This window comes from Watersipora subatra, chromosome 1 (assembly GCF_963576615.1).
Source record: "Watersipora subatra chromosome 1, tzWatSuba1.1, whole genome shotgun sequence".
Lineage (NCBI taxonomy): Eukaryota > Metazoa > Bryozoa > Gymnolaemata > Cheilostomatida > Watersiporidae > Watersipora > Watersipora subatra.
The window spans coordinates 47,263,826-47,323,213 of record NC_088708.1 but is presented as its reverse complement, the minus strand read 5'-3'; the positions used below and the strand labels follow the sequence as shown (position 1 = coordinate 47,323,213).

The 59,388-nt window shown below is 35.8% G+C and overlaps 4 protein-coding genes across 6 annotated transcripts; 1 reads left to right on the top strand and 3 right to left on the bottom strand.

Moving 5' to 3' along the window:
• Positions 1–2,128: 2,128 nt before the first annotated feature.
• Positions 2,129–27,317, bottom strand: LOC137397644 (solute carrier family 12 member 8-like). Its single transcript, XM_068083947.1, has 15 exons — positions 27,201–27,317; positions 24,312–24,512; positions 22,635–22,781; positions 22,173–22,364; positions 19,496–19,616; positions 19,235–19,348; positions 15,427–15,628; positions 13,042–13,129; positions 12,177–12,326; positions 10,978–11,240; positions 8,461–8,594; positions 6,257–6,351; positions 4,035–4,152; positions 3,136–3,184; positions 2,129–3,044 (listed from the first exon to the last, which is right to left on the bottom strand). Exons 2-15 carry the CDS (start codon positions 24,483–24,485, stop codon positions 2,861–2,863), a joined length of 2,031 nt encoding a protein of 676 aa, XP_067940048.1. The 5' UTR covers positions 24,486–24,512; positions 27,201–27,317; the 3' UTR covers positions 2,129–2,860.
• A 1,568-nt stretch (positions 27,318–28,885) lies between these two features.
• On the bottom strand, positions 28,886–29,860 carry LOC137403765 (iron-sulfur cluster transfer protein NUBPL-like). Its single transcript, XM_068089800.1, has one exon. It carries the CDS (start codon positions 29,857–29,859, stop codon positions 28,957–28,959), a length of 903 nt encoding a protein of 300 aa, XP_067945901.1. The 5' UTR covers position 29,860; the 3' UTR covers positions 28,886–28,956.
• A 6,167-nt stretch (positions 29,861–36,027) lies between these two features.
• On the top strand, positions 36,028–40,610 carry LOC137385619 (translocon-associated protein subunit beta-like). Of its 3 annotated transcripts, none has more exons than XM_068072118.1 (5): positions 36,028–36,097; positions 36,341–36,513; positions 36,641–36,851; positions 39,382–39,459; positions 40,359–40,610. In XM_068072118.1, the coding sequence occupies exons 2-5, from the start codon at positions 36,341–36,343 to the stop codon at positions 40,464–40,466; spliced, it is 570 nt and encodes a 189-aa protein (XP_067928219.1). In that variant the 5' UTR covers positions 36,028–36,097; the 3' UTR covers positions 40,467–40,610. The 3 variants fall into 3 exon arrangements, with proteins under 3 accessions (XP_067928219.1, XP_067928217.1, XP_067928218.1); XM_068072116.1 differs by having other exon boundaries at positions 36,042–36,194; XM_068072117.1 differs by having other exon boundaries at positions 36,048–36,200.
• An 86-nt stretch (positions 40,611–40,696) lies between these two features.
• Positions 40,697–57,475, bottom strand: LOC137385618 (DNA/RNA-binding protein KIN17-like). Its single transcript, XM_068072115.1, has 12 exons — positions 57,450–57,475; positions 54,162–54,302; positions 53,659–53,753; positions 52,130–52,296; positions 49,557–49,702; positions 47,751–47,838; positions 47,164–47,212; positions 46,159–46,258; positions 44,816–44,882; positions 42,910–43,077; positions 41,944–42,044; positions 40,697–41,419 (listed from the first exon to the last, which is right to left on the bottom strand). Exons 2-12 carry the CDS (start codon positions 54,285–54,287, stop codon positions 41,351–41,353), a joined length of 1,176 nt encoding a protein of 391 aa, XP_067928216.1. The 5' UTR covers positions 54,288–54,302; positions 57,450–57,475; the 3' UTR covers positions 40,697–41,350.
• Between the last annotated feature and the right edge of the window lie 1,913 nt (positions 57,476–59,388).

Below are 59,388 nucleotides of genomic sequence, written 5' to 3'. Positions count from 1 at the left end.
CGGCTAAGTACCAATATCAATAACTAAGAAGGGGTGGCGAGCTCCTGCTTATCAACTACCAACAGCTTTTTCTATAAAATAAAGGCTATCAAATGTAATTCTCTACTAGAGTAGGTATACAAAGTATAAGCAGGCAACAGTAGAAGAAGGGAAAACGTCTAGTAAAGTCTATGCTCTTGGAAATTTCCTCTGTTAAAGATCTTTTTAAGCTACGTGAGAGGTAGCATGCATACCAATGCAAAGAGCAAGGTTACCAACATGGTGTGACTTTAAAATTGACTCTTCAAAGGCCAAGGCTAATATGCTCTGAACATTGAGAGTTTTTCCAAAATGTAATACCTCAGAAAGGACTGGGGCTGCTTTAATCTTGCTCGGGTAGCATGTCATTCTAAGTACAATAATTATTGTTAATGATGAATAGACAAAAAGGATACACTCATTTGGAAAGAATAATATAAAATGCATCCACCTGTTTACTAGTAAATTAGTAGGAAGACATAAGAGTATAAGTTTGATGCTAATATGCAAACTTTAAATGAAATTTTAGATACAACTTGGACCAATTTGTGATAAAAAAAATTAGGGGTCATTCAAACCCATTTTGCTAACCTTTACAAAAAGCAATAGTCACTATAGAGATTAAAAAACACCCAGATCTAATTATACGAGCAGTGTTGGCCATGGTAAGATTTGAAAAAGATAACTATTTGTGAAATCATAGCCTAGGAGTTCTAGTCGGTTTCAAAAATGTGTAGCTGTGTTGGCGATTATATGTAATCAGTAGCACCATGGAGATAAGAATATAGTTCTGTATAACTTTTATAACATTTGTATAACATTCCGCAACCGAGATAGGAACTGCGGGCTAAAAACTCACAAATAGCTATCTTCTTTAAATCTTACCGTTGGCCATATGCCTTAGCATGTGATCCCTGTTTTAGTGATAACAAACTTACTCCTTTGTGACAGGCCTGAGACTATGACAATCCTTATAGCATAATTATTCTTGCGCCTAATTTTAAATAAATTTTTTTGCTTACAAATCAACTTCATAACTAATGAAATTTGGAGTTAGTTGGCAAGGGTTTTCAGCGGGATAGCATATTGAGCAAAGGGGGATTGCTCTCTAGGTTGGTTGGTTAAGACCAGACCTATGTTTTGACATTGGGTATAACATGGAAGGATGTGGTACACCGCTGCTCACTAATAGCATGTCTGTCGGTTTTAGATTTTATAATCAATTGAAAATAATAGTTCATTCATTTGGCAGTCAAATAGGCTGTATAGGTGGCTTTTTGACCTCAAAATCAGTAAAAGTAATAGGGGTTATTTTCTCTCAAAACAATAATGAACGCTGGGAAGGTAGCTCCCACTAAATAATCAGGCGTTTTCAATTTCGGTCTCACTCATAGCAGTTTTGAGAAGCAGACAGACAACCTTAGAAATGTAGACAATTTTCTTGATAAGCTAAAATAGTGGTTGATCCTGAATACAGTATTATTTCAACTTTGTTTTATGAGTGCTAATTAATTAATTTTGGTGAAATTTTAGTACTTTTCAGAGTTAGAAATACTTATCTCGTGTTTCGATTAGTCTAATACAAAAATAGGTAGCACTAGATGCTTCTCAATATATTACCTAATTCCTAGACTTTTAAATGTTTCAAACATTTTCGGCAGCCTTTTCATCTATTTTGAGGCAGTGCTAGTAAAATAAGCAGAAACTCTAATAAGTCTGTGGAGGTTACAGCATAACTAGCTAGTAATCACTTCAAACCAGAACAGAAGTAGAACCTGCAAGTATTATACGTATAAGGCAGTGACAACGAGCAAGCCTACGGGCCCGCTACAGAAGCTTCAACGAAATCAGCTCTTCCGCAATTAATCCAAACACAGTGTGCATCTTGTTCTAGCAGTGCATCAGCTCGGCATAATCACAGCCATGAACTAAGCTTAAACTTGATAACATTCACTGGTAGAGCAACTTTGGATAAGACCAAAATTTTGATAAACAAAATCATTCTCTCAATTCCTTTTGACAAGTGGTAATTTTGCATAACAAGCGCCTACCCTAGATAAACTGGAATGCAATGTTGTTACACAGAGCATTACAAATTAATTGACAACACTGATATATTTCATTTAAATTAATATTTTTATAAGCAATACTTAAAATGGTTATAGAAACAGTTAACATTCGCTACAATTGCTACAATGGAGAACATAGAGATTTGGTTGCCATCAATAGTGACAAAACTTTGACTAGATGACCAGAATATCCTTAGAGAATTAGTTTATGGAATGGTCAAAACACAAATAAAAGTTTCAGATTGCTTTTACAGATTATCCATAGATTAAAACGCCACCTTAAGCCTCACCAAACAAGGCTGAGTATTTTACTAAACTGTAGAGGACTGTGAGTGTGGCTATAAAATATTAACACAAAAGACAAAAAGGGAGTAATAATCTACTAAAAAACTATAATCATGGCAGTAATAAAATATATCACAAATGACTAGTTACAAAATGTAACAAAACAGACGATACGTTACAATTATTATGCTCGATCAACTTATGTTCAATAATCAATATTATGGAAGTGAAATTTATAGTGTAGGTCAATATTTTAGAGATTTGTGTCGTATTTTTTGATGATGCGTAATGTACCATATGTCTATAAATTCTTTCAATTTCAGGATTTCTGCCCAAACAAACCTCAGTGTCAAGTAACAAGAAAAATAAATCATGAGCAGGAGGTGTGCTCCTATTTGCAGGCTAGTTTTCATCCCATCACCACAATAGTGTAGCTATATAGGTCATACGATCAAATGACCTAAGAGGGTAGCTAGCCAAGACCATCGTCAATCTGATTGTTCCTCGCAGCACAGAGGAAGTTCTTCACCACGTCTTTTTTGTGACTGGTGGTAAGGTTTCCTTTCGGGGAAATCCAAATTCCTATCATTAAGTTGAGCGGGAGTTGTGCTCACCGGAGGGCTATGCTGGTTGCACAATACCACCTCATTTGCAAGTGCATTCTTCTTTTTCCTATCAAAATACGTGTATAAACCACTTTTATTAGAAACAACTGCTTGTAACTCAAATAAAAAGAAAACATAAAATTGATGATGTTACATACCTTTGACTGAAGCTTAACATCCAATGGCAGAGGCTAAACTTGGCAATGCCTAAAACAGAGGCTACAAATTCTAGAGAGTGCGCAAATGTTGATGATGATAGCAGAATGAGATAAGATAGTACTTCACTAGTTTTACTGAAGAAGCAAGTCTAGTAGCTTACTTACAGAGTTGACATGTATCAGTTAAATGTATGATATATACCATCAGGGTGTAAAGTGCCCGACTATATATCTACTAATTTATGCAACAATTGGAAAGATAGACACTTTTCCAGCGCAATGTTTAAAAAAATTTTGCCGACGCTCTATCAACCGCTGACGAATCTATGAAAGATATATGGAAGTCAGATTGAATGTTTAAATATCTGGTAATATTGACGGCGTTTGTGTATCTAAATCATGTGAAATGTACATAAAATATACTTATTAAATATTTATTCACGAAAACTAACACAATTACTTAGCTCTAAACTATAAAAACTAGCAATGTATTAAATTCAATTAAGTCTCAAATCCAAATTTCGAAGATTTTAAAACACTAGAAATGCGCTACTCACTAAAAATAAACATAATAAAGCCTTCAACAGCCAATTCTGCAGTGTCTAGTTGTCTGGTTGTTTGCCTCCTCTAAACTAGAGAAGACTGAGTTCCAATAAAATAACAAAAATAACAAATCAACTTGGTTTATAGAACAGGTAAAATAAGATTTCCAATGTAGAACCTTTACCACAACAAAAGTTGTAATGATTGGATGATCTGCAAGGTGTACAAGTAACAAGTAATATTAAATACAGCATCCTTAGATTTCAGCATTTTCAGCATTTCAGATTATCCGATGTGTTCTATTACTCGGCACAAGAAAGTCAGCAAGGACTGACCAGAAAGAAGCAAGTACTCACCAAGAGAGGCACCAGGAATAGCATAGACCAGGTAGAGATAAAGGAGAAGAAGCGCGAAGACTGATATAATGGCATATAGCCATTGCGTGGCAAACATAATACCGATAGTGCCCAACGCCTACAAACAAGTCAAATGCGGTGACACTGCTAGATGAAGAATTACGGCAAGGAGATTCACTCAACTATAACTCTACATAAACTATAAACAACTGTAACTATAACTAACTGTCAACTTATGTTAACATTTCTCCATTTTACCATAAAACACAAAACTAGCTTTTCAATATTCCTCAGCAACCCTAGACTCTACTACTAATACATGCTATGTTATACCTTCGGCTTGTGTAAGTTATGAAACGTTTGATCACATAAACTCATATCCTACAGTATATATTCCCATCAACCGTCCCAATGACTATGTACAGGTATAACGTAATCAGCGAGAGCATGTGCATAGATTCTCCTAAAGAGTCTGTTTATATCAGTAGAAGGACAAACAATTGTAAGTTTATAGAGCCCTGGAATATAGAACTACCCTAGGACACTTTTATTTCGCTAGTATTTAGTTTCGTGAGTAGCACACAGAGTAAAATTTCGCTGCAACTTAATTTCGCGGCTCTGATGAGTGCGAAATTATAGTGATGTGAAAATAAATGCAGTGGAAAAAACAGATTACATTCCTCAGGTCCAGTTCGCTAATAAGAAAAGAAATTCAATTTTGGACTAGTTCGTATTTGTAAACCGCAGGTTGAAATGTGTTGGTGAGATCGATAATTCAATTTGATCACTTGCTGCCATTTGTTTTTTGGACTACCATTGGCGTATAGGTCCTTCCCGCCGTGACTTTCACACTCGAGTCCCAAGAAGAAGAAAATAGATAGGTAACAACCAACTTCACAACCAAAACTGTATAACCCTTTCACTGCCATAAACGCATTTATGCGTTTTCTAGGGGCTACTGCCATTAACGCATTTGGGACTTTCTCAGCCATTGCGTGGTAACCTGATTTTATTATTCGTTGACCACATAACCCACGATCTTTAAGAGTTTTATGAAATTGACAGTGTTGTCCGAAGATTTCTTTATAAAATCAGCCTAAAACTAACGAAGCAATTTTAAACGTTTGTTTGAGAATTTCTAATCTAAAAACGAACATTTTTGTGTGAGTTCATTAACTACCGCGCGCGAGTCATAAAACAGGTAACTAGTTGATGATGACAGTATAGCCAATGAATATTTAGATTTTCGTGATTATACAGTTAATTAAAGTAGCAGCACTGTCTTTAATGTGTCTGTTCACAACCAAAACTGTATAATGTGGTTAGACCTGGTGAGGGATGATATTTTTTTTGGTTGGTAATAAAATTCTTCACTACAATAATTATTCTTTAATTTTATGACTTCATCTACCAGACTTTCGTCCTCATCAGTTTTAAATTCGGTGACTAAACTGATATCATCTTAATTTGCTTTGCCATGCTGCTCAGTCGGTGTATTAGCTATAATGAGTTTACCAGAAATTTCCCATTGAGTCCAACCACAGACGAAAATTACTTGCATTTATAATATGAAGATTTTATTGTGGATATCAATGAACAAAGCTATTTAATTTCGCGTTTTCGCTCGTTCGTTATGATAGTTCAGTTTCGCTCATGAAATTTTCGCGAGAGGAAGACACCGCGAAAATGCGAAAGTTAGATGACGCGAATACATAAGTGTCCTAGGGTATATAAAGTTTGACTACATCTGATCGTTGAGACTATGTAATAGTTTATGTACTATCTTGGAGTCATCTAATTAATGAGCCACATATAAACAGACACTAGCGATGAGTCTGGGTAAGTGATTCACAGTACAGATGCTAAATGAACAACTGCCAGTTTATTTTACAAATGAATGAAAAAGTTTCACATTGACACATGCATATTGTTATGCATACGTTATGCATACATGCATAACGTATTATTATTGCATAACGTTCATATTGACACATGCATATAATTGTTGTGCATAGATTATGCATATATGCTTGAGTTAGCATATTGACATAATTTTACACTTTTGGAGTAACTTTACAGTACATAATACTAAATCTGACTGGCTCACCGTAGAGGTCCTACAATGAGCATATCACAAACATAAAACACTCCATTGTTAAACTTTGGATAGATAGTACTCGTTAAAATTCATGGCTTCCTCTAGACTAACAGAAATATCATACCCCAAGTAATGACAGCCAGCGATTACAGAACCGGGAATACCATGATGCCTTCATCTTGTGTATCTTTCTAGCCTCCAGTGGCTCTTCATCAGTGTCTGTTGTGCAACATAAATAATAACATTTCTTACAGTCCTCAAAATATACCCTAAAACAGGGCATAGCAAGGACTGACAGCAACATCAACGGTCTCCTGTTGCAGTTTGTTTCTGTGTTTCCATAACCAGTTCAATTTTCGTCAATATAAACATGCCGCAGTAGGTACAACACTAACGCTGGCCAATATAAACATGCCACAGTAGGTACAACACTAACACTGGTCAATATAAACATGCCGCAGTAGGTACAACACTAACACTGGCCAATATAAGAATGCCGCAGTAGGTACAACACTTGCACTGGCCAATATAAACATGCCACAGTAGGTACAACACTAACGCTGGCCAATATAAGCATGCCACAGTAGGTACAACACTAACACTGGCCAACATAAACATGCCACAGTAGGTAGAACACTAACACTGGCCAATATAAACAGGCCACAGTAGGTACAACACTAACGCTGGCCAATATAAACATGCCACAGTAGGTACAACACTAACGCTGGCCAATATAAACATGCCACAGTAGGTACAACACTAACGCTGGCCAATATAAACATGCCGCAGTAGGTACAACACTAACGCTGGCCAATATAAACATGCCACAGAAGGTACAACACTAAGGCTGGCCAATATAAACATGCCACAGTAGGTACAACACTAACGCTGGCCAATATAAACATGCCGCAGTAGGTACAACACTAACGCTGGTCAATATAAACATGCCGCAGTAGGTACAACACTAACACTGGCCAATATAAGAATGCCGCAGTAGGTACAACACTTGCACTGGCCAATATAAACATGCCACAGTAGGTACAACACTAACGCTGGCCAATATAAGCATGCCACAGTAGGTACAACACTAACACTGGCCAACATAAACATGCCACAGTAGGTAGAACACTAACACTGGCCAATATAAGAATGCCGCAGTAGGTACAACACTTGCACTGGCCAATATAAACATGCCACAGTAGGTACAACACTAACGCTGGCCAATATAAGCATGCCACAGTAGGTACAACACTAACACTGGCCAACATAAACATGCCACAGTAGGTAGAACACTAACACTGGCCAATATAAACAGGCCACAGTAGGTACAACACTAACGCTGGCCAATATAAACATGCCACAGTAGGTACAACACTAACGCTGGCCAATATAAACATGCCACAGTAGGTACAACACTAACGCTGGCCAATATAAACATGCCGCAGTAGGTACAACACTAACGCTGGCCAATATAAACATGCCACAGAAGGTACAACACTAAGGCTGGCCAATATAAACATGCCACAGTAGGTACAACACTAACGCTGGCCAATATAAACATGCCGCAGTAGGTACAACACTAACGCTGGCCAATATAAACATGCCGCAGTAAGTACAACACTAACACTAGCCATGTACAGAATATAGGAGCAATTATATCAAACTGTCATTAAACCAAAAGGATAAAATTAATAATCTTGGAGTGGCAAACATCTTAAGATACACTTTAGACAGCCACGTATGAACAGCACAGAAAACTGAGCAGAACAGCTGCACATAAGCCTACATCTGTGCACCTCCATCAACCTAATGAACCTTTAAAGCTAAACTAAATGCTGATTGGTCATTAGGGAATTGTTGCTGTAATAGACAACAATCTAGTGCCAACTCTTTGAATTGTGTTGACTCCATCCACTTGCATTGAATCTCTAATAGGAGACTGGGTTAATCCATTTACATTTATTGACACCTTCCATTGTGTATGCCAGCTCCTTCCATTTGCCTTAACTCCTCCCATTTACCTAACTCCTCTCATTGATCTTAGCTCCTCCAACTTATCTTAGCTCTTCCCACTTATCTTAGCTCCTCCCATTGTGTATGCTAGGTCCTCCCATTTACCTTAGCTCCTCCTACTTACCTTAGCTCATCACATTTATTTTAACTTCCTTCATTTATATTAGCTCCTCCCACTTATGTTAGCTACCACCTAACTCCTTTCGACTGTGTTCCCTACTCCCACTCACAGTACCTCTTGTGTATGTATATGACATACATTTGTGTGTATGTATTGACAGGTTTGACCTGTTGAGCAAAGTTCGTCAAACCAACCTGTACTAGAGATCAGCTTTCCATCCATTTCTTGTATAGGTTGCCCCCTTTCTAATGACCTCGACATTGTTCTCTCAGGGAACAGATCATCCAAATCATTGCGATTTTTATTTTCGTCAAGAACCAAGCTTGACCTGCAAATAATTCTGAGAATACAAATTTATCAAGTGATGGACTCCAACTTGCACCACGTGTCACCAATAAGAGAAACTTCATGGACTCAGATGTGCATTTCTGGAAGTAAGTGCAACAGCGAAATTCTCTTTTGTAGCTATACCGTAACTTCACTAGAACATTTTAGGCGTCTCAAACAAATCGATGAACAACCATTTTGCTGTTTCATTAAAAATGTGAGTTCACCTAATTATAACTACCGTAAATGCAGTGCGACAGTACATCCTTATTTCCTCTTTAAACACTACTATTATTAAATATACTATTTTAACAGTCATAAACAAAACTTCAGAAATGAACCGCATTTCTGATAGAATATATATCTGTGTACTTTCAGCTTGTTTTAACATTATCTGTGTATTTATTGGAACCCAACAAATACACAGATAATGAGTTAAAACAAGCTGAAAGTACACAGATATGCAGTCATTTGCAAAAGTTTAAGACCACCCTTGATTTTTCCAAAAAATTAAGATTTTTGGTATTACACCAAATTTTTTCTTTTTTGTTTACGCTATGATACAAGTTAGAGAATACATACACTAGTCTATACTGTGCTTCAGTTAGTCCAAATGCTGCTAATATCAATAATTTGTATGTCGTCCCTCGTTTTCTATTACAGCTTTAAGTCTCCTTGGCGTGCTCTCAATAAGTTTTTTACAATAGTCATCGGTGATCTCAGTTATCAAACTGTCCTAATTGCTTCATATACAGCTTAAGCATTTGGGGCTGCTCTTTTGCTACTTTGTCCTTGACTTTGCATCACAGATTCTCAATTAGGTTGAGATCTGGGCTGTTACCTGGCCAAGCAAGAACTTCGACTTTCATCTTTTTCAGATAATCTATCACCTTGTTCAATCTGTGGCAAGGTGCTCCATCGTGCATAAAGACAATGCATTCATGTACCTCATATATAAAGCTATATTGTGTTCAAAAAGTGTTTTTTCTTTTTCACCATTCATGGTGATGTTTTTATCTAAAAGGTACCAGCCTGCAGTCCTTTTGACGAACATCGTCTTCCATGCCATATGACTCGGTGAATGTTTTATTCTTATGACAGCTTTATCTGTCATCAAAGCAAGTTACTACTGGTCTAAAAACGTGTCTCTTGCGTAATTTAAACTACAACAAATTAGACTTATCTTAGAATAACACGTTTGACCAGTCTTGAATGGTCCAGTGGCTATACCTCTTGGTGACAAATATTTTGGCTCTAGCAGTCGGTGCCAAGGCCTGTTTTAACCCATTTTCATCATGTTGTTTAAACTAATATTTGCCACAAAACTGAGCCAAAAATTAAGTAAAGCTTTAATCTTTATGCTCGACAATAATGAACCGACTTAAGGAGTGACTGATAGGGTTACAAGAACAACTGAGGAGATCAACTGAAGCCAGAAGCTAGTAACATCATTGGATAGAAAAAATTTTCAAATTTACAAAGTGGTCTTAAACTTTTGCAAATGACTGTATATTCTATCTGACCAGAAATACCAAGGCTGTAACAGTGCACATCTTGTTTGTACTGAACGCGAGACAAGCTACACTTATTTTACAGCCAGATATTCTTCCTGTCACCAACTGTAAAAAAAGAGAACACTGTTTTATCCTGGTTGGGAAACTAGACCCTTGAACGTAAGGCCTTGCACAGGAAAGATGATTGTTTCATTTGTAAGAGATAATATCATATCTATGGTCAAGACTGGTTTTAATAATCATGCGCATGTCAAAATAGTCATAAATTGGAAGGCTTTCAAAATTGCTGACTGAATACTCGTACTAAATGTCATATGATAATTTTTTTGCATTTTCAACAAAATTTATGCTGAACACTAAAATATGAATTAATTACAAAACACCGTATATCTTATAAAGCACCATATATCTTATAAAATGCTTGCAGCCTGTCTGATTCCTTTCCTTGGCCAAATCGTTCATTTTTATGAATTTGATCTAAATAAAGGGTGAAATCATGGCTTCCTAGTCGACTTTTTTTAGACTGTCGCATCTAGTAAGGTATATCGTAATCTGTTTTTTAAAATCATAAAGCAACGAACCGCTTTCAACTTGGTCTTACATACAATTGGTTACAGATCATGCATGCTGTAATTTGGATAAGGTGAACCCTATATCAGTGCCTAGCAGAAACTGGCAACTGCTTAAATGGATAGCCAACAAGACAGCAACGAGCAAAAAATCAGCGGCAGCCGGCATCACATCAACAGCAGCATCTATTTACATGGAACTTCCAGCTGCACCGGGGGTACCGCTAGAACCAAGTGGGTCTAGACCGCTAAACTATGATCTCTCCAGATCATGATGTAATCTAAATCATTAGATACGTACTTGCTGGAAGATTTCAAGTCAGCAATGCTGCCGTAGGCGGAAAGAGTAGAATTGGTCACAGATTCAGAACTAGAGTCTGCAGCAGAGTTGAGATCGGCTGACATGGCGAGTATGAAATAGGCATAGTCGACAGCGATGTATGTGATGAGGAAGGGCATGGTGACTATGGGTGCAAGGAAGTTTACATCTCCAACACATATAAAGAGGAGAGAGATGAGAGCCACTAGAGTCAGCGATACCACCGGTACCTTGTTGGCCCCTCGCTGTGATCAAACAGACATCAGTGACAGCAACCGGCAAACTTCAATGTCAAAGGATCAAGGTCAGTCATCTACCTATGATCGCCTAAACATAAATTTTCTCAAACAGAGTGAAAAGTTTTGAGTAAACGTTGGACTCTACACCTGACGTAATCTCTAGAATATGAAAATTCTCAAAACAGCTCCATAAATGAACGGAAAAATATTGGGGAAAATTAAAAGCAAAACATGACAAAATATAAAAATGATAAAAAAATATAAAGGAATTTAGTTGAGACTTCACCAAGTCTAAATTTGAGTACGTTACACTGTGTACCTCTATCATCACCTCTCTTTACAAACCTGAGTATTACTTCTGTTCAGGTCTCTAAAGTCAAGTTACATCAAAATTATTTTTTATCATTTATTATACCTACTTCATTAATTTAGTTTCTTACGTATAATCTAGTCTATAACTTTTATCTTCTCACAGTTTTATGTAATACATTTGTTCTAGTGTGATGTGTAATTATCCACAATATTTATTAGTGAGTTTCATGGTAAATTTTGCATTGCGGAACGAATTAAACGAATTATAGTGTATTTTTAGAGAAAACAAAACAGCTACAATATACGAAACAGATTTTGGAGCAAATTAACTATATGTTTCACTGTATATAAATTTGAGAAAATTAACATTTATGTCTGCAGCTTACTTTTTAGATAATCCACATAGGCAACTCGTGCAATGAATGCGAATTACTGCTGTGTGAGACACCAGTAGATAGCTAATATTAAAGATTCTTCAGTGTACGGTAAGTGTAAGACATAATTGAAAGCAAAACTGAAACTGTTACTAGATTTTCACGCAATGCTTTTTTCAATGGAACCAAAGTACAGATGGAATAACTAGAATTTTCACCGCAGCCACACGCAATGTACAGTAACAGAGCAACTCACCCCAATTCCTAGATAAGAGAAAGGGGGAGGAAAGTTGTTGCCAGTAGCTATAGACTGGAGTATTCGAGGGGCCCCATACAGCCCTCCCATACAAGAAGTTATTGATGACACATAAAGCCCTATAAGCCAGAGGACTCCAAGTGCTGACACCTGTCAACATGTGAATAAAATACTTAACAGATTGAGGCATCCTACAATGTAAATTTATGGTTAGTCATGCACGAATCTGTGGCAGGACATGTATAAGTAAGTCAATGAATAGCCATGCATAAGTCTATGACTAGTTGGGTATAGATCTATGATTAGTCACGTTAAAATCTATTACTAGTTATGTATGAAAGCTTGGAAACTGCGGTTAGAATAGATCAGTTCACTGAAATAATTTTGAACTTTGCTTCATCAGCGGCTGCACACTACACCTAAATATCGATAATGAAATATCAGAACTCATTACCAAGCTTGCGCACATGCTCATCTACCATAATGGATGAAGGTGTTTCCATTTTATCATACGAGTTTATGGTATCTGTTCAAAAATGACAAAGGGCTTTAGCTTCCATTACGATGGAAGCAATTATCCCCTTAGACTCAATTGTTTTTAAACTAAACAGATGTGAGCATTGCTCCCTTCTTTCATTGTTATTCCTGGCACCTCACTCAACTAATATCATGTATTACAAACTAGATATATTAGCTGCAATGCTTCGGATAGACTGGCAAGAGGCAGAAGACGATGATTCTGTTCAAAAGTGATGTTTACAGAAAGCAAGATTGCCCAATAGAGCTGCACTACACAGTCTCTAATACTAATAGCCTCTGTTCCATTGTCCTGCAAAAGACCAATTTTTAGCTAGACGCCACTCACCTTTTCGGCTATCATATAGTCAGATTTGAGAGTCCACCTCTCCGCAATCGAACCCAGGACCAGCACGAACAACACATAGAATGTCCCGCTGCAAGACAATGACACTCTTAATGGACTATCTGCCAGTCTTGGTACACATGCTATACTTTCACTCTGACCATTACAAAAGGCAAACTAAGAACTTGACAACACATATTGCACACATTGAACAAAGAAATGAGATTTGAGCAATGCAAATACAGTAGACACTCCTACAACATATATAATGTTCAGAGAACGTTTACGTATAAGGATTTTATGTTATCTGAACAGTAAAACACATGCGAATTGCCTAAATCGTTCTAAAATTTTCCCAAACTCACCCCTCTGGTCCTTCAAAAAGAAAAACAACTAGACTTGACTTGCTAATTTAATGACTGTACAGTGACTGGTATTATTGCATCAAGAATTTTTTTCTTTTTTCTTATAACTTCCACTCAGTTTAGGGTTCAAGTTACAGTAAGTTTACGATAACTTAAGGGAAGTAAACATCTTCGATGTCAATTAACTTCAATTATTTATTTTTTTCTTGACAGTTTGGTTGATTCTGCAAAGAAAAACAAAATAAAAACATTTTAGATGTCCAAAATAAAGTAAAACAAAAGTATATTTTTACTATACATGTAATAATAGTGATGTCAGTCTGTCAGTTTATCTACCTGTCACCAGGGTTAAAGGTTAAAAGGTTAGGATAAAAGATCGCTTTTGACGAGACTCCAAAACTCGTGATATTCAGGTTGGCAAACCAACACCTGCACCAATCGACCACCTTTAAGAATTTCTGAACAATTGTGCAGCATCTAATTCTCTATGCTTTATCAGCACACTCGACTAACTCTCACGACACATTAGACTACCAGAGTACTAATATATGTAATAGAGATAACCCTATACGTCGTTTCCTCTATCAAGTGCGTTAAAAGAGAAAATAATATTTTTAAGGTCAACTATAAAATTCTCGTTATTCAAATCAAATTTGAGAACTTGCATTGACTTGACACTTTACATCATATGGAACTTCTTCCGTAACACAAAGCAAAATCTTACATAAATTTTGTAACCCTCTGACATGCCCATTTATGTACACTTCGCTGCCCTTTATACGGTAACTAGAGTTTGTCTGCCAGCCAGCATTGTCAATATATATAAATGGCTATTGATATAATGATATATCAATAGCCATCAGAGCACCACTGTAGATCAATCATGGTATCATGGATACTGACACTAAGCTGAGAACTGTTAATCAAATATCTTCTTCAGGTCACCAATTTAGCTCTTTAGAGCCCAATAACAGTATTCAAGTTACATATATATACGTGCTTCAAAACTCAATAATGATGTCATAGTTTAGATGATGGAGATGGTAAACAATGACATCATAACTCGATGTTGAAGGCGCTCACGAATGTCTGTAAACTCTGGTGTAATCGAAATTCAGAGGTCAAATATGGCTTATTCTAAATGCTATGTCTCGGAGACTCAAGGGTTGGCAAAACGACAGCTGAACCGAATCGTTTGAAGTGCGCAGAGCCAGGCTGAAGAAACTTAAATCCGCCAAGCGATAGGCCATAGAGGTCAAGGCCAAACTTGAACACTAACATTGATTTAGCTAGTTTCTTTCATACAGTCAGACAATTTAACTTGTTAGGTTGAATAATCAAATCATAACTGAATCAATTGTTTGTAAACAAATAAACTAAATTTGGTATTTGTTAATGTGTTATTCAATGAAGTAGTAGTTTCAATATTGACTGGTTGAATTAAATTTAGCATAGCTGAAGCCCTTTAATAGCAAGATTTTATATACACATGCGTTATTTTAGCTGCCTCTCCGAAAAAAGAATGCAGATGCAGAGAGTTCATATTTGATGGCCAACAATTACATATGATGGTAAGTCTAAAGCTGCTACAGACGGTCACTAAAAAGCTAGCTGAACAGTCGACACACTTGCACTTTGAAATATGTATTGGTTTTCACAAGCATTGAAATTTCAATTGATTTGCAAGTGCCAAATTAAAATTTTTTTGTAATTTAAAAATTCACATTAATTTTCAATAAACCTTACGGACGTATTGCCACATTATGTACGTAAGTGGCAATACAATACGTATATACCCAGTACGGACGTATTGCCACATTATGTACGTAAGTGGCAATACGTATATACCCAGTACGTATTACCACATTACTTCACTCCTTTTCAATAAACTGAAGGTTTTAATTTGAATTCAATAAACCAAAGGTTTATTGAATTCATATCAGAAAATTGTTCTTTAAACATCTCTTAGCAACAAACGAGGCTGTTGTTAATAACCTCATTTCTTGTGAGGTAATATTCTAACCTGAGAGCTATTGCAGCAATAGTGCCCTGAGCGATTGCCTTACGAGGGCTCTTCAGATCGCCTGACATGTTAATTCCTGATAGCACTCCACACGCAGTTGGAAAGAAGACTCCAAAAACAGTAAAGAAACTTTCTCCATTAGTATAATCAGGAGCTGTATTATTTCTCAATAAGGCAGCAGAGTAACCGATGACTCCTTCAGCTAAAACAGAAACGAGCAGCTCATAACAAATTGCTCGCTGTCAATAGTGCTTATTATAATCAGTCACCTTCATCTAGATATATAAGTTTCAATGTTTGTCTGTCTGTCGCTTGTCTGTCCAGTTAGAGCGATAAAGTTTTAGCAATGAAAAATCACTTTCATACTGGATTTGAACTCCCGACATTCATATCACAAGTCAACCAACAAGTGGGCATAACCACAAGGCTTAGCAGTTCTTATCATTCCCATTGTTTTACCATACACTGTACAGTCATACCATGACATAGGAGTTTAATGCCTTCTGGGACTGAGCTCGTAAGTCAATTTACTCACATCTCAAGGCACTATTTCCTATAGAAAATATCTATGTGTGCATTAATCCGTTAGCATACTATGAAACAAATATATAAGCAGGGTATTACGGTGGACAAACATGTTTTTAAATGTTGCAATTAGGTACGTAAATGCGCTGAAAACTAATAAATACCTATTTAGTTGTTATGATCTGCAATAAAATGTAGCATCAATATGAACGCTACTTCCAGGAGCTTTTACCTTCGAGACAGGTATTGTGGATAACAGCCGTCTGAGAGAGAGATTTGAGAGCAACACGTTCAGTACACTAAACTTTTGTGACCCTACGTATTGGAAACTTTGAGTTTAACTTGAATGAATTAAGCTTACTAAACACACACTTGAAGCTAAGTTTTAATCTTTTACAAAACTTACTTGAATTTTGTCGCATTTAAATAAAAATAAGTTTTTTTGCGTGAAAACCTTTTTATTAACCGTCCATCAAGACTTTGAATACAACAAGATTCTGCTGCAGCAGCAACCCTTTTTATGCACACACTCCTATGTGCGCATTATTTATTTTTCTGTTAATCTATTTGAACTGCACAAAAACACTTTTCTTATGATATAAAATTTAAAAGTTAGAATGGTAAATGTTGTTTATGTTAAACAAAAATAAGTTTTCTGCACAAGACTCTTTTATTACATGGGTAATGCTGGATATTCATCTAGTGATATCGAAAGAGCAATCGTACAGGCTGGAGTTGTGGATATGATGAACATTATTTTTGAATTGAAAATGGGTTCAACTCGCTGAGCGCATTACCTGCACTCATATGTGTATGTTGGGTGTATGATACCAGCTGTCAGAAGTTTAATATCAAATAGACTTTAGAGCTAGTTATTCCTCAATAGAACAACTGACTACCTGAAGCCTGGTTCATCTACATGTGACACAGAGGAAAAAGCAATTTAGTGACATACAAAAGTTCTGCGTCATCGGGGATTATTGTGAATGCTGAGATTGCAATACTGTAGTGGCAGTCAGCCAGGCACCAGGGCCGTGGAGACCGAGTCCCTAGTCACCCCGGTTACCGGGCTGAGCCGCCAAATCACCGAGGAAGGCTCGGCTACCATTAGGAACGTTCAGGCTATCGAGACGCTCGAGAAGACCGTAATAGAAAACCGAATACAAAACAACGAAAAAATGGGCGGAGTCTAAAAAAAAGATATAAAAAGAGCACGGAATGATCGTTAAGGCAGAGTTGCATGCGCGCACTCTCTGCATGTTTACATATGGCTCATTGTCAATCTTACATGTATACTGATGTATATTTATTTATTTAAATATATATATTTCATTGGAGTTTAACACTCGGCGTTCTTGCTTGACTGTCTAGTGAAGAGTGAAGGGGACCGGCAGTTTCCTTTACACTGGTGCAGCAGTGAGATCACAGCTCAACAAGACAGAGTTGACAGGTGAGTCTACGAGATACTGAACTTTCCTATGATTCAAAATACCACACGATTCACATAAAAAGTCCACAAAGCACCACAGGTAGATTTTTCTAACTTTTGTGCGGTGTCTCCTATATCCTCTTTGAACCGACTTAATGAATGGGTAAAATTACACGTGCGCATGACTTACCGACATTTGACAAACGGGTGTTGTCAAATTATATATCTCAATGATGTGTATGATTGATGTAGATGTAGCCTACACTGTCAAATATATGGACTACCTTGATTCACCTTGACCTACCTCATGTTACGACAACCTTAAATTAACTATCCTGACTCATCCGTGATACTATTAGATTACCAACTTTTAAAACGCCTTTGTTCAACTCACTCAATAATTCATGATTTCTGTATTTTCATTTTTTTTCTTTCTTTCGGCATTTAACGAAAACCATAATTTTTTGATGATTACTAACGCCAATAAAAATTTATATGTCGATATAAATCTCAGTGTTTGTGTGTCGACTGTCGACTGTCGACTCGGTCTCTCCAGCTATAACTATTAAAATCTTGGAATGAAAAGCTTGCATCATGCTGGATTTGAACTCACGAAGAAGGCAATGGCCAGTTTCTAAACTTGCGCATCTAACTACAAAGCTACGCAGGAATTACAATTTTATCGCTCTTACCATACACTGTATACCCTTTCCGATTGCACACGCTAAATGACGTACTAATTGATATATTGCGCCTACGGGGTATGATGCCCACTGTTATAAAATATTTTTCGCCCAACTCTATAAAACACGATGCTTTTTCGTCTTAGCCATACTAGAGCGAATTTGTTTTCAGCCATACGATATGAACAAAAGCTTCTCTCGAAATTAAAATTTGGCAATTGTTGTACTGATTACGGCGAAATAACAAAAATGTCGATTCGCTGAAATACCTCCAACAACGCTGGAAATAGATATATAATGCTTGCTATCCCAATTTAGCGTTACCTGTTATGGTAAAAATGGATTCACAAATGGATAAGTGATAAATATTAGTTCAAAGTTTGAAGTTTACTAAAATACATACTAAAACTTCCTTTAGGTATGTGTTTTAGTAAACTAAACTCATTTAAGCGTTCAAGTTACACGTCTGTCTCAAAGGTAAGAACTCTCCACGGTACGTACTGCACGTAGTACATTTTAATGTCACATTTTCTTGCAGATTATAACCACTAGATGCGTTACAATTACTGTAGGTAACTATAGTTACTGAGGTTAACATATTTTTTTGTTACTATTTTTTAATGATGATGATTTTTACTAGGAGGTGATTGCATTAGATAATTACTATGGGTTTCTATACGATATTTTCGCCTTATGATGCCAAAACTAAAATGAACTAAAATCAAAGAATTGTATACTAAACACTTTTTCATTGTAATCATAGCAGAACAGACTATATTTAGCCATTACTTGTTAATGATTTCACATTTACATTTAAACACCTTTACAGTTGTACTTTTCCTCCTAATTTATTTCAACAAGACACTTCTTTCATAATATGAAATTTAAAAGTTACAGTTGTTTAAAACAGTTTAAAAAACCTTCAGTTGTTTTATTTTTTCTTTTAATTCATTTGAATTGCACGAAAAACACTTTTTTATGATATGAAGTTTAAAAGTTGGAATGGTAAATGTTGTATATGTTAAATAAAAATAAACTACCTGTCCAGACTTTTTTATTACTCGGGCAATAACCGGTATTCATCTAGTTCATAAATGAATACATGTAACGCTATAACTTCTCATCACTCTCTATGGCCTGTTACATTGTGTAGAGAATATATACTACTTGCCTGGGTTATACGCCATGAAGGAGCCAACTATGAAGTCAACAGCAGCTACCATTATAGTGAAGAGTAGTATCAACTGCAACCTTATAACCCACTTCACTCCTGCTAGATTTATACCTGTAACACATGACAAAAGACATGCAGGTCACTATGGAGCGATATAACAGTATCCACAGATCTTTTCACTGATATAAAGATAAAAAGGCACCTACATTGAAACTATAACAAATATGAGAATAGACTGAGCTGTAGACTTGTACTCACTAGTAAGTAGAACGAGGGCTGCTATAGCGAACCCCCGCGCCACCCAAGGATTGTCATCTGTGTGTAGAATATCTGAGATAGATTCTCCAAAACCAACAGTGTAGAGAGAACAAGAGACAGCCTACAATAGGGACAATAACACGATCAAATCATATATGAAGATACAGCCAATTTACAGTCCCACCGAAGTGAGGAGTTCTAATCTAGCCATTTTCGTATATAGCTTTGTTCATCTTTTACAGTGTATATGAAATTGGATAAAGAAAAAAACTGAAATTGAGACTCAGATGATTCTCAGATTATTTGTTAACAAGGTAAGACAACTGAGGAAACAGGATAAACAAACTACCAAAGCAGTTAGTTTAAAAACATTGCAAAACAAGTAGGAAACAACCAACTCAGACGTACATAACCTGGGATTAAAATACAATAATACATGTAATATGTTGAGAATTCAGCAAACTCTGTGATTACTCAATTCTATGCATGAACTTTGAGCAAAAATTTAGTATTTGTCATTGCAACTCCTCATTTATTAATGGAGAATGAATTTAGTAATGGCACTGCTCTTCGAATGCTCATTTAAAAAGGTTTTGTAGCAGTTCAGTACATGGACTCAGATATATCACAAAAACTATGAAACACGAAATTAGGAATTGTTTTCTCTTTCATTCAACTGCGAATTTAAAAAAACTCAGATTCATGACCTGGCAGAATAGCATTTTTAATGTTCGCTAAATGTTGACAACAAATACTTGAAACGAATTTAATTGACTCCATATTGGGCTGATAATCCTAAATCTCTGCCAACTGGATCATGTAATCTCACTCTGCTCACATCATGTTATACAACAATAACACTATTTGACTGCCAATAACCTTAAAGGTTGACTTGCAACAAAATTCACATTACAGTTATTTGGTATCAAAAGATTCACCATGTCTTACTATGTTGTGTTGTAAGTGCCAAATATGAGGAAATGTGATTACAAGCTCTTAAAAGCTAAAAAACGAAAAGCTGCCGTAGATTGGAACCTCTTTATTTCGATGACGTAGCCACAAAATTTGGTTATCGTCTTGTCACGTATGTTCTCACGTGCATTGAAAGGCCAATACAAAGCTCAATATAAAACTTATCGTAGTACTAGTTTATGACAAACACTTCGGGCTTTACCGAAGACCCCGTATTGAATATAGATGCTCGCTACTTTACAGTTTGGTTTTGGCCTAGTCTAATCGGCAAGTCGCAATCTGATCATGTGACTCAATACTTCGCAAATAATTTCTGCAGCACTTTTCGATTATCACAAATGACCAACAGGCTTGTCATGATTATCAGACAATGATATGTACTCCTTCAAGCTAAGTCTAAAAAATTAAACGAATTTTTACGGTAAGTTATAAGATATCCTGCTAAAAGTGACAGCATTACGGTGATGATAAAATAGACGCGTAAGAACAATAGACATGGTTTTATTGAATGCGTGAAGTATATTTGTGAAAATATTTTGACGAATAAGGTTGCAAGAAAGTGTAAACAGAAACCATCTCTCACAACTACATCACATTTGAGCCGTTTTGGAAAGGGAATCCAAACTACGGCGGTTTCGTGTGGCTGCGATTTTCTGTTCGTTTTTGAGCTTTTAAGAGCTTGTAATCACCTTTCCACATACTTTGCACCTACAACATAACAGAGTAAGACATGGTGAATCTTTTCATATCAAATAACGTTAATGTGAATTTTGTTGCAAGTCAACCTTTAAGTGACTGAGCTCAGATTAATCCATTTTCTGTAAAACCCCCAAAAGGCCTCTATACAAGTAGTAAACACAAATAGTAAGGGCAATTAGCTAGTACAACAAGTGAGTACTGCTAACAAATAGGAAGCAAAATTAACAAGCGCAACCAGCAACTAGTTGCTACAACTAGCAAGTGCAGCTAACAATTAGCAAATGACAACTAGCAAGCACAACTAAAACCATATAAAATTTTCATGAATTGTTGATCCTCTAACGAAAAACAAACATGTCACTGAGAAGCTGCATGAGAAACTGAGCAACCAGAAGAGACATGTTTAACACAGCTCTGAATGTAATAAAAACTAGTACACAGTCAGTCCTGTGCACCGTGAGAGACCATCATGTGTAATAACTATGTGCATAATTATTCTTTAATTAGGCAAGGTGGTTGAGTGACGCAGTGAGTAGCCTGTCTGCAACATGGAATATCCGAGTTCAATTCTTGCGTGAGACTTTTTTAAAGGTTTTTTAGCGTGACTTCGGACAGACACACACAGCTCATATTATAGTAACATTTGAGAGTGTGAATTAATGGAACAAAGTCTTGTTTAAACTCCAGCCTAGCAGAAGTTCAAGCCTGCTGATGAACAGCTCACTTAAAATCCACTATGGTAGCTGGTGTTTTTACCAAGTCAACAGCATTCAGGGAAAGTTAGCAGTTTGATACAGAATTAGACCGCCCTTCGCTACATTTCATTAAATCATGCAATAAAACTACACTTAAGCAAGAGTAAAATGAGTATGCAGTGATCACACGCACATCCAACAATTACAGAATTTAGCGGAACATCACTAGAGGCTGCGACAGCTGGTCTCAATGAGATGTAAGGGTCAAAGAAGAGCGGTGGCCGATGTATAAGGAAACCAACTGTTAATACCTGGCCAAAGCTGTAGAGAATACCAACAGCGGCAGCTGTCTGGCCTCCGAGTACATGGCACAACAGGAAGTAGACACCTCCACCTTCTACATGACAACGTTCACATATGCCAATACTGCTCATCGCCCCAATAGCAGCCACAGTCAGCGTTATAAATACAGTCAAGATAGAGAATCCTACACCAGCATTTCCCTAAAACAAAACACAATTTTTTATTAGATCTGACAAACAACTCCTCAAAGTAACTGCTTTAAATTATTGGTATATGCTGAAGAGGAGATTCCTGTAATGAAGCTAAATCATCAAATACAGTTTAGCTTGAGTTCCGATAAACAAATGAGAGACGTATAAAGGACTGAATATATAGCAAAAATCTCAATTCATGTCATAACACAACATAGAACTGTCTGGAGTTGGAAAAATAATGCAAACAGCAAGAAAACCCTTACTATACAAACTCACCACCATCCAGCCAGTGCGCAAGAAGATGATAACTCCAAAAATATTGAGAATGCATGTTGTGAACACTCCATCCCAAGCGCCAAACAGTACTCGCTCCGAAAGGAAGAAATTAGCTTGCCACCATGGTTTCTCTTTTGTCGCAGATTTCTGTAAACATTTTGTAGTATTCCCTTGAAACAACAGGAAGGTAATTTTGTAGCCAATGAGCATAAACTGTTCCAATAGGTGCACGACCAATCAGATGACAACTTTCAAAAGGTTGATAGCCAAGTTACAGACAGTAGAACATAGTCTACTGGCTGTCAAGTCATAACTCTAAAATGGTGGCCACATGGCTACCGTAGAGAAGTTTCTGATATAGAAATATTTGGTTGGGAAAAGCAGCAGAAGTAACTTAAGCTTAAATGGTTACAGACCAACAACTTTGGTAGAGCTAGGTTGAGTTGGACTTGCGTTTGATTAGCCATGATATTATTAGCAACTGCTATATTTATTTTATTCACAAGTGAACTCAAATGTGATTCACAATGCAACCAATCGGACAAACATAAACCTGAAAATGACAAAGGTGACATTCTGGATGAAATATGTACGCTTTAGAAGCTTCAGTTCCGCTGCTGTGATACCATGGCTAAATTCTGAGTGCAAAGAGCACATAATTGAGTTCAATTAAAATTCTGTCAAAAATCTATTAAAAGCCAGAATCCAACAACATTGATCAAAACATTAGATAGTCTCTGTTATGATTGGCTAGCCACATGGGCATAAATATTTTTATTCTTATAACTTTGAAAAATTAGTTAGAATTTTGTTAAAACAAATCCAATATAAAAACTTAATAGTCATTATACTACTTCTAGTGGTTTAATACAATATAACTTTTCAGTTGAGTGTTGAAATGCCTCTCACATGCAGATTATGAAATTCAAAACCTACCAGTTAATAACACCAAAAAGCTGGTTTCTTGTTCATCCAACAATATGGTAGAAAGTTGATGAAGAAAAGCAAAAACAGTCGATAACGTTACTTTCCATTGAGCAATCAAATACGCTCATTGACATTTCCTATAATGACAATCGAAGAACAAAAGTGTCCTCAAGGTTTTCATCAGCAGTAACACGAGTACATCAATAAATCTCATCTCTCTAGATCAATAATCATGAGTGGATGAGAAATGAGCTTACGAAACAAATAATCAGCAGGCAACTGGACAGCGTGATACTGTGTAAAAATTGCAATTGCACATGAGAACTAAAACAGCCATGAAAACCCTCCGACGTCGCTGCAACATATTAAACATTTGTCTCCTGACATTTGCTGCCCATAAAATTGAAATATTTAATACAAATATACAAGAAGACACGAGGAGTATGTTTATTTCATATAACGATAAACACGGAAACAAAAAAAATTAAACTGATTTAGGTATTTATACTGTTGACAAATTTAATCTCGACAACCCCATTTCTGACTCATTCTTCAAGTTTCTGAATCATCCGACTCACAGCAGAAGGATTTGTGAAGAATGAATTCCGTGAGTACAGCGAGTCTAACAGGTCAAGGTGGTACTTTTAGGCAAAGTTTATATCGCTGCCTTTAAATTTTCAAAACATCTTTCTTAATAAGACAAGCATATAACAAGTCCCTTGTGCATCTGATAGTGGAACTAAAGCCAACCTGCTCTTCTTTAAAAAGCTCGTCATCCCCGGTGTCCGTGTCAACCTCCTCATCCTCATACGTCTGTTTTAGACTCTCCTCTGTAGGCTGTTGTGCCGCTAGGCCATATTTCTCCCAATTAAGCGTTTGATCATCTTCATTAAATTTGGAGTCATCTCCACTCATGTTGATCATGCACTAAATGGCAGATATCTGCCACATCTATGAAAATAAAAAAACTATTGGCAAATAAAATCAGATAATTAAAACACTAGACCAGTGCCACTAGTTTAAAGAGTCCCTTTTAATAAAAATGAGTATAATTGATATAACAAAGTTCCATTAATTGATATAATAACATTAATTGATATATAACATTGATATAATAACATTAATTGATATATAACATTGATATAATAACATTAATTGATATATAACATTGATTATATAACATTAATATATATAACATTAATTGATATAATAACATTAATTGATATATAACATTAATATAATAACATTAATTGATATATAACATTGATTATATAACATTGATATATATATAACATTAATTGATATAATAACATTAATTGATATATAACATTGATATAATAACATTAATTGATATATAACATTGATATAACAAAGTTACAAAATTAGCATATACTAGCTGTGCTACCCGGCATTGCCCGGGTAATAAAAAAGTCTTTGGACTGAAAATTGATTTGTATTTAACATGTACCAAAATTTCCCATTCCAACTTTCAAACTACATAACATGAGAGAAGTGTTTTGTGTAGTTTAAATAAATTAAGAGAAAAATAAAAACAACTGTAAAGGCTTTAAAATTTTGTCAAACAACTGTAACTTTTAATCTATTAGCCTGGCATATTACCAATGGAACATTCCACTAAGCTGCTTAACAAGCTAGACTTCTAATGACAGTACTCCATGACATTGCGTCAGCATTGTTATCCAGCTACAGTTATTCTAATAATAGCTATAGCCGGAATGCAGACAGACATACGGACATACTTTGAGAAATATATATATAGATAAACCCCTTTCCATACAAGGGATGGTTTAAGAATCAGATTTAGTTCTGAGCCACTATTAAAATAATGCAAAACACTAGCTTTATGTTGACTTGACTAAGGCATATGATAGTTACCACTTTGTTTAACTTATTCACAACTTCACACTTTGTAATGTGAGCTCAAAAAATGAAACCAAGCTAAACCTAGAATGAGATTTAATGATGCTGTCAAGAACACAGCTAAAGTATGTATGGAGTGCAGCGAATCACAGGTTGGGAAAAATTGAGCAGGCTAGAGATGCCGCACTAGTCAAAAATTAAATAGTCTTGTTGGATCGACAGACTACTATGAGGTTGTACAAGCATTGTATGAAAATTGTATAAATTGTTAAAATAAAATTGTTGATTACTCATGGAACTGCGAATCAATAAAAATAGATCTTACATCTGAGACCACAAAGCTATTTAATGAATGAAAGAAGAACCTAGGTGAGGCTACAGTCAATATATGATAGATCCATATTTAATTGATATTACCGAACTTTACTTTAACGATCCATATTTAATTGATAACCGATATTTAATCAAACTTTACTAGAAAGAGTCAACTTTGGACGAGTAGACATATACACATGCAGAAAAATATTTAAAAAAATACACCAACAGCAAATGTTCTGGATAGGCTGAAAAGTTTGAACAGAAATAGCTTTGCTTATGTTGATATTTATTAAGGCAAAAAAAGGTTGCTTCAAAAAAGAGGACATGATATTTAAAATTTTTGCCTCCATCTTGATCAAAAGTATTTCACAAAATTCCCTAGACTGATTTTAATGTTGGCCCTTATGGGTAGCAACGTCAATTTTCAGCAACAACCAACATTTCACATCTATCCCATTGGATTAGGTGATAGCTTTGACATATGGCATGAACTGCTAGTAAAATTTCTATTTGTTCAAGGTTGATTAGTTCAGAATCTTACAATAGTCCTTTTATCATGCTACAAACCACTATATTCACCAATTTCAACACAAATTAGAAAAACTCACGATTCACGGCCTGGCAAAATAGCATTTTGAAATGTTTGCTGAATGTTGACAACAAACACTTGAAACAAATTTATTTACTTCCATATTAGGCTGACAATTTTAAATCTCTGCCAACTGGATCATGTAACCTCACTTTGCTTACATCATATTATACAACAATAACACTATTTGACTCCCCAATAACCTTCCATGACTGAGCTCAGACTAATCCATTTTCGGTAAAAAACCCACAAAAAGCCTCTCGCAATTTTAAGTAGTAAACACAAATAGTAAGGGCAACTAGCTAGTACAGCAAGTGAGTACTGCTAATAAATATGAAGCAAAATTAACAAGTGCAAGCAGCAACTGGTTGCTACAAATAGCAAGTGCAGCTAATAATTAGCAACTGCAAATAACAACTAGCAAGCACAACTAAAACCATACAAAATTCATTATGGTTTCACTGTAGGTTTCATGATGAAAACTGATTGCTGAAGTTGCGTTTGCTTGGAAATAAATAGTTAGTGAGTTTTTCGCTATGTGAAAAGCAGCACTTTCATAGCAAATCAGTGGGTTCATGAGACACTCGATGAGCATTGTTGCTCATGCATTTTGTAAAAAGGAAACAGATGCTGCTATATATGTAAAAATGACTTCCTTTATTGCACGTTCTCACAACTGCTAGTAAGCAGGATCCACGTTTCATATGCCCGTGAGTACAACGAAACTCTCTCAAACTTTGTCTTGTCAGCTCTCAAGCTCCAAGCTTTCAAATATAAGAGTCAAGTTCGAGTTTTACTACCAGTACATGAAGCACGCATGACAAAGATAAATGAATCTTGAGAATATTTACCTGTTATGAACAGGAAAGCATGTCCGTTTTTGTGGACTGCACACACTCGCAGAGCTTGGTATGATTCTTTTACTAAATGGTTCGTCTCTAACAATATCGAACCACCTTTGTATACACTGAAACAAACGTTGAATAAGGTTTGAATTAAACAGTGATCCTAAAATTATTGCATCAACATAACCGAGCAGCTCGATTGCCTGAAAAGGCATTGAACTAAATGTTTCCAACTAGGCAGCTTGCAAAGTACTACAAAATAGCTAAATGTTAAGTAATGGTTATAGTACACACATCAGAACATAAAATAAATTAAGGCTAAGTCAGCGATATCATTTCATAAAACTGCTAATCTATAAAAAATATGCAGTGTTGTTTTGGAAACAGCTGTTCACAATTTTTTACTCGTTCATTCGTGGCGATTACAGACACCAAATGCGAATGTAACTTTGCACCAAAACTTTAACCTACTGCGGTTTATCTGTGCCGATCCCAAAGACGTCTTCACGTAAGTACAAGTGGCATAATTGGTTGGAACGCGGCTAATGCTACATTACTACAGAGGTATTTTTTAGAACTTCCAAGCAGAATCATGAATAACCTTCATGAAGTAAATTAAAAAACTGTAGAAGCCTGATCACTTTACATGCAATGAACAAATCTCACACAATTATTGTAATAAATTATTCAAACCCACTTGAAGTGGATGTAGGTTAGTAGGCTAAAAGGGGTTGTCTAATCCCTGACCTTCTGTATTAAAGAAATTGCAACTCCTAATTTGTTGCTGCTTTGGTAAGGGAAAAATACCACTTCCTTTGATATGATATGAGTCCTGACAAGTGGAAATGATCGGAGTGGTTCAACTGTCTTGCTGGTGCACTGTGATGCTGGTACAATTTGAGATGCTGGTGCAATCTGAAAGATTGTCAGCCTAGTTGCTTATTGGAGATGATGCTTGCTGGTGCACTGTGTTGCTGGTGCAATCTGAGAGATTAACAGCCTAATGATGATGCTTGCTGGTACAATTGTGTTTGCTGGTACACTTGTGTATGCTGGTGAAATGTGTGTGCTGGTGCAATGAGTATGCTGGTGTAATACAGGTGAAGTCGAGTTAGTTGATGTTTGTAGAATGATCCAGTGAAGGTTGCAGTATGTCTTGTGCACAAGAATGAACATACCCATACAGACAGGGTATTTATATCTTAGAGGGCAGGACTTAGCAAGTTAAACCAGGTTAAAGAGAATAGCTAGGTTCATGAGAGTTTATAACGAAAAACAGGTCCCACCCTCAACACATGATTAGATAATGGCTACACATATAATGACTACACATACAGAAATAATGAATAATTATGGATATGTATAATTAGTTATTTATATCGGTCCACATCGACTTACCTATTTTTGAGAGGTACAAGAAATCTCATGGTTTTAAGCGAATGCGTAAGGTGGTAACTCCTAATGCGTAAGGCGTAACTCCTACTACGTAGTAATGTATAGTCTTTTGTCTAAATTAAGACTTTCACTTATTTAGTTCATTGTTGACCTAGTCGTATAACAAGGATCTAAAGTACATAAGATGAAACGATGAGAAGACAACTCATATTGCAAATTATCGACACCAAGCCTTTGTGTCATGGCTACGCAACCGACAAACACGATGAGCAAGGATTAGACCAAATTCAGCCAAACAACATTTTATTTGACATAACAAAAATTTTGTAAAAAAACTATTTCTATAAAAAATCTAACTACTGATGATTCATCCTGGCTGTTGAGTAGCTTTGAGAGGCAAAAGTTTTTGAACTGAATCAGCCAACTGATAATATAATTTTGCTGATTCACTTTCAGGCTTCGATACAACAATAGGATGCCCTTGATCAGCACATTCCATAATACTTCTGTGTATCGGAATATCAACTAAAATAGGAATACTAAGTTCTGAAGATAAATTACGTGCACCTTCTCTCTTAAATATGTCTTCCCGATGCCCACAGTTACTGCAGGTAAATGAACTCATATTTTGGACAATTCCCAGAACAGGAATGTTAACTTTTCGAAACATCTCTGTACCTTTACGGGCATCAATGAGGGCTATGTCTTGAGGAGTGCTAACGATAATGGCTCCATCGACAACTATGGTCTGAGAGAGGGAAAGTTGCGCATCTCCAGTACCCGGAGGCATGTCCACCACTAGATAGTCTAACGGACCCCATCTGACCTGCCGCGTCAGCTGCTGAATAGCTGACATAACCATCAACCCTCGCCATACTATTGGATTGTCTTTCTTCACTAGAAACCCCATGGACATACATTTTATGCCATAATTTAACAATGGCAACATTACATTTTGGTCATTCAGTTCAGGTGAGTCATCTAGATTCATCATGGTAGGTATAGAAGGTCCATACACGTCTGCATCTAAAAGGCCAACTCGATTACTATGTCCTTCGCCTCGTAAAGCGATTGCGAGATTAACAGCAGTAGTCGATTTGCCAACACCTCCTTTACCAGAAGCAACTAAAATGACCTTATCGACTCCTGGAATAGGAAGCTTCTTAGGAATGTTCCCTGTCACTTTTCTCATTTGCTCTTGACATAAATCTGTCCATATACGACGTAGATGTGGAGTCTGACATGGTGGTGCAATTTTCTGTAAAAGCATCTACAACGAATGAGACATTAAGTAAAATGAAGTGAAGATATATATATATGTACCCCGTATATGTAATTACTATGCTGATTCAAACATCTATTTTTCGATGTACTCATGTTACTTGCATTTTTTCTGGCACACTGATTTCAAAACAATAAGAACCGTCTATACATTAGAATGTGACTAACAACAAAAACTTTGTGCTTTTGATTGTTGATTACAAGTATGCTTACATCCAGACAGATTTTACAATACCGAATTCTGTGCTATGGCCCAAATCCGGATGATTTGAACTTTCACCTATTGGAAACCAACCAGTCAGAAATTGAATGGCCTGATATCCTTTCAAAATACACACTTATGTATTTTGAAAGGAGTTGTGTATTTGTGTATTTTTACACAAAATACAACAATTTGTGTTCTGAAGCGAATCAAATCAGAATGCAATCCGCTTTAGAAGGAAGAAGAGTAGTACACTGGTAGGACTGAAAATTAAAATGAACTTCTACTAATCCTGCATAGCATAGTGCAACAATTCAATGTCATACGATGTGTTAACATCATGAAAAGGTCAGCTTTTGTTTATTAAATACTAGCGCATAGAAAACAATAAGTGGAATGCGTGGGTACCTTTCTAGAAAATAGTTAACAAAATTATTATTCACTTCAGTATATTTTGTGTTCATGATTACTATGTACAGCAACATGTATATTAAAAGCACAGTAGTAAAATATGCAAATATATTTCATATCAGACACACCTTATATCTTACAAATAATAAGAGCAAAATCTTACAAAGAGAACAAATCTTCACAAAGGCTTTGTTCTCGCAATGGTTTTAGTCGTTGGAAATAATACAATATTGGATTTTTGCTGCCAATATCTGAAAAACTGAGTTAAATTTAGTTTTCTTCTGTTAGTGACAGCAAAGTAATTGGTGCAGCATCAACTCTAATAATCCGCATTAGGTCTTAAACAAAATTTGAGTTATTTTGCAAAATCTCATCAGTATTTAGCAGTTTATCATGCAACTAGATTGAGAACAACACTCCGGGTTGACTATCAATATACATGTATGTAGCAAACATTCAGAAACAAGCTTGCTTTGTGCATAATACGCTCTATTGAGTACAAGGAAATTAGTTATATCAATGGTTCACACAGCTGTGTTGGCAAACAATACTACTTAAATATTAAAAATTAGGGTTGCTCTCTTGGTCCCGGTATTTTTTGTACATATTGGTTCAAATTGAAATTGGACAAAAAAATTGGTCAAACATTTATCAGCCTTAAACAGTGAGATTGAAGTTACGATATCAATTGGAAGTCAAATACAAATATTACTACCAGTTCAACTTCTAACAAGTCATAGCATTCACAGTACTCATACAAGCGTACAAAACAAAACAAATCACATACTCCTTATCTGCCAGACTAGCATATAAACGATTTTGAAGTAGCGCACAAGAGCTCTCAGCTGTGGGCCTCCGGTATATACAAGTATATATATATATACCTAATCTATATGTGTATATATATATATATATGTACCAGATGCCCACAGCTGAAAGCTTGTGTGCGCTATATCAAGATCGTTTATATGCTAGTCTGACAGATAAGGAGTAATATATAATCCCCCAACTATACATAAGATCTTAGCTCGGTCAATGAGGAGGACCATGCTAAGATCCTCTGAGACTTCTACATCCGCACTGGCAAGCATGTCCTAGCAAACCAACCAGATATAGTGGTGGTGGACAAGTAGAACAAGAGGGCTACTATAATAGATATAGCAGTAAACGATGACTACAATATAGTCAGCAAAGAAAAAGTGAAGAAATATCTCCCTCTTGGAGAAGAGATTGAAAAATGCTGAGATGTAAGAACAACTGTAATTCCAGAAGTCATTGGAGCATTGGGCGCAATAACACCTGTGAATAAAATGTGGCTTGCCCAGATACCGGCAGCAATCAACTGAAGTGAGTTACAGAAAAAGTACGCTATTGGGAACAGCTAAGATCTTGAGGCGAGTGCTCAAACTCCCGAGTCTCTGGTAGAAGACCCGAGTTAGAGCAGAAATTACCACTCATATGGGTTAACTGGGTTGAGGAAACAATTTATATATATATATATATTAATATAAATTATATTAAAAACTGAAAACTTTTAAAACATTTTACAACTTAAAGTTTCATGGTTTCTACCATTCATCAGGTAAAATTAAAATGAACTTTAAGTTCATTTTAATTTTACCTGATGAATGGTAGCAACCATGAAACTTTAAGTTGTAAAATGTTTTAAAAGTTTTCAGTTCTTAATATAGTTTATATAAATGCTCTATTTTAATATTGAGCAGTCTCTTCTAGTGAACTGCAACCTTCTTTTTCATCAGTATATATATTAATATATATATATATATTAATATATTAATATATATATATATATATACATGCATATACAGGATGATCCATTACGCCCATGGGCATTACATGGATATTTACTAAAATGAAAATAAAGCAAATAAAAAAAATTCAGTTTTCCTTCGCTCTTTTTGCCCTCGCTTTTTTCACTAAAATGAAACAAGGAATTATTCGCAATGTACTATGATGACGCTTGCACCAGTCCATCTAATAAAACTGTAATTCTATTATGAAATAAAAACTTGAACTGGTCCAAGCGAAAATGAGAAGCGACAGTACCTTTTCGGGTAGAATATGATTTATTAAAAGAGATATAATCACTTATGTCACTGACATATTGACCAGATTAAACCTTTTTAATAAACTTTTTGTTTAACTCCTGTAGACAAGCCTCAAGTGTAGCTATAACATGTTCTTTCATACAGCTAGTGGCACTTTATGATTGCCCTATTCTAAAAATTTATCTAATGGCACGTCTTTGGATAATTTCTAGCATATATATTAAGGACTTATTATATGGCGACCACACCTGACAGGCGTATTCAAGAATTGGCCGAACAAATGTTTTAAAAGCAATCAGTTTGGTCTGACAGGAAGTGTTAAAAGGACTTGTTCTTATCAAGCCCAGGGTCTTGTTGCCTTTCTTGGCAACTTTTGATATGTGTTCACGCCATTTGAAATTATTTTATATAAAAATGTTTAAGTATTTTACACTGTTGGCTTGTGGGATAGGAGTGCTATTTAGCTCAAAAGTACAATTAGGAACCTCCTTCTTAACCTCCATATAAACACATTTAGCAGGGTTAAAAGTCATGCCCCATTGGACAGATCAGTCATACAGGGCTATTATGTGATCTTGAAGACCAGCAACCCCAAACTCTGTAATATCTAAGCCTACAAATATGTCACCTGCATAAAGTCTGCAGAATGCGTCCTTCACAGCCAGGGACATGTCGTTCACAAAAAGCAATAAAAAAGGGGGCCCAAGACCGATCTCTGGGAGGCTCCAGAGGGAACAGCAAACAACTCTGACCTCATGCCATTAACAGTAACAAATAAAGTTCAGTCTCTCAACCACATCTCAACCCACAGCACAAACATCTAAGACATAGGCCTTGATTTTACTAACAAGCAGATGATGAGGCGCCTTATCAAAGGCCTTGGCAAAGTCGGAAAAATGAGATGATAAGCCTTTTGCTTGGCCAGAGCTTGTGTTTCATGGTGAATAACATCAAAAAGTTGAGTTGTGGTGCTATACCGCCTGGGAAAAACATGTTGGCTACTATTCAACAGATTGAAATGGTTTTATTGTTGCCAGATAGAACTAACTATGACATACTCAATCATTTTTGATATAACAGAAGTGAGACTAACATGTCTGTAGTTGAGAAGATGCCTTCTCCCACTCTTAAATATGAAAACAACATTAGTTGTTAGCCAGTCGTCAGGAACGTATTCTCGGTCTAAACAGGCTTGCATTATAAGTGTAAAGCTTGGTATAAAATCTTCTATTTCTTTGTTGTATGCTTTCAGGCAGTATGGCGATATATTATCATGGCCATGAGCCTTTCGGAAGCCTAATAAGTTGATTAGACATCTGTTATTATTATCTTTCCCAGCTTTTTCGAGAAAGGTGTAGGTAAGGAAAAACTAAGTGTTGGATTCATGCCTTTATTGAACACTGATGAAAAGTAAGTTGCAAAGGTATTGGCGTTATCCACTGTAGGAGTATTGTCTAGGCATCCAATATTGTTTGTTTGGCCTCGTGATTTATTAATGAGGTTAAAAAGTGGTTTGCTATTGCCTTTTCCACGTTCTTGAGTGACATGATACTCGATGAAATTAAATTTAGCATGATTGACTGCATGTCTCATTTAGTTTTTTAGGGGCTTCAGGTTATTTGAATTTTTTACTGAAAAGTACTGCCTTGCTGTTTTATACAATCTGTCTCTTTTTCGGATTAAGCGTAAAAGAGACCGGTCATCCAAGGTTTCACTTTGGGGTTTGATAACAGTGTAGGACGTGTAGGTTGTGACAGAATAGTGTGGTGCTTTTAAACAGGTCCCACGTTTTATCTGCGGAATAATTATTAGTGCTCAGTTGCTTGAATACATTTGAGAATAAAATGCTAATTTCCTCATAGTTTGCCTTTTTGAAATTAAATTTTACCTGGCTAATATCTGGGATATGTTTAGTAGTAATTGAACTGAGTCAATTTCAATTAAGATCATATCATGGTCTGACAACCCTGGTAGCAGTGTCTACTTGAAGTTCAGCTTTTCCATAAGCTCTGATTTCACGAACACTAAATCTAGTATATTGCCTTTCTCACGAGTAAGGCTATGAACCAGTTGAGTCAGACCAGAGCACTTAAAAATATCAAGAGCATTCTGGTAAAAATGTTGCATCTTGGAGAAAATCTTAAGCCTCTTTGACCCACTGGACCAATTAATATTAGGAAGATTAAAACGATAAACTGCTACGATGGGAAATTTAAAGCCTCTATCTTAAAGAAAGAACAAAATATTATCTTATTTGATTCTCACTTGGTGGCCTGTAGTAGGGAATGAGGTCAAACGTTACATGTGAATAGACAGAAACTGTGAATACGAGTGATTCCCTGGGCTTTTAATGTGTTTTTATAATAGTAATTGGTGATGAATTGTAAAAAGCCGCAGAAAAACCGCCACCACCATGCTTACGGTCCTTTCTGTGTACCGTATAAGATGCACCAAGGAGTTCATTATCATCAATGAATATATTATCTCAATTATCATCATTTCAACAATGCAGATAATATCTAGCCTAAATGCATCTACCTGTGTCTTCATCAAATTCAATTTTCCTAATATAAAGTTGCTGTTGAAGTACAAAATCATAAGAAACTCTAGTCGTTTATTTTCATTAACCTCCCCCTGAAAATATTGTATTTGTAATCTGGATTGTCTGTCCTCGTCTTTAGTCAGGTCATGCTTTTTAAAAACTCTCAGAACCTTTTGATTGTTTAGACACTTCAAAATCTCCCAATTTTGCTGACGGGATTCTGTGATTAATTTTAACGGTCTGGGCATAGCTCGCTAGATAGTACCATTATAAAGTGACATTAGTATGTTATAAAATCTTAAAAGGTAGAAAAAATTCCAACACTTAAAGCAAACTTCATCAATTGCTAGTCTATTTTTATTGCATTACTTAATGACTTATCACAGTAGTTTCAACGTCTATCTATCTATCTATCTATCTCTGTAAAATATTTCAAGTGGCCGCTAGGCCTGTAGAAATAAAATGGTGCATTAGGCATAAAAATAAGATCACAAATAAGCATAGACTTATTTATCTAAGTCTGAAGGATAAAAGTATAAGATCGCTTGGTCTAGTTATAAGAGAATCAGATGTTAAAATTTCATCGCACGGTTAAAAAAAGAGTGTTTCATTGCACTTGTATTGATTGTGTGTCTGATATTGGAGCCTCGAGTAAAATAGGATGAGTTCTTAATTACAAATCTATTAAAATCGACCATTAGGTCTTGGCTTAAAATTTTTTGCAGTGTGCTTTCGTCCTTGATGCGTCTTCTCTCTGCTAAGTACTGCTAATAAAACGTGACGTTTTATTAGCAGTACTTTGCAAAAGGTTGCGGCCAACCGCCTGTACAACCGAGCGCAGTGTAGTTCGCTAACGTAGGGTTAGAAAAGATTAGCGTGAGTGTGAAAATATTTGTAAACCGAACTATCGGGGTTAAAAAGTTCAGACGCCTGGCTAACCGGAAGCGGTACACGACTGCAACGTTGTCTTAGTTTTGCCACGGAGTTAATTTCTGTTTGAACGGTAAGCTCGTCGTAATCTGCGAACAAATCGTTGAGTCTTAATCATTTGATTAAACTTTGATATTCTAGCTATACACGCCGTACGTGTATAAATAAAAGTAAGTGTAAGTTATTTCCTTATCGCCCAAATTTATGAATGTGAACGTAAGATGACTATAATGGCATACCTGCCGTAGATATTTGTGTTTTATAAATAGATAACATGTTGGATACTTACCATTCGTAAATATGGTATGTATTTTAGATGACAACTAGGTTGATCGCGATAGCTGCTTTGCTGGTGGCATCTGTTATGCTAGTGAATGCCGAAGAAGATGTATATGCTAATCTATTGGTATCTAAAGCAGTATTGAACAAATATCTTGTTCAAAACAAAGATATTACTGTCGAGTACAACATTTACAACGTAGGAGACGGGTATGCATTTAAATTATTTTTCACATTTATTAATATTTATTTTATGTATATTTGTATCCGTATCTGCCAGTTATTTTAATGACTGCGTCTTTGGTAAGGTAACTTAATTTTGGCATTTCTATTTTAGGCCTGCATTCGATGTTTTGCTGAGAGATGCTTCATTTGGTCAACTGGCATTTAAGACAATTAGTGGACTGCTTGAAGTGAGATGGGAAAAAATCGCTGCGGGCGCAAATGTTAGTCATGCAGTCGTTTTACAGTCAGTGAGCGCTGGTTACTTCAATTTCACCTCTGCAGACGTTACTTATAAAGCCTCAGAAAACACTGAAACTGTTCAAGTTAGTATAAATTGTTTCACTACCTTTTGAATCATTGAGATGAAACCATTCAAGCAGGTATGTTGTTTAGTTCTTGTTTCTGAATAATAACAGTATTTTCAGAATTGATGCACATCAATGATATACAGCCCCCTCAATGGGGGCTGTATATCATTGATGTACATATAACTTTTATAAGTTAAAACATGACATACAGGTTGGAAAATATTCAAAACCAAGCTCTTCGGTTTATTTTTAGATTGAACCACATAGTTAGCTTTATGAAGTTAAGACAGAATACAAGTATTCCTTCTAATAATGTTCAAATTATTTACCCAGCCAAAGCAAATGGGGTAATAGTAGACACATATGCAGATACATCTAAACACTCTTATCATACAAGAGAGTGTGAGGGTCTGTTTGTGCCTACAATTGAAACTACTGCTCTTTCTGACTTCCCACCACACTGAAGCTTTTTGATTGCGTCAAATGCTGGGGTAACAATATGTTTTACTGGCTACAATAATTTAGTTGCAAATAAAATGAAAAAAGTACAAATGGATAAACATAATAGCAACAGCAAGACATAGTTCTCTAATTCTTTTTACCTCATTCGAAGTTCTTGGTGAAAAAAGTGAGATTAGTCTAGGATATTTTGGTACGTTTTTTTAAAGCAATCCAATTGTAAACCAAATCAAGGAGAGTGCTGTAATTGGAGAAACTATCTCCACATAAAAATAATATACAAAAAATGTTGTGGCAAAACTGTGGAAACTTGAAAGAATTAGCCCAATTGGTGAAAACAGTTTACCTTCACGAATATCTTAGTACTAATAATAGTAATAATATTTTAGTGTTTCTTTTTTGCTAGAAAGATTTATTCGACTGGCAGTTTGACATAATAACTTCAATTTTGACAACCAGTTCATGTAGATTGTATGACTCATTGCTGTAATATGTTTTATTCAAAGCCATGTCCCCACTGTTCTAATGCTAGTTTTTAGTTATTTTCTAAAATTGTTGTTGTAAGGTACATGGAGCTTCGAAATTTGGACAACAGTCAATAATAAATTTAATGGCAAATATTGTAGTCCCACGACCAAACGAGCGGAGCGAAGTGTGGGAGTTTTTATGATAAATGCATGTGCACACAACTTACGAAAATTATTCATCAACAATGAGACGAACCCTCGTCAAGAAATTTCATCAACAAATTTAAGCATCGTTATGTAGAGTCGTTAAAGTATAATAACGATACAAAACACATATAAACCTATTTAAATATGTTACCAAGTCTTTGTAAACTGTCGGTATTATCTTAAAACTTACCCATCTGATCGGATTATACACAAATAGACAGATTAATTTCAACGAAAATCGCCACAAAACACTTGAAAAGCTTGGTTTAATAAAAGTTAAGACCGAAAATTGAAACGCCGAGGGACAGATAATAGAACGATGAAGTCTTGCGCATTTCACGAAAAAATAACGTGCACTTTTCACCAGTCTATAGCATTGTCGAATTGCCGAAGGTTTTGGCAATTAACATAGGAGTACAGAAATCGTTTCATTTTTGCCGATTTCAATTTTTTTTCATTTTCATTCGCCGACACATTTGAATACTTTTCCATTCTAACTGATGTCCAACGCAGTATAAGTAAAGCAAATGACGATGATATTTTTTAACGTTTCTTATGAGATTATTACAATAATTAATTATAAGATTGGATGACTACAGAACAATGACTACGTAGTACAGACTTTCTGAAAATCTAACGCTGTGTAAGTAAAGGCATGACGATGATATTTTTTCTAACGGTTCTAATGAGATTATTGAAATAATTAATTATACGTTTGGATGACTACAGGACAATGACTACGTAGTACAGATTTTCTAAAAATCTATATGAATATAATATAAACAACTATAAACAAAATACAAATAACAAACTAAATATAATATAACAACAAAATATAATATAACAACTTCGTGATATTGTTAGCTATGCCGTTTTGAAATGTAAACAAAATTGTGCATTGGTTTTTTACTATTACTATATAAATAATATTGGTTATTCTAATAATATCAGTGCATTTTACTTCTAATATTGGCCAATATTGCATTTCTTTTTTGCAGGAGGAGAGATATAAACATATAATCTTTTCCTTTCATTATTGCTATTTGTTGTATATAATAACACCCACACCCAGTACATTGTAGTTATCCTATTGCAGTTATCCTATTGCAGTTATCCTATTGCACTGCAGTGCCATTTGACTGCTAATATTGCATTTCTCAACCATCAGTACCCTTTCTTTTTTTTTCCAATATCACTTTGGTCGTGGGCTGTATGACAGTGGAATTCTAGTTATTATGTTCCGTTAACATGCATTCTGTCGGTGTCTAGGAGGTGAGAAGTTCGATGATAGTTACATGTAGACAGAATTGGTTAAATTTTGTAAATTGGTTGTCATTTTTGGGTTCTTTTATGCATAGATGATGCGCTTTACAAATCACATGGAATGTGGTAATAAGTGTTCTTCTTTTTAGATTGGCTATTCATCAGCACCTGGAGAGGGAGGCATTGTCAGCCAGCAGGACTTTGACAGAGTCTTCTCTCCTCATATGGTGAGTTGACTTATAGTATGGGTCTAGTTCAACAATATATATACTAATATGACAATATATATACTAATATGTATACAAAGGTATCAGCTAATGTGTTACACTAGTGATTTGGGACTCGCAGAGAATATCATAGGGTGTGTAAACTACCTTTTTTGTATGACTACAGTTTTTGAGGCTTTTCACCAGTAAAATTTTTTCACTAAAAATTATACCAATTTTCTTATAGATTAAGGTTGAATAATGATATTGATAGACTGTAGTGACAAATAGTGACAAATTTTACATTTTAGCTGTTTTAAATAAATGAATTAGTACAAGACGGTTTATTGCTTGGTATTCGCTATTTATTAAATGTTAATATCGAGTTGCTTTATTTGGGAATTGTCTCCTTTCAGACCATGTTGCTTGTGTCAAAACAAATCAAATACAAATATATACATTTGTAATGTTTGTATGAATGGTAACTCCATCATCTATCATTGATGAAGTCATAACTTCCCACTGCTCTTGATTATACTAGGCGCAGCAGGCTTTGGGATGTGAGCTTGCAGGTTGTGGTGCCTGCTGTCAGTATTTTTGTAATCATTGGCATTGACAAGGATTTATTTTTGGTCAACACCGAGCAGCTTATTTTCATTATCCGTTTCATGTGTCAATTATTTTTCTTCATAAACACAAATAAAGTTATTCAATAGTATTCAGTAGGCTTGAGTATTTCCACAAAATCAGCAGCAGAGGCTAGTCTAGTTGATTAGGACAGTGTTTTGACAAAATGTAGTAAAAGATTCCAGCCTGTATTTGAAGTTGGCAACATTTTGTACGCATTATGTCTGCACTTTAGTGATGTTCACTATATTCAGTAAGTTATCCGCACTCAACGATGTTAAATATGTTTGTAGGCTGACTGGGCAGTTTTTGCTCTGATGACTGTACCAACTCTAGCATTCCCCTATTTCCTTTGGCTACAGAGTCACAAGCAGTACCTAAGCAAGAGCAAGCGTAGTTGAGTGCTTTGAATCAGCACAGTTTTTCACCACATGTGTACATGTATATGATATATATTAGTTCATTGCAAGATAGATACTAGAATGTATATCATAAATTTCTCTCTATGCTCTCTTACCAAATATAGTGAATAACCACCATCAAAAGGCATCGCTTTGTTACTTTTTTCAGCTGTTACTAGATAAGTGTATATCTGCGATATGTAGAAGAAAAAGTTGGTCAGCAAGCCTATGTAATTTAGGTCCTTCCGAACCGTGAGAACCTCAGAAAAGGAATGAGCGGTTACTTCGTCTGCATGTAACATAAGGACAATTTTGTGAACTGTTTGTTCATGCAGTAACAAGCACAAGAATTGGGCAATTTCATCATCTACTATCATAACTGTTAAACATTGCATGACATTAGGTACTATACAACTTGAAGCATTTATGCGACACTTTAAATTTTAGAATGCTCTGGCGAAGATGATTTTGAAAGTTTCACATCTTGCTGAGATCACTCAAATTCTTTGTTCACTTAAATCAATCTACTGACACAGCTAAATGTAAAAATATAAGTCTGATGTGACTATACTTATAAAAATGTTTTGATTATAAATTTAAAAAATATGTTGCAACCTACATACAGATATGAAATGGCATTGACACTTCATGGCCTTTCCATAAACACTAGTTTTCTGATGCAAGAAAATCGCAAGAACATTTTCCGTCTTTCAGATCATACAATGAAATGGACATGGTAACAAATGTAGTTCCCATCATTGTCAGATGGACTGAAACCAGCAGCTACTGGATGGTTTATACAATCCAAAAATTTTAAAGGTTGCTTCAACAAGAGTAGTTAATTTAGTATTTTATAACTTTTAAATGAATCCCAGAGGCCGTCTTCACTTAATCTGCAACTTGCTAACATCTTCGTATGGTATGTTGGACACCAACTTTCCTTTTAGTGGACCCTACAAAAGCATGTTCAACCACTGTTGCAGTCTGGTTAGGCTCGACAACAAATCCTCTGAAAAGCCATATGCTATGATGTAATTACAGGAGCTTATTGTTCTCTGTAGAACTAGGTAACTTAACTACAAGCTAGGGACTAGGTAACCAACCTACAACCAAGTATCTATGTGGGGAGAAATGTAAATTTCTCCCCACATAGATATCTGCATTTACAGAGTAGCGAACTGTCAACACAAAAAAATTTTATGCTTTCAGTTTGTCAGTATTTGTCATCAGCACTCTACTCCTAAAGCACTCTCGGCACCCATAATCACCTTCAGTACCCAAAAGCATTCTCAGCGCCCTTAAATCGACCATAAACCCTCTAATATACTCTCAGCACTCTCAACGCAGCATTCTCCAGCACTCCTCAATCACTTTCAGCACCCCTAAACTGCTCTCACTACCCTAAAGTACATTCAGTACCACTAAAGCACAATCAACCCACCCAAAGAATGAAGCAAAGATAGCAGAGCTTACGTACAGCAGAAATCCGTACATCACATGAAAACCTTTCTTCGTTAAGTTTTAGTAGCTCGGCTTCCTCAGTCCTGAAAGCTCCATTCAAAATAAGGACAGGCTTTCCTAGAAAATGAAAGTTCTATTCAGTAGGAGAAAATACATAAAACCAAAATTCTAAAGAGAGAATTGCTTGTGCTTGTTGAACTACTCGCATTACAATTATATGGACTCATAACATGCACCCACTAAGTTATATACATGTAACTTTGCTTTCAGAAATTGATGACTACATTAGTCTCAACTAAACTACCAAAGAAGTTATATTATCAAACAGGAGGATATAGATAATAGTATGTTTTCAAAATGTCAGAGAACCAGGAATAAAAGACAATAAACCTATGGGCCAGAACACTAATGATCAAGTTTCATGTCTTTAATAAAAATATATTCTTAGACAGTACAAAGGTCTTTATACTCCAGCTCTCATTTCAAGCTACACATTGCTGAGGCTAATATGGAAGCTAGTACAGTATCAATCGAAAAACCTACAGGAAAAGTATTAGCACTAACCTAGAAAAGTTTGTGACCGATTTACCTTTGATACTAAACTATCAAAGGTAAATCAGTCATATGATACTAACTTAAATACACCTAACTTATATATAACTGACATATAACAATACCAGTATGAGAAACTGATCTTTGGTAGATATAACATTAGTAGGAGAAACTAACCTGGACCAGGTAGAACATTAGCTGGAGTTGTTAGCCTAGGAAGATAAAACAATAGTAGCCTACTACAAGTACCTGCTAGCCTAATAGAAACCAAAATAGTTAGAGATAACGTATAGCAGGTAGAACATCAGTAAGAAAAACCAACCATGGGCAGGTAGAATAATAGTCCAAGAAAAAACCAACCTCGGACAGATACAATAATAGTAAGAGAAACTAACCTAGGGCAGGAAGAATAATAGTCTGAGAAACTAACCTAGAGCAGGTAGAACAGTCTCAAGGTGAGTCTGATCCAGCTTTAGTTGCTTGTCAGAATCAAGTAGTTTGACCACAGCCGTGTACTTATCTTTTAATTCTGTCACAACTCCTTTTCTCTTGTGGTACTTCTCTCCGAGTTTTTTTGTTATAATCTTTACCACAATGTCTATGAAAAGACTTAGATTAAGAGGGATAGAAAACAGAAAATTCAATTCATAAAAATCCAACATGTACGTGACTTATGTGTGATTGGCTTTTCAAAACATCATTGTCGGACTGATAAAACTTTTGAAATGCTGAATTAGTTGGCATCATCTGTATTGCAATCAATATATATGTCTCATAGTTTGCCATCTGTCCTTCAGTTTGTCCAGCTATAACTATTACAATCTTGAATATAAATTCCGCATTCCGGTGAATGTAAACTCACGGAGATTGCGACCGCAAGTTTTTTATCCACACGCTCTACTACTGAGCTATGCAAGGCATATTGATCAAAGACATTATCATATACCCTATAGCGTATGAACATGCGAAATGATGTATTATTTGAAATTCAACGAATTCTATTAGCTCTATGAAACACGATACTTTTTCGCATTTTTGTGAACTTCTATTTTTGGTTTTTTGTACAGTTCAATTGCTAAATCACGGTGAAGGTCAATACTTTTCACGCGGACAATTGCATTATCTCGAGGGGGAATGGCCTCTACGTTCTCTCATCGTTCGATCAGACAAAAGCAGTCCGATATCCCATTTTTACGTTTGTACCAGTGTCAAGAGGTACCAGTATCATCGTATTCAAAGTTTTGGTGGATAGCTTCTGGTGGAACAGTAAGCTTTTTACACACACACTTTTATGCACTAATTGTTATTATTAATTAACAATAGTTAACATATTCAGGATGTCTATTTTGTTTTCTCAGTTTGTATTAATTGTATAATTACCGAATCATCTTTTATTGTAATCGTAGCAAAACCGACTTAATTTAACTATTACTTGCTAATTATTTCACATTTACATCTAACCCTTTTTATAATCATTTTATTTTTTTAAATTTATTTGTTATTTATTATTCAAAATCTTTATTTTGTTTTCTCAGTTCGTATTAATTGTATCAATACCGAATCATCTTTTATTGTAATCGTAGCAAAAAAGACTTCATTTAGCTATTATTTACAAAATATTTCACACTTACATTTAAACCCTTTTATATTTGTTTTATTTTTTATTTGATCTGCACAAAACATTTTCCTCAGATGAAGTTTTAAAGTTACAGTTGTTTGACAATGTTTGCAAACCATTACAGTTGTTTTTATTTTCTCTCTTAAATCACTTCAACTACAAAAAACACTTCTCTCATGATATGTAGTTTGAAAGTTAGAATGGGAAATGTTGTTATATGTTAAATACAAATAAGTTTTCTGACCAAAAACCTTTTTATTACCCGGGCAACACAGCTAGTCTTAACTAAAATAAAAGCCATGTTTGTAAAATTCGAAGCCACGCTAAAAGCGTTAGGAAAAAAGATTACCCAGCACAGGAATTGAACCCAGATCATTGGTTTTGAGAGCAAGAGCACTACCCCACTCAACCACCATTCCATATCCAAAGTAATTGTGCGCATACTTAATACACACGGCGATCTCTCATGACGCATAATAGTAGCATAGTATATAGCATACTAGTAGCATAGTATATAGCATACTAGTAGCATAGTATATAGCATACTAGTAGCATAGTATATAGCATACTAGTAGCATAGTATATAGCATACTAGTAATAATAAAAATCCTACACAAACATTGTGCATGGTAATGTTTTTGGATATAATCAGTACACTATTGGAAAACAGCCTTTCTAATACGAACTCGCATGCACTGTAGAAATCCCCACTTCTCACCTGGAAACAACCAATAGTCCTTTTTTGCTGTTTGTTCGTGAATCTTCTTTTTCTTCTGCTCCTCCATCTACACGAATTAACAAAAATTATTTTACAAATCAGCCAAGCAGTTGTAGATTATACGAGGGCGAGTTGATAAGTAAAGATAATTTTACAATAAGTCAAGTTGTAGTTGAGTTAGATACTTTATTTTTATTTTTCAACATAATTGCCAGACAAGTCAACACATTTCTGCCATCTTGGTACCAGCTTCTTGATCCCATCTGCATAAAATTCTGCAGATTGCCTTCGTAACCATTCGCTCACAGTAGTTGAGTGTGTTCACTCACACCTTTGAGTACCCAAGATCTTCATGAAGAATGGAATGCACTGTTCCAATGGAGATGCTCAATGATTCAGCAATTTCCTCTCCCTTTATCCTCCTGTCTGCTCTGACAAGCTTGTCCACAGCCTCCAAATCGAATGGTGTGGCTGCCTCTTTTGGCCTGCCTGACCTTGGTTCATCCTCAATAGAGGTCCTTCCTTCCTTAAAACTGCTAGCCCATTTGAAAACTCTGTTTTGGTTTAAACAACTCTATCCATATTGAGCTTTCATTCTCCTATAAATGTCACTTGGTCTGACTCCTTCACTTGACAAAAATCTTATTACAGCTCTCTGTTCAACATGTGAGCAAATTTCAAGAGGGGCAGCCATTTTGAAATAGTCTCCAAAAAAATTTATAATCTCAAAGTTATTGAAAATGATTACAGTGTGAAGGCAACACCTAAAAGAATCTACCTCCAAAAAATTATGCATGTATCACAATAATATTTTAACTTATAAGGAAATTATCTTTACTTATCGAATCGCCCTCGTATGTAGCATGTAATTAGGAGAATTAAAGTTTTAACTCGCAAGCAATATGACAACATCACAAAAAGGGTGCAATCTTTAAGATTAAAATTATATAACTTGATTATATTTAAGTTGATTATAGTGAGCTCTAAAGTGCAGGCGTATGAAAAGTTCTGAAAATTATAGTGCCGCTCCATACTTTTGCACTTGACTGAGTGTAGTATATCTTTATTGTATCAATTGTATAGTAGTTGTATATTCCCAGGTATATTTGGTAAATCTGCTACATACACATTACCTATCTGTTCTGTAATTTGTCTGTATATACAATGTAACTTGTACTTGTTGCATGCATCTTGTACACCTAGTACATACAGTATATTGCCTCTAAGAAGGGTCTCTTTTTGTCACTATTGCGCATGTAATGTTGAAAGGCCTTGTTTTTAAATGGTATAAGACAGCGAATTGCATACATACATACTGTCACATAACCATCTCATATATTCACCTCCATTATTTCATCCAGAGCACTTTTTCTCTTTACTCCAGACTCCTTCTTTATTGGCTTCTTGACTTTAATAGCGACTAGAGGATTCGCCGTAGCAGGTCTGTTCATTAAACAAAATAGACCTATATATATATATTATATATATATTTGGAGGTGAATATGTTTACCATGGTCAACAGACAACAAACCATCAACAAACCTGCTGGCTCATTGGTTACAGATTAAAACAATTGGTCACGAAGTAAGCCTGCTAGACACAGCACAGAAAGCTGCCTACATGTTGCATCACAGACCATACACTTGGTTTATCGCAGACCAAACGCTTAGGGCCTAAGTGTTTGGTCTGCGATAAACCAAGTGTATGGTCTGTGATCGCCTAAGTCTTAAGCGATCACAGACCATACACTTGAGCCATAACAGACCTAACACTTGGGTCATCACAGACCTAATACTTGGGTCATCGCAGACCTAACACTTCAGCCATCAAAAGGTAAAGGCTCAACACTACAGAGATAACATAACTCCCAGCTTGTTATTTGATAATCTAAAAATTGCCAACTTTAAGATGGGACTAAGTAAAGTGGTAAGGAGTGTCGCAGTCTCATTTTAGTGATTTTTAAAAGGCCCACGCTGAGAAGAAATGACCAGAAGCCCAACAATGTCTTTCTGGTCAAAATAATTGATGTTCACACCCCTAATCCCAAAGAGGAATAACCTATCATTTCACAAGAGAAGAAATTGACCACATTGACAGGAAGCACATAAAAACACATGTTCGTGTATTACAACTATTGTCACTCTTATTTGAAGTTTAACTACAAACCTGATTGAAGTTTAGTGAAATAATTTTCAGCAGTCTGATCTGAATAAAGACTAGTGTGATCACGGGTTTACATTTGAGCTTTAGGTGAAATATTAATTGTTATATGAAGGCTGTGTTACATGTAATGACGGAGAGTCAGAATGCACACATGTACACGTATAAGGTAGGTATGATCTACTTACTTATTTGAAGTGGTCCCTGTCTTACTCGTTTCGCCCATGGCAAACGTAACTAAAAGTAATAAAATAAAAATTGCTCACATTCACAACCAAAAAAAGAAGACCAGTTCATTAAATCGAATAACAATATTAAAAAGTATCACGAGATCTCTAGGCTAACAGATGTACATAGAATGCCTGTCTGGAGAACCTCCAATTCTCCAGACAGGCATTCTACCCATTACACTATGCCTCCAGCTGGCAATATCTACTAATAATTGTGCACATATTTATTACATAGGTTAAAACACTCATGATAAAAGCGCTTGGGGAAATACTATTAGGTGCTACAAGCTTAGCTTATTAGCTGTTACAAATGTCTGCCACACAATCAGCATTCAATATGTCTGTCTATGTTAACAGATAGATGCATAAGCACTACATACCAGTTTTGAATTTAATGAAGGCGGAACAAACAATTACATTTACTATTTTACATGTAATAGAAATATCATTGTGAATGAATACACTAACAAAACAAGGGTTCATGTTAATAAAAATAAAACCAATGAGCCAGCCAATGACAGCTACAAGCGCATATAATAGCTGACCTTTGTCATCATCATCACTCCTAGCGAGCTCTGTAGGCAGCGTCTCTGCCGATCCTTGCGCACTCTCCCTACCCTTCTCAACTTGAGACTACATAAAAGAAACCTACAAACTATCGGTATGGATGAATATAAAGTGCAAGCACAGGCTAGTATTTATCTCATTTTGTGAAATTCTTACTCATGACAAATTATTCACTAGCATGATAATTTTTCTTGGTGCGTGATTTGCAGCAAAAGTTTTGCTACATAACTATATATAGCAAGAGTTCTCTCACACATATACAAGTATGTATAGCAAGAGCTCTCATAGACATATATAGCAGGAGTTCTTTTACACATGAAGACGATTTATTTAAAACCTCTGATATTTTAACTATTGATAAATTGCATAAATATAAGTTGCTTATTCAAGCCCATAAATTATTTTACTCAAAATGTGATCCAGCACTACCATTTTATAATACTCGTCATCAATTACTTTCTCTTCCCGTACCTAATCATCTAACTTTAGCCGGTCAACGATCCTCAAACTTTGCAACACCTGCGCTGTGGAATCGACTACCTAATTCAATAAGATCAATAAAATGTCTCGGTAAATATAAGGTGGAACTGAGGCACCATCTCCAGTCTGGAGAGTGAGTGTTACGGTCTGGTTTTTGTGCTGCTGACTCGGGCTCGCGTACCACTGGCTTTGCCATTTCGCAATGGGCCCCATCATCATTTCTTACTTATTGTTATTTTTTCACGCATTGGTTAATTATATTTTGTCTCGAGTATTAATTCAATTGTGTAATCTTTAAAGGTGAAATAAAACACACACACACACACACACACACACACACACACACACACACACACACACACACACACACACACACACACACACACACACACACACACACACACACACACACACACACACACACACACACACACACACACACACACACACACACACACACACACACACACACACACACACACACACACACACACACACACACACACACACACACACACACACACACACACACACACACACACACACACACACACACACACACACACACACACACACACACACACACACACACACACACACACACACACACACACACACACACACACACACACACACACACACACACACACACACACACACACACACACACACACACACACACACACACACACACACACACACACACACACACACACACACACACACACACACACACACACACACACACACACACACACACACACACACACACACACACACACACACACACACACACACACACACACACACACACACACACACACACACACACACACACACACACACACACACACACACACACACACACACACACACACACACACACACACACACACACACACACACACACACACACACACACACACACACACACACACACACACACACACACACACACACACACACACACACACACACACACACACACACACACACACACACACACACACACACACACACACACACACACACACACACACACACACACACACACACACACACACACACACACACACACACATATATGTATAGCAAGAGCTCTCATAGACATATATAGCAGGAGTTTTGGTATACAGAACTCCTACGGACGGGTCAATGCATTTTGCTATTATGCTAGAATTGCTTTTTTAGCGCAATTTTACACATACCATTCTTTACAGAATTCCTTCAGATTGATGATGTTTCAGTGCCTCTAAATACAATTATGATGAAACCACATTGCGCATAACTACGCATGATTTTACCTGAATAAAGGCCGCCATACGCTCTTCATCATCCTGGTCATGTTTTTCTCTATTTTTCAAAGCCTCCATCTTCCTCAAAGTCTCTGGATCTCTGTCAACGTATTGGATGAACCAACCCTTTTCTGTCTCATCAACAACACACAGTCCTGCAGAGAGATTGACAACAGAAAGATAATCGCGTTATATACACATACTGTGAACAAACATGCGCTGTTGAAGCCAGCTGATATACATGGAAATATGCCTGTTGAACACCTGCCAGTTTAAGGAATGTGAAAGAGATGATGTGAACGAGAATGTTTGTCACAAAAAAATGTGTTCTTAGCCGATACAGTATGAGTTAATTACAGACAAACAGAATATTTCTTACAATATAGATTAACATGCTCCTGAAGCAAATATAATAGCAGAAAGATTAAAATAATAGCTTTGCCAGCAGTCGACAACACACACCTACGCTCGAAGTAATTTTTCAACAAATCTTTGTCAATGATTGGCCAATGTGCGACAGAACTGCAGTTTTTCGATACTTATTACATTACATTACAAAAATGTTCTTAATGAGAAACACTGAGAAAAATATATGATAATTATACATTAATAATGCACAAATTTGCAAAATCAAGTGTATATAATTTACAGAAACTTTAATACATTTACATGTTAAAACTGTTGCACAAATGAAAGAGAATGAGGCGCCGTCAAAATAGCTAAGACTTGCAGAGAAGTTTACCATCTTAATTAATTGAATAGAAAAATAGGAAAGCTATTCTTGTATTCAATTCATCAACTCTCTGTTACCCTATTGGATGATCTAACTTTTTTCTGTCTCATCCACAACCCAGTGTCCTGCAGTCTACTACAGATATGTAAGTAATCAATCAGTTGATGTAAGTAATTAAGTTTATGTAATGAAATGTTACAGTTAATTACATAAACTGTAAATGTAATAACTAGTTAAATTTTGAAGCGTGGACGATCATAGTAAACAGTAAAACACTTGTCGGACCACCCAGCTTAGCCTGAGCATATAAACTACCTATAATGATATAACTGACCAATTTATTAAAAAAGCATTAGGTTTACATGTTTGTCTCAGAAACTATTGTTCTATTTTGAGAATAGCCTAAGAGAATGGTTTGAATTCAATTCACTGTATTTTGAGCTTATGTTTGTAACTCCTGAGCAAATTATTTAATGTGTGGATGGTTTTACTTGAATAATCAAAAAAAAACTTTACTCATGCATTTGATGGCTGACATGGATAACCATGTTAAACTTAGGTCCCCCTTATTTTCTCATATGGACAGCTGACAAGATGCGCTTGTAAAACATTCCTCATGATCCTTTACATGAAGAGACACTTTTTTAGTGACATTTCAGAATGGTTGACTTCAAAATAATTCTGCGAACAGGATATAATAAACTTTCATTTGCTAAGTTTTGATGAGGCAACGATGTATCAAAAAGTGAGTTGTACCGTAATGCCATCAATGCAATGATGTTCCTTACACAAATATTCTGAATATGCTTGTAGCAGAACCAAGGATCAATGATGAAACAGCTTTAATACTAAAGAATCACAGAAACTAAAACTCTAAAGGTATAAACACACTAGGCGATATTTAGAGCGATATCGCGCTGCGTGGCGCTAATCTGCGCTAGAATTCACCCAGCGTGCTCATGCAGAGCGATAACGCTAGACTTTCTCTGCACAACTTTATCGCTAGCGAGATGCATTTCGATTGGTTGGATTTTACCAGAATGCAATTTTATGGCGGGTAATTATTTCTCATCAATGTTCACCAACGTACAGCAGCGACAATTTGCTATTTTGTTAATATTGAAACATCTTCAGAACGAGCACTGAATTGTTCATAAAATTTAATAATAGCACTCCCAGTCATGTGCACCATAACAAACAAAAATTACAAAAAATCCAAGGTGAAAACCAACATTTGGAGTCAATCGTTGCGCAGGTTGACCATCTTGAGAACGGTAAATATTTAATACACTAGGCCTAAATATAAAAAACCACTACAAAATAAAATATGTACAAAAATAGTGAAAAATATTACAGTTAAAAATGCAATAATCGTTTTTCTTATGTCTCTTGTAGTGTAGGCAGTGTACAATCCGTGAAAGTGAGATAGGTTTAATAACAAATGCGTAAGTTGTTTACGTTGTCGCCTAGACGGCGCCATATTGACTGACCTAAATTTATTAACAACTCCGAAGAAACTAATGATACGGAATTTTATTGGCAGTTTGTGGGCGTGCCCATTATATCGCTTGCTAGTGAATCGCTCAAGTGTGTTTATGCACACGCTAGCGATATCTCCGCCCTCCTCATGACGCTCGCGATAAAATCGCCTAGTGTGTTTACATCTTTAGATGCTATGATCGAACAGTTCCTCAGCATGACTCAGTCGAAAGACGATAGTTAGTACACCATGATGCGATACCTGATTATTTTTACACAAGGACAGATTGTATCTCTGATGTAGTACTGTCTAGTGCCTCATGACAACTTCATGAATATAGTGGTTAAAACTTTATATTAGCTGAACTACCTTCTCGACCAAGCCATTTAATAAACTCAGTAAGGGTCTCCCACTGGGTGGAGTTCATGTGTACATGGTCTCTGTCATTTATATACTCCTGGTACACCTGGTTAGCCTTCACCCTCTTTGTACCAAACTGCCGACGCAAAAGGTCCAAGTATCCATCTCTGAACTCTCTAAAAATCAGCTTGTTGTTACATTAGAAGAAGGAAGGCATGTAAATACTCAGGTGATGCGGAAACCCGAGTGAAAACCATCGCATTGTTGCTTGGAAAACAATAGTTAATTGATAAAATTATGCGGACATCGATATATAAATCTCAGAGTTTGTCATTTGTCATCCAAATGCCCAGTTATAGCGATAAAGTTTTAGGGACACAAAATTCCGCTTGGCCCTGGATTTGAACTCAGACCCTCCAGTTTTTTAGACAGGCGTACTACCTACTACACTAGTTGGCAATAACTACTAATAATTGTGTACATATTTATTACATCTATGTAACTTAATGTAATTATGTAGTTTAATCTATAGACTAAAATACTCGCAGCGCTTGGGAAAAATACTATTAGGTGCTACTAGCTTAGCTCATTAGCTACCAGATGCATCAGAGATCACGATAAAGATTATTAAGCTGGCTTCAGCCACAGCTATGATTATAGAAAAGATTTAGACTGGTTCATGTTACTGGTTCAAGTTACTCAACTTTACTGAACAATTATTTTATCCCCCATGCAATGCTGGACGTTCAGTAATCTTCAATATGATAGAAAACCTATATCAGCTGCTAAAAATGGATAAGATTTTTTTACTGATGTTCAAGTTTTGTATAAATATTGAATTTTGCAAAATCAAAATTCAATAAAAGTTTATTCATGTTAACCCGTAAATCTGACATACACAATCAAACCCACATTTACACCTGCCTTAGCATATAATTTTTCCAACATTCGACACAAATCCAGCAAATACTCGACACGACAACCAATTTCATTAATTTAATTTATTTAATTCTTAAATTTTGCTTTTCACGTCATTATATATATAAATTATTTATTTTATGTATAGTTTCCTGTTGTATTTATAAACGAGTTATCATAAGCTTTTGAACTGCTAAATGAATAAAACTAATTAAAATATATTCTTACAGAAAAACTTGCTTCTACATACACTGGTTGTAACATACAATTTAGATCTCAAAATGTATCAATTTTTGTATGAAGTGTGGACAGGTTAAAGTATATTTTACAAACAGTCAACTATAGAAATCGTAGTGTGCCTTATGCCAATGTAGACATTGATTTCTTGCACTATAAAATGATCATCCCTCAGGAATTTACAGTGTGAACACCAATTATTGCGACTAAAAACACAAGTGCTATCGGTCAGTCGCTCTCAATTTGAATCGTTTAAAAATGACCCATAAGAGAAGGCAACATGATGTACCGCAAGGACTGTATACTTCCAGCTCAGTTACTAGGAATAAGAAGGGGCGGCAAAGGAAATAAGATGATTAAGATTGGTTATAATTCTATCTTACTGTGAATAAGTTCCGAGAAAGTCATCAGGGTTGTCTGCGAATAGCAGTAGTTGTCGTTGATGTGACTCTGACATTGTGTGACATTTGAAACCATTCTAAAAAGTAGTTGAAATGGTAAGACGAATGGCTCTAATTTAACAAAACCATTGAACACAAACATCAAACCACTGAACAATTAACACATGGTTAAAAGTAGGAAATGCTGAATTTAAAATAAGCAGAGCAATCACAAGGAGGTCAGAAGAATTCTTGGTGATTGGATACTCTGTTCATTTTAAGCAGATTTATTGCAGAATGGTAAGTTAGCGTGCCTAACTATCAGCAATTATCTACTCTCCAAGATTCTATGTTACTAGATTTTCCATGATTACGCTCTATGATTACTATGTTACAGGTATCAAAGGTTGTTACAAAATTATATAAAATTTCGTACAATTATTTGTTCGCAAATAATACATAGTAAAAATATTTCAGTAGGAACAAAAGTAAGTAAATGGTGTTACCTCATCCCTGCATTGCTTTTGACACATCTGACAGTACCATCTCAGCTTTTGTAAACCCTTAGATTTAATTCTGTTAGCGATGGCTTTTGGAGTTAAAAAGCCCCCACTCTTTCCATCTTTACCCATATTTGTCAGCTATATCTACAATTGAAACAATATGTCATATTTACATATAAAACCATAAGAAAACCGTCATATTCACAAATAGAACTAAGAAAAATGCCTTCAATCATCCTTCACTTGCAATGTTCCAGTACAAGTATCCTCGAATAATAGACAATGCTTATTACATGATCTTTCCACTGAGTTCATTTGATTGATTTAAGTAAATTATTTAAATGCCTGCTGAGGAGACGACCAATAGGGCAGTGATACTTTCATTTTTCCTCTTTCTTTAAGACTTGAAACCTCTGAGTGTTTAGTCAGTTGCGGATTAAAACGACTAATAACTAGAAAGGCTGAAACTGAATAGATCTGAATTTTTCAGCCCATCAAATTGAGGGCTAATAATAATGAATGATGTAATCTTAACAATAGTTGTATGTAATTAATAAACTCAACCAAGGAAACCAACAATATGAACATACAAGAACAAATCTGGAATTGAAACGACATTTACAACAAAAATAAAAACTAGCATGGCGTACAAATAAATTAAAAAAAATTGGGGACTATAAGTTCTTTGCATGCCAATGTGACATTAAACATTCTATTAAAATATTGTATAGCACAACTTTTGAGTTGGTAACCCCATAGACTAGTTAGCAAGTGTCTAATGTTTTTCATGATGAGGTAATCTCATCAAGAAATGTTATTTAGGCATACTGCATTAATGGGGCACTGCAATTCCAACGTCAAGATGGTTCATTTCACATTACACTATCATATCTACTGAAGCTGCTTTCGATTAATGTTGCTCACTCTATACAAGTATGTATATTTAAACAAATTACAAATGCTTTTAGTAACTCCCAATATTTTAGAGCAATGGATCTTCATCAATTTTAAAATTTGCCTGAGATAGTGAACCTAACACTCATAGCTTAAAGATATTGCTATAACAAAATTTGTAATTTTGGGATATCTAAAAGTAGAAAACACTCTGATATATTACAGAGTGTTTTCTACTTATTAGATAAGCAATGCTGGTGTAAACAGTATAGCCGATACCTAATTAGTATATACAAAACTGTAAAAAAAATCAATGTTATTTTGGAGTTTTAGGTTATAAAATTTGATAGGAAGCCGTAACGTCTTTGCTTTAAAGCGATTATATGCTACTTTAATGGCCAAGGTTATTTTTCTTGCAATGACAACAGGTGATTGCAACAAAGTGATTTAGAGTGTCCTATCGTCTCAGAGGTATTCAGAAGCAACACAAGGCTGCAGTAAGCTGAAACATTAACTTTACAGTAGTAAGCAAATAAAACACTTTCAGATTCCAGTGCACAAGAATGTTCTAAAACTTCAGAGGTATTCAAATGTATTACTATATACATGCGTATATATATCAGGGCTGCATTGTTCATTTTTAGGATGCCTCTGCCAATATATTGAGTAGGACCCTTAGGCAACTTGTGAGGGCTGCAGTAGACCCGAGCGGCCAGCGGGGCGGGTTTGGAAGGGGTGCAACGCCCTCCCGAATATCGAAAAAAATTTTACAGAACACACACAAGAAACCTTATCTGAGAGCAGTTTTAATTGTATTATTGCAACTTATACAAGCAAGGATAATACTATAAAAATTTCTCAAAAATCATCAAGAATGCTGTGTATCACCTTCCGTACGAATTATTGAATACATGTCATGTGGTATGTAAACTTGTGCCAGGGGTAAGAAAGAAAAATATTATGATTATTGATTAAGATTTGATAATAAACTCTAAAAAGCAAATCTATAAATAAAAGACTAAAGATTATTTAAAATTGAATATTAGAAGGTTTGCGATTCTGCTGAGAAAAAAATAATGTTAGAACAATGAAGCTGATTTGAGCTATCTAGATCTATAACAAGAGCACCAGTCACTGAGTGACTCAAAGTTCAACGTGATGTTGAATGACGAGCTCTATCCTGAAGATTATTTAAATTTGAAGATGGTTGATTTTGTGAATTTAACAAAGTTAGAGATTCTTCTCACGCCTTGGGTGATCAGGCTTGGTGCTAATGGTACTACCCCCTTACCCAAGGATAAACAGGTTCAACAAGTGAGCATAAAATAAAAACTATACAAAAAATATTTCCATACAATAATAAATAACAATATAGCTCACTAAACAAACAAATTATAGACATATAATATGTGACTAGAGCTTGTCAAGCAGATATTAAAAAAAGAAAAACACAAAATTACGAAAGGTTTAAATCGGCTGTTACATGTATGCAGTCTCAGAAAATCCTGAGTTGAATTCCATGCAATGAAGTAGATGTTTTTACGTAAAGAAAGTAAAAGAATTAGCAGGCATACTCGATATATGAGCAGTAAGAAGAAAGCTCGCGGCAAATTTCTTTTTTTCTTGAAAGTTTCAAGATAGTTCTAAACACGTCTGCTTCACGCAGCGTCGATATAAAAAATATAATAATAAAGAAAACATTTCAAACATCTTTTGCAAATTGTAATCAGCCAAGTGACTATCGTCAAAATATTTCGTAAAACTGCAATAAGGCTAGTAAAGCCAACCAAGAATTATTCTACACGATCCCGTAAGTAATTGCCTTCCCATAACTATCAAAATGATGATCTTAAGTAAAAGTATATGTTTTAGAAGTCTAGAATTTATGGTAGTCGTCAAAATCAAAACTCTTCGTCAGTTCAACAGCGTCTAGCGCATTAAAACTTGATCATTATCATTAAATATGTGAATCCAGAACGGACAAAACCGAAGTCTGAGCAGTAAACAATGTTGTCGAAATGGATTCGCTAGGTTTGCAACCACTAAGTAATATTCTGAAAACGGGCGGTGCACGATACGTTCGCACCTTTCGTCCGAACATTGTCGACACTAAACAACAAGAAAATCACCGTTTGGCCGTTATGGTTGCTGAAATTTTGCCTCTGCACAGCAGAGGCTGCCGCATAGAACAATACGGCCCTGATATATATAACGGTTATTTGTTTGTTCAACATTCGAGAACAGTCTTTTATAAATACATATACTGACAATAAAATTGGTTACAAAAACCAAATAAAGCTAACTCTAAAAATACAATGTTCGTATGATACTATTCGGTAGCTATCTTAAAATGGTAGTTTTGTTTACAATCGTAAAAAGTTCGATTTTGTAAAAAACCTTTCGTCGTTTCGACTAAACGTAATCTAACTTCATTTTCGTATATCTTGAAATAGAGAAACTAGCTTCGCTATTACATGACGTTTGATTAGCTGAAAAAGTTTACTGGTTTTTTAACGCTTTTGTAACAAGTTGGTCCAACTCTCATTTGATAGATCGTCGACATTACTAGCTTGGTGTTTCAGAGAAAGAATGGTTCGGACGAAGTGAAGTCGACGTTTTTTGTCGACTTGTATTTTGGCCAAGGCGATTGTACCTACATATTAAGCAATGATAAACATAGTCGCATGGGATGCGCAATACTACCGCCAAGGCATGCCTTGCAGGGTCCTTGCACAAGTCTACTAGCTGTCGCATTATGTTTGCAACTGTATGCATACATCTCACTGAAAATTCTTTAGTGTTCAGTATGCTCAATAAATTTAAAATTAGGGTTTATTCTCATCGCTTCAATGATATAGCAAGTATGAATAACCTGATAACTTATAGCTCCTTTGAATAGGGAGTTGCTATTCCTGAACTTCTGAGAGTATCTCCAGATTGTTAGTGATGTGCATTGTATCTTTCTCACTAGCACTGCAATAACTCTTGAGCTAATAATATTGAAGATAAGGTAATTTAACAGGTGTTCTGGTATCACATTTCGTAAAAGCATATCCATCACGGCTATAGTTTTGCCGAGGCTAACGATTCTGCCGGCCGGCACTACTAGCTACAATCTAGTAACCAGGCCTGCCAATTCTCACGCATTGGGCGTGAAACTCACGCAATCACACCAAAGAAAAAGTGGAAATGCGTGAGATTTTTGCCCCAATTTCCACAATTTTATATATAGATACTATCATTGATACATCAATTGCCCCAAAACCAAATCTCAAGCATTGCCCCACTCTTGGGTTGGCAAGCATGCTAGTAACTCCATAAGTTTTTTAAACCTTCATGGATGAAGTTTGCTGTAATTACTGGCCAGCAATTTTTCAATACCTAGCAGGTAAATTCTAGAAGTGCTAGCCCACTTCGCAATAATGTGTAGGGTATAAGGCAGGTCCCATCTGTGTCGCAGATTGTCCTCTAGCAGATGGACTATGATAATCACGTGTTTGCGACCACCTCCTTTTAGCCTTTTAAGATGGCGATGAGCCATGTTTCTGCTAAGGAGACATGTTCAGCACCAGGCAAACAGTTTCTAGAACATCCTAATCTTTGTCAGCGCAGTTCTAAACTGCCAAAATGCTAGAGGGCTTATTTATATTAGAAGAACAGGAATAAGTTAACACTGATTTTCACCTGCTCTACAGTCGCATCTTCTTTCATTCTTTTCTTCATGAGAATGAAAGATGATTCTCATCTTCTGCAAATGAAGATGAGAATGAAAGAAGATGCAAATGTGGAGCAGGTGAAAGTCAGTGTCCCCTTGAAGGAGAATGTCTGGTTGAATCAGTTATATACCAGGCCACCGTAAAAACACAGCGTAACACACAAGAAACGTGTGTTGGTATAACAGCTGGTACATTCAAAAATAGATACACAATCATATGAGCTCTTTTAGAAATGAGAATAAAAGGAATGTTACGCCGTTAAGCCAATTTATATGGAGCCTGAAAGATGCAGGAGAGAGGTACGATCCAAGCTGGAAAGTGATAAGAAAGGCAAAGCCATACTCTGCAACAAGCAAGCAATGTAATCTTTGCCTGGCTGAGAAGCATATTATAATTTGCAACAACTCTCTTGGCACTCTTAACACCAGAAATGAGCTGATCAGTGCTTGCAGACAGAAGGAAACATTTACTGTGTAATAACACATAATTTGTGTAAACCAGGCTTGACTCTTGGTAGCTGATATGTACAACTGCATTAACTTAGTATGGTTTTAGCACCTGACGAGTGTGGTTTGCTCAGATTTGAAGCTGTGCTTTCGATTTTACTGTAAACAATACGA

Bases quoted from the DNA above. Each gene is read 5' to 3' on its own strand.
- LOC137397644 (XM_068083947.1), bottom strand. From the start codon at position 24,485: ATGATCAACATGAGTGGAGATGACTCCAAATTTAATGAAGATGATCAA. The intron at 11,241-12,176 runs GTGAGTTGCTCT...GTTTGATCACAG, and splicing joins TCTCTTATCTAGGAATTGGG to CGAGGGGCCAACAAGGTACC. The intron at 3,185-4,034 runs GTGAGTACTTGC...CCTCTGTTTTAG, and splicing joins TATTCCTGGTGCCTCTCTTG to GCATTGCCAAGTTTAGCCTC.
- LOC137403765 (XM_068089800.1), bottom strand. From the start codon at position 29,859: ATGCTTTTACAGAAAATTGCACCACCATGTCAGACTCCACATCTACGT.
- LOC137385619 (XM_068072118.1), top strand. From the start codon at position 36,341: ATGACAACTAGGTTGATCGCGATAGCTGCTTTGCTGGTGGCATCTGTT. The intron at 36,514-36,640 runs GTATGCATTTAA...TTTCTATTTTAG, and splicing joins ATTTACAACGTAGGAGACGG to GCCTGCATTCGATGTTTTGC. The intron at 36,852-39,381 runs GTTAGTATAAAT...TCTTCTTTTTAG, and splicing joins AAAACACTGAAACTGTTCAA to ATTGGCTATTCATCAGCACC.
- LOC137385618 (XM_068072115.1), bottom strand. From the start codon at position 54,287: ATGGGTAAAGATGGAAAGAGTGGGGGCTTTTTAACTCCAAAAGCCATC. The intron at 53,754-54,161 runs GTAACACCATTT...ACTACTTTTTAG, and splicing joins AAAAGCAATGCAGGGATGAG to AATGGTTTCAAATGTCACAC. The intron at 42,045-42,909 runs GTTAGTTTCTCA...TTCATTTTCTAG, and splicing joins GACTGTTCTACCTGCTCTAG to GAAAGCCTGTCCTTATTTTG.